Raw genomic sequence first — 72,089 nt, 5'->3', positions numbered from 1 at the left:
ATTGTTCATTTTTTCTCCCTCTCTTCCTAAGAAAGGAAATATGAAAACCTCTCTGGTGAGAAATTACATCAACTACAGCCTTTATGGTTCTTTCAACTAGAGTCTGTATGGTTCTTTACAGTATTTTTGTCCCGCACATAATCAACAATTTCTAGACAGAGAACAGACCCGTGAATGATCTAGATATTGGGGTTAACAGACAAGGTTAATAAAAATCCATCAACAGCAGAAAGATAGTGTTTCACCAGTGCAACAGTAAGCAAACTGAGCATAGGGATTGAATCTATACTCCAGAAACAAACCTACAGATGTTTTGACACCTGCATTATGACCAAGCTGACCTGGAAAGTACACTAGATGAAACAGCTTTCTAAAAACGGTGCTGGGTTATTAATTACATGTTCATATGAGGGACAAGTGTACTTTGACTCCCCACTTCACAACACATATAAAAATCAATTCCAGATAGGCTGTAGGTCTATATGTGACTGATGAAATATCAAAGCTTTTAGTAAGAAATGTAAGAAGTCATCTTTGTGACTTGAAATAGGCAGAGACTGTTTAAAATATTTAACTCAGGATGCACTGAAATAAAGAAAATAGTTGACAAAGAAGAGTATGTTAAAATTAAGAACACCTGTATATCAAAAGATGCCACTATATATGCATAACCCATGGATAAGGACAATTAGGTGGTGAAAGCCTGGGGTGGAGGGTGGGGGTGGGATGGAGGGGTTAATGAGGGAAATAAGAGACATATGTAATACTTTCAACAATAAATTTTTTTAAAAAAGATGCCACTGAGAGAGAATAAAAACAACTCAGAATGAAAGGCATTCTCTTACATATACTGAAAAAAGACTCTTCTCTAGGAGATATAAAGAACTTTTACCAATCCATCGAAAAACATAGACATCTGAAATATTTTGATAAAATATTTTAACATATACATCACCAAAGAGGATAGTCAAATAGTCAGTAAACGTAATAAGTGCTCATTGTTATCAGGGAATTGTACATTTAAACCACAACATGATACCCCAATACTCCTACCAGAAATAAAACATAAAAAAAGATGGAAAATGCCAAGTGTTGGCCAAGATATGGATAAACTGGAACACTTATACAATGCAGGTGTGAATATAAATTGGTATAACCCATTTGGAAATTAGTTTAGTAGCATCTATTGTAACTGCACATATACTTACCCTATAATCCAATAATTCTAGGTATATACTCGACAACAGCAACAACAACAACGAAAAAACCCATGAGCATACATTTGCCAATGGACATGAAATAGAATTTTCACAGTGGCACTGTTTGTAAAGCAAAACACCTATGAATTCCAAATGTCAATCAATAGTGGAAGGGGCAGATGAATGGTGGTAGATTCACACATTGGAATATATGCATCAGTGAGAATGAATGATTTACAATTACATAAACCAATTCCAAAATATCTCATCCTAATAATGAATGAAAATCCTAGCCACAAAGGAGTGTTACATCTATATAAATTACATAAAGAGGCAAAGATCTGATGTGAGAAGCCAGGATGGTGATCATCCTCGGGAAAGTACGGGTATTACAAGAAGCACAAGTAGGACTTCTGAGGTTCTGGTAATATTTTGTTTTCATCTGGGTGCCTTTACACATGTATGTTCTATTTGTAAAACGTAGTTGAGATTTTCATTACAAAGTTGTTTAAAATATACACAAAATACTAAAATGAACCACCATATATCCATGTAACAATACTCAGCTACAATGATCATTTTTATGACTGACCATATTGTTTTGAAGCAAATTCCAGACATCATATCACTCATTTCGTGTGTAAATACTTTAGTCAGAACGTCTAAATTATAAAGCCTCTTTTAAGAACATAGCCACAATAACATTATCCAAAAAATTGGTAACAATCCCTTCATTTATATTTTAAAAATGCAGTTAGCCTTCAAGTTTCCAAACAGAGCATCTACACAGTTTTTAATGCAAGAGAAGTTTATTCAATATGGGATCTAATTCCTGTATTGTTTTTATTGTTTTCCTGACTTATTTTTTCATCTGCTAAACATCTATAAGCAAGTTTACTTATTTACTAATAGTTTGTTTAATGAATAAATGACAATATTCCCTGAATATTATTGGTACACAAACACACACACATACACATACAATCACACTCTTAAATCTATGTATAAAATGTCACCCTTTCTTATGAATGTCTATGATCAAGTTTTCTAGTTTTGTTAAAATTTTTTTTACTATATCCTATTTTTGGAATGATGCATATGAGTAAATATAGTTGATAAAATTGCTTTTAAAATTTTATACTTTAATTTACAATTATAAGAAGGCTCTTAAGATAATTCAAGTGGCAGAAAATGGAAATTTAGCTTTCTGCAATAAATTACAGCTTTGTGGACTCCAGTGACATATAATAATACACTGGCCATGTTTATCGATGCGGTTTGGATATTTATATGAAGGAATTATGGTGCTTCTTGAGCACAGGATGTTTAAACCCAGGATACACTCTTTTATGCTGGCAAATGGAATTTACATCACCCTGACCTATATTTACTCAACATGTGTTGATGTTAGGAACCTTGAGTCATCACTGAGGAAGTTGGCCTAAGCACTTGCAATAGGATGGTGTTTTTCTGGAAAAATTTCCATGAATAAACATTTATGGTGATGGCAAGGCTACCAATACTGATCCTTCCTGCACCTTAAGTGATCTCAGCAACAGATAAGCAGGACATGGCAGAAACTCCAGCTAATTGTGTAGGCTTGAAAATATGGTTAATGAGTGGTACTGCAACCAGTAAAGCTAAAATTGGGGAGCTCATCTCTGCTTGATTTTGATTGATTTCCCCTTCTTCCAACTCCCAAGAGACATCTTCCAAATTTGTGCCATTTGTAATAAAGGAAAAAGGGTAGAGGTAAAGGCTTTTTGTTGCAGTTGTTTCATTTTTAGAATGAGTTAATAGTACTTTCCCTGTGTCATCACTGGCATTCCAATGAGAAATTGGGAGAGGCTATGCATCATAAGATGTGATGATATGATTTACAGTAAGAAATTTAAGTTTGGTCCTCATCCCCCTTTCTGGCACAGAGCTCCTAAAACCACTGGAATTTCTTAAGTGGAGAGAGCTTTAAAGTTATCTTTGTTTATATTGATTTAACATAATGTTCACATTGTTATCATAACAATAATGATATGTTAATGAAATGTTAATGTCAGGTGATGTTGTGTTCACCTAAAGATCGAGGCTCTTTGCCTGTGGAGCCAACCTTGTGATTAGAGGATTGAAGCTTTCAGTCTCACTCCCTGACCTCCTCAGAGGGCAGAGGGGCTGAAGGTTCAGTAATTGAGTTCAATTTCCAATGGCCAATGATTTGATCATTCATGGCTCTGTACTAAAGCCTCCATAATAATAAAAAAAAAAAAAAAAAAAAAGAACTGGGTTCAGAGAGCTTCTAGGTTAGTGAACACATGGCAATTTAGAGGAGATTGATGGGCCTGTGCATGGAAGCTTGGTGCCCTTCCTCCATACCTTGCCCTATGTTCCTCAGTTCTATTCTTTTAGAATGAACTGGTAATCTAGTAAGGCAAATGTTTCCCTGAGATCTGAGCCACTCTAGCAAATTAATTAAACCCAAGGAGGAGGTGGTAGATGTTATGCCCAGATTTCAAGATTCCCAAGAGCCCACCAGGGAGCCAGCGAGTCCGATGCAAAAGCAAAGAGTCCTTTATTTCAAGCTAGCTCAAGCTCCCCGTCCACCACACTCACTGACACAACGGCAAGCCAAGTGGCAGAGAGAGCGAAGCCTGATGGGACGAGGAGTTTTATAGAGGGGTGGAGTAAGGGCAGGAGAGGGGACTGTGGGGCCCGCCGATTGGCCAGGCGTGAGTCAGTGTCTCATTACACAGGATGTGGTCATATTGATGGCATGCACTTCCCTTGATTATCATTGGTTAGTCCAGAGAAATCCTGGGTGTGGCTAGCAGAGGCTTCTTCTGGGAAGAAGCCTTGCTGAGCACATGGCTCTGCCCCAAAATGGAGGACCCAGGGTAAGATGGAGGGCGTAGTCCTCGCCCTTTCAGTAGACACCTCTGATTTATAGCCAATTGGTCTGAAGTATGGGTAACAGCTTGGACTTTCTACTGATGTCTGAAGAGGGAGGGGGCAGTCTTGTGGGACTGAGCCCTTAATCCAGCGGTTCTCAACCTATGGGTCGTGACCCCTTTGGCGGTTGAACGGCCCTTTCACAGGGGTCGCCTAAGACTATCCTGCATATCAGATATTTGCATTATGATTCATAACAGTAGCAACATTACAGTTATGAAGTAGCAACGAAAATAATTTTATGGTTGGGTCACAACATGAGGAACTGTAGTTAAAGGGCCATAAGGTTGAGAACCACTGCCTTAATCAGTGGAATGTGATGCTATCTCTTGGTCAGAAATGAGACTTGTTTATTGGTAGTGGGAAACCTCCTCCAACACACACATTACTATTGCGTCCCAGGCACTAAAGAGAAAGAATGTTTTTAACTGCAAAGGAAACAAAAGCCTTAATTGTTTTATTAACAAAAAGTACAGAGTAAAGTAGTTCCAGAGCTGGTTCAAAATCTCAACAGCAGTGTCACAGACAGATTCTCTCCCCATTCTGTGCCACTCTTAGCATACCAGCTCCCATTTTTTTTTTTTAAATATATTTTATTGATTTTTTACAGACAGGAAGGGAGAGAGATAGAGAGTTAGAAACATCGATGAGCGAGAAACATCGATCAGCTGCCTCCTGCACATCCCCCACTGGGGATGTGCCCGCAACCCAGGTACATGCCCCTGACCGGAATCGAACCTGGGACCCTTCAGTCCTCAGGCCGACGCTCTATCCACTGAGCCAAACCGGTTTTGGCTCAGCTCCCATTTTCATGCTTCTTGTCTCTTGTCACAAAATAGTTGCTGCAGATCCAGGCATTACATCTTCACTTGACATGTCCAAAAATGAAAAAAAGTATGCAGAGCCCTGGCCGGGTAGCTCAGTTGGTTAGAGCATCATCCCAATACACCAAGGTTGCAGGTCCCATTTGCAGTCGGCACATACAAGAAGCAACCAAATAAATGAATAGTTACAACAAATCAATCTCTCTCTCTCTCTCCCTCTCTCTCTCTCTCAGTTTAAAAATTTAATTGAGCATTATGCTAAGCAAAATAAGCCAGTCAGAGAAAGGTAAGTATCACATGATCTCATACGTGGAATCTAATGAACAAAATTGACTGATGAACAAAATAGATCCAGAGACAAAAGCAGAGAACAGACTACCAAATCTTGGAGGGAAGGTGGAGGAGGGTAGTTGGGTGGGAAGAGATCAAAGAACTTGTATGCATATAGTATACATAACCCATGGACACTGACAATAGGGTGGGGAAGGCCTGAGGCTCACGGTGGGGGCAGGCTAGAAGGGATCAATGGGGAAAAAAGAGGACATATGTAATACTTTCAACAATAGAATTTAAGTTAAAAAAATAATAAAGGAGGTATACAGGTAGAAAAAGGTCTTTTATCAGATGGTTTTCTCCTTAAATCAAGGATAAAAATCATTCTCAGAAGCCCACTGCTCCCCAAAGTCCCCAAAGTCTCAAATTCTAGGTATTCACACCCAAACCAATCACTGGCAAAGTGGAATAGGATAACCATGATTAGTTTACCTACAATGGCTTAGTTCCTGGGGCTTATCAGGCAAAACTGATTTTATCCAAGAAAACAATGGAACAGGTGTCAGGTAGATAAGGAAAGACATCTGTCCTGGTTTTCACAGTGGTTGTCTGCTACCCACCATTTTCAACAAAAGTCCTCACATGAGTTTTCCAAAACTGCATTCTATAATGTGTTATATGGAAGCTGGCCAGATGTAGGTCAACAGATATCAACATGAAAAGCAAGAAAAATAATTTATTTCTTAGTACTTCTGGAGCATAGACATGTTCTATATACATACATACATATATTAAATATCTATTTTTAACAGAAGGCTCATAAATCAGGTCACTTTACTAAACTTGCTCCAGCTAATTAATAAATTGAAATGAGGATAATATTTGAGCAGGTATATTCAATCCTACAATAACGCTATAAGGAATCAGTAGAAAGGACTGTGAACAATTGAATGCAAGTTCATCGCCATGACACAAAAATCATTAAAAGCATATGCACTCTAATGCTATTTCGTCTTTATATACCAGATCACCAAGTGATTTTCCTCAAACCAAATTAACACTGTGAAATGTATCAAAGCATTCCAAAAGATAGCACAAAAGTCCACCAAAAGAATGTAAAATCAACAGATGAAGATGGAGATTATATGGTGATTACTATTCCGGAACCATCACATCTGAGTTTATCTTCTCCCCAAATATTTATTGCTTTTGCTAAGACAGATTTCCTGAAGTTTTAAATTTTTCGTATGGCTACCCACCCTTCTGACTAGGAAACAACACTCAAATAGTGATGAGGCAACCTGATAGAAAATCAGACATTTGGCAATTATAGACACCTAATATGTTGATCATAGTGGAAGATTCCTAAAATTGGGAAATTGCCTCTTGAAAAATCAGAAGACTTGACAATACAAGGCCCATGTTCCCACATCAAAACCATTACCTAGAGCCGAAAATCAATTACATCTTTTAGACCCAAACTTTAGTGTTAAAATACCTATTTGGCTACCGCAGCTCTGAGGCTGGGCCTGAAGTTCTGCATTTCCAACAAGCTTTCAGGGAATATCCATGTTGACAATCGTGGGCCACACTCTGAGCAGGCTTTGGACAGGACATGGGCTCCCGGGTGGGCCACTCGTGTTACCTGCACAGTACTTTTCCTTTCCCCACCAAGCCCTAGTTATTTATGACTGTGGTCTGCCTTGCAATCTTTGCTCTACTTACTCATTTTGGTTCATTTTATTACTCTAGTAGTCTCAACAGGACTTAAAGTTCAGACCTCCCTTTTGAACTACCCACCACCCAGAAATAGTCATCTCAGACAGAATTCCCCACTCATGTACCCACAGGAATCCCTCCCAGTTCCTGCTGCTTCTGTCTCCTTTCACCAGGCTTTTATCCCCGTAAGGGGCCACCCCCACTCAGACCCTGATCATCACCCGCCTAATCGTCTCCTTGTTTTTAGGGTTTTGTGCCTTCAGCCCATTCCTCACACCAGCACCAGACTAATTTTTCTAAGCAGCAAAGTGAATGCTGCTCCACTTTTCTGGTGTCTCACCCAACCTACAAGATAAGAGATAAGTAAAGCCTTAGATGATCTCACTTCCCTACTATGCAGCCACTCACTTGCCTCATCAATTTGATGCCATGAGGGCATCGAAAAGCTTTGTCAGATTTCTAGGCCCTTAAGCCCTTTCTGCTTTTTTTACTGCCTCAAATGCCTTCTCCACATCTCTCAACTCCTGAAATCACACGTAAGGGTTTTTCCCTGTAAAACAGGGGTAAGGGGCCTTTTTCCTGCCAAGGGCCATTTGGATATTCATAACACCATCCAAAGGCCACACAAAATTATCAACTTAATAATTAGCCTGCTATACTGGGTCAAATGTTCAATTTTATTTCAAAATGTACATTAAGATTTATTTTAAATGTTGTTAGATATAAACACACACACACACACACACACACACACACACACACACACACACACCCTGATATTTCCCTGATGTTTTCCGAAGCAGGGAAACACATTTTAAAGAAAGGGTGATTATGTTCCCAGGCTCTCACTTCGGCCTTCATTAAAGATGAACTGGCTGTCTCCCTTTGTTTGGGTCACCGCCCAATGGGCATGATAACAGATCTGTCCAATATCCACCGTGATTTGGATGAATTTTGTACCTTACTGAGCAATCGAGCAATTATAATTTGTTTTTGTTTTCTCTTACAACACAGGAGATTTATATCTGAAGGACTCCTCTCGGGCAGGCCATTTGTCAGGAAGTATCTGTTGAGCACAGTCAGGATGAATCACACTATTAAGTCTCCGTGTTGACAGAAGAGGAGAATAATCGCGTGGGCAGAGCAATGAAAGGAGGAGGTGAGCAACTTGATGCACGGAGATTAGGAAATGTTAGAACTGACACCAAGATGCTAGGGAATCTCTCAACAGTCCTTGAAAGCTGCACACAGTCGTCGACCCTCATCCTCGCGGATGCCCCATGGATGCCCCATGGATAGCCCATGGATATCCCGCGGATGCCCCATGGATGCCCCATGGATACCCCGCGGATACCCCATGGATGCCCCATGGATACCCCGCGGATACCCCATGGATGCCCCATGGATACCCCGCGGATACCCCATGGATGCCCCATGGATACCCCGCGGATACCCCATGGATAGCCCATGGATACCCCGCGGATACCCCATGGATGCCCTGCGGATGCCCCGCGGATGCCCCGCGGATGCCCCATGGATACCCCATTGACACCCCATGGATGCCTGAAACCAGACAGTACCAAACCCCATATACACCATGTTCTCTTCCACACCTACCCACCTATGATAAAGTGTACAGTGGGGCCTTGACTTAGGCGTGTCCCGACTAACGAGTTTTTTGAGATACCAGCTGTCTCTCCGCCGATTTTTTGCATTGAGTTGATAGAGTTAACGAGCTCCTTAACAAGCTTGGTCTCCAACGAATTAAACTCGTAACTCAAGGCCCCACTGTAATTGCTAAATTAGGCACAGTAAGAGATTAAGAAGGACAGCTAATAAAACATAACAATACACTGCAAGAAAAGTGACGAGCATGGCCTCAGCCCCTCAAAGCACCTCCTTAGGCTGCACTCACCCTTTCCGTGGCGAAGCCTGAGGGTAACATGCCGGCGTGACGAGGAAAAGGAGGCGGGTGACCAGGCATCGCGACGGAGCCTTCGGGTCAGTGGGGGACTTGCACACGAACACCTGGATGCGACCCCACAGGCCGTCCAGTAACCAAGATGGCGGAGCGCCCGCCGCGTGGACCCGCCGGCTGAAGGGACGGGTCACGTGGGGGGGGGGGGGACGGGGAAGCAAGATATCGCGAGACTTTACCCCCCTCTCGGAAGGGCCTGCCCGGGGACACTTGCAGCTGTTTATTTCTGGAGTTTTCCGTCCGTGTGTTCTGCCTGCGGTTGCCTGCGAGTAACTGCAGCCACCGAAAGCGAAGCCGCCGCCGGCGGACTGTTGCACACTGACCTCGGGGCGTTTCCTACCCATGTGGCCTGAACGCCCTCGTCCTACACATGAGGGAAATGAAGGGCCCGCTTCGTAAGTTGCCATGCAAATGCAATGGGATAATCACTGTGAAGCGCTGAAATGAGAGAACAAGCTCGAAACCTGGCTCCTGTGATGATGAGTGAGTGTTGGCCATCGATGTAACAAACAATGTCCAGTAATTACTGTAAGCATCGTGGTGACTCTGGAATGAGGCGGAAGCAGAAGGCATTCTTTGCCTTTTATTACAGTGACTCGATTAAAAAATGACTCCATGGTTCTTTCCCGAGGGTCTATCTGATTCCCAAGAACCACAATGAAGACCTTTGGCTTCAGAAGAGCCCGAGATGCAATGTTCCGCCACCTGAAAGGTCCCTGAACGTTCGTTCTGTGTTGTTTGCGCTCCTAATGCTTTCTCCTATTACTGAAATGGTCGCCTGCATAATAAATAACGCTGCTGGTAAAACCCTGATGACATGCTTTACAGTTTTTTCTTACATTGTCTAATTTGTTCCTAATGTCACCCTAATGAGGCCAGTTGATTATTTCTAATTAGTGTCCAAGTGATCAGAAATTTGCAGTAATTAAATGACCAACCTAAGGTTACAAAATTGCCAGATGGCAGGTAGGGACTCAAACGTTGGTCCTCATTTCAAGTTCCCCGTCATTGTCTGACTTTTTGGTCTCTTAGTTTGGAAAAATCTGGTTCAGCAGAGCATTTGTGAAATCTTCTGTGGCTAGATGGTAACTTGGAAGTGGTTTTGCGGATTCCTTACTGGGCCAGTGGACCAGCTTTTGGAGCGTTCTCTATATCTGTTTTGTAATAAGGGGCTATTGTATTTACTTCATCCCTGGCGAATCCCCTCCCCCCCCCCCCCAAAAAAAAAAAAAACCACCACACACAAAAAACAAACAAAGGTAAAAGACAGGTTACTTCTTTTCTTTTTCTTTGTAATAGCCCACCATAGTACACATTTAAAATAAATGCAGGTCATTCTCCACATAAGCTTCTCATAGACTGTTTTGTGCACAAAGAACACCATTTCAGTTTTTAAGTATACAAATGATTGTATAACCAAATATCTTTCTTAGTTGAATTTCAGAATCACTTTTATTTCTTTGGAATTTTGTTATTGCAGATAATATAGTATCACACTTTTTTAAGAGTTTATTTTCTTAGTAAAACCACAATTTTCTATTCTACCATTTCCAGTTTTGCTAATTTTCTGTAAGCTGTTCCTTTTCCTTCAGGGATATTGTCCTGCACATGAAATGTTATTAAAATGTTCATTTTTGACAACTAAATAATAACTTAGCATATTATTACTCAGGATGAGGGTTTGAAAAATCCTTTCATATTCAGCAGACCTTGAAACTTTGTTGTTATAAACTCCACGTCATCTCATTTATAGCATCATTTTCTATCATTTTGACATTGAATTATTGAAAACATGGCAAACTACAACAAATCATGTGCATTATCATCAACAAATTTCTGAACAAATTTAGGCAGAGATGAAAGTCTTCACATGGAGAAATATCAGGGTTGGAGCTTCAGTAGTTATGAACTAGAGATCTTTTTGTTGTATTCAGAATGTAGTCAGATTTTAAACTTTGCCCAATATCATTATGACAACCATTAAAATCCCTTCTATCTATAATTAAATCACTTAAACACTAAACTGTACTATTATTTATCATAATAAACATGATATTCATATTGAAACGCTTATTATTATAGATTTAAATTCTCACACTGCTCCTAGCAAGGTCACTAGTGATATTCTAGTTTCCATATTGAAAGGGTATTTTTGGTCCCCATTTTCTTTATCATTTTTGCAGATTTTGCAGAAAAGTTAAAATTTCTAAAATTTTGAAACACTCTCATTTCATGGCTTTCTGGGTGATGGAATCTTTTCTCCTTCCTTCCTGTCTGAACACACCCCACCTTTATCATCCTCTTCTCTCCTCCCCAGGAAATCAGGAACCTGGAAGTCACTCTATAGACTCTGCTTTTACTCACCTCACCCTCGAATTGTCCTCCAACTTCCTGGGGTGCCTATGTCCTGGAGGTCCACTAAATCCTCCGTCCCTCTTTATTTCCACTGCCACGGTTCAGGACTTTATCCTTTCTGACTTCATGATCATTATGCCATCTTTATTGATATTATTGACCCCACTCTTGGCCTACTTGGTTCATCCCCTACAGTGCTGTTGGAGGGAGCTAAAAAAAAAAAAAAAAAGGAGTTTTAAACCCTATAATATGGACTACCCAATTATAAAAGCATCCACAGTTCTTTCCTTCTGCTCCCTCGGGAGAACCCATGTTGTTGCAATTCCTTAACATCACCATCCTCTCTCACTTCATGATTTGCCCATGCTCTTCCTTCTGTCTGTGATGATCTTGTTCGCATGCATCTTCCTTCACCGCCCCAATTTCCTCCCGGTTAGCTGCTACTCATCAAATAAGACGAGCTTTGCTTCCTTCAGGGAGCCTCCCCGGACCCATAGTTGTGGGCCCACAGCACCTGCAGAAGGGACTATCAATAAACACGCCGCCTCTTCCTCCTAAGCACTACATTTCCCGGCCCCCCTTGCAGGCCCCAAACAATACCCCTCCAGCTGCTCTGGGCTTTTTCCTCTTCCATCTTATCTGTGGTAGACACAGATACATGCTTATGGTATGAGACATTTGTCATGATAATTTTCTATTGGGTAACTCAATTTTGTCTCCAATGTACTGGTATATAACAGATTTAAACAAGTAAATGACAGTATTGCAATCCTTCATTTACTTTTCTTGGCATTCTGCCTTTTATTCAGTAGAAGAATGGTACAGTACTTAGTTTTCTGCAAAAGCTAGATAATTCTCTTAAGGTTACCTATTAACTATTTTGATTTGTGGCACTGGATTATCAAGAAGCCATGCAACTGAGATAAACTTATAAGCAATAATTAAATTAGGTGATTCCTTTTCAGTAGCCAGTAATCAACTTTTAAAGCTCGAATTATGAAAACTTAATGCTCATCCATCAATTATATTAGGTAATCTAATAAAAAGGCATAATATTGACTCTTAGAATGACACGCCCCTTGTATAATTATATGGGACTATAAAAGTGGGTGCCACCTTGCCAGTGAGAAAAGGAAAAGGAACAGTTCTGTGCTTGGGTATTTTTGCCTGTGTAACTTCTGAAACAGGATGTCAAATTCCATGAATGAAGGTAAGCATAATTTTTATTCAATATCCTATAACTTTCATATTTTAAGGAATAATACACATATTTCAGATGTTAGATGAGTCAAGGTTTCTGACATAAGGAATTAGTTTAATTATAATAAAAATTATATATCTGAATTGCCAGTTTGGGTAACCACTGTAAGGAATGTAGATTGTCATTTTATATTTGATGTGATTGAGTTTTAGTGTAACTTAATCTCATCATGAATTGGATGAAACAAAACTTTATTTCACATCTGATTCTGTTTGAACTGTTTGAGCTATGGTTGTTCAGAATTCACCAAGAGGCTTGGCAGATAGCATAGAAACAAATTTAAAATTTTGGCTATTGCTTCTAGTTAAATAATTAGAAATAAAAAAATTCACAATGTAAAGATTAATTCTATCATAAAATTTTGGCTGTTGCTTCAGGTAAAATAGTTAGAAATAGAAATTTACAACATAAAGGTTAATTCCATCATCTGATTAAGTTAAGGCATAAAATATATACTGTTTTATAAGAACATAATACAAATAAAATAAGTATATATACCTTACTTTATCCTAAAATTTGGAATTATGTTCGCCATGACACAATGAACTCTTACCAAGGTTTTCCTTACCCAGGAGGCCAGCTTAATTAGCTTTTTAACCATCTGACATTTTAAATAATCTTATCAGATTTGCATTTTATTAATGGCTCTGATAATCTCTCTATAGACCATGGTTGCCAAGGGCCCTGGGAATGGTGCTGTATATCAGCTGGTCTTGTGGGAGGCGGACAGGACAGAGTCTGCTTCAGGTTTCTCTGTAACAAAGTACGCTGCATTTCTGTGGTTCCCTGGTAGGAAAAAAGCATTTCACAGTAAAATGTGTGTGTGTATGTGTGTAATTATCTCACAATTTGTCCGTATTAACCAGAATGTTCCATGTGGAACTAGGTGTCACCAAACTAGCAACGTGGCCTGGTGAGCAGTAGAGCCTCGTGAACATCAGTTTCCTCCCTTCCTCCTGACTCAGTCCTGTTGTAATGTAACTTAAATATGTTAAGACGTGCTGTATATAAAACAATTCCCTTTCCATACAATTTAGCAGAAACGTTAGAATTTTAAAAAATCACCTAGGAAATAAGATAAAGTGATCTGATTAAGATCTTTGTCTGAGTACACACACCTATTTTCCTTCCCATCAGCAATCCTACGAAATGGCAAAGAATATATATATATTATATATATATATTATATATTATATTATATATATAATATATATATATATATATATATATATATATATAAAGTTTTTGTAGTTAAGAGTAAAGTCAAACTAAGGTGGGTAAACAAAATAATTCCACCAGCAGTCTAGAAATGTTAAAGACTTCTGGAAAAAATGGAAGGCAGACAGGACCAGATCTACAGAGATATAAAAATAAAGGAAAACTCCAGTTAAATACAGGCAAAGCAATGCTGAGATGGGGGAACCAGTGACCACAGGACACAGAGGTGGTCTGCAAGTGTTAACTGAGGAGCAGCAACAGAGAGGCTAGGAGGAAGGGCGGAGTAGGTGTCCTGGGACCCTCCTGCCTGCACCCCTCTAAGGCTGAAGTTCCCTGGCCCTCAAGGTCCTCTCTCAAAGCTAAATGATGCTTGCCATTAGGGCACACCCTCTGCCAGGCTTCCAGAATGACCCCTTTCAGAACCCTCTTCATTCTCTTTTTGCCCTGGTGACCTTTTTCAGCTAAGTGTTAGGAGAAAAGCAATCGATCAAAGTAAATTGACGATAACAAATAGAAAACCTTAATATTCCTCTGAGGCATTTCCTTTTTAAAATGAGGAATAGATGTAAAATGCCAGCAGACAATAGTGACTCAATGTTATTTTTTCTCCATCCCTCTCTGAATCCTTTTTTTAAGATTTTTTTTTCTAAATACATTACCCACTCCAACCTGATAACAGCTGATGCCTGGTCTGTACTCCCTGGGTACAGATGCTGATGGGAAACTGCAGGTGGTAAAGCTGAATGCTGTATCCTCCACCAGTCTTCCAGCAGGACACATGGATTGATGACTGGAGGGAACCTCAGTATTCACCTTCTAAAGAATTCCAGTCCAGGGGGTGGAATTGACGGCAACCTGTCATCTCTATTGGAAGAGTTGAGGGAACCTTCCCATAGTGCCTCAATAGCATCATGACCACCCTACCACCCTTGAGTTCAGCCCAGGGTAGCCCCTAAGTCAGGCAGTCCACATACTTGTATTTAGTGCTGGCTCTATGCCAGAGCCTGCATCCATGCAGACTTGTGTCAGGTGCTGGAGACCACCACCTGGATATGACCACCCAGGGTCTCAAAGGGGTGCAGTGTGTCCAAATAAAAGACGGGCCAAGTTTTCTCCTGTGCAAGGTGCAACAGCTTTGGAAGGAAGTCTGTTGCTTCCTAACCTTGTGACCTAAACACAGTGGCAACAGTTTTAGAGGTCCCAATGTCTGCACCTCAATGAAGAACTAGCCTCTCAAAGGAGAGGACACACCTTCCACTCTACACCGGCACCTATGCTGTTGATTATACAGGCAGTGCAGGCCCATGGAGACAGGCCTTTCCAACAGAGCTGATGGTAAACAGCCGTCAACTTGACTTCTTTAACCCAACAGGCATTTTATTAGCCATTCTGAAAAACCAAACCTGAAGTGTATTAGTATTGTTATCCACAGGAAATGTACCCAGAGGAAGTGGGACCTTCTATTAGAAAATAGGAATTGTTCTAAAAACTGCACCTCCAAAGAGGCTTTTAAAATGAAACAGACAAGGGAAAAACAGGCCCAATGGCTTTTAGAAACAATAAATTCTAAAAAATAGAAATCTTCCCAATGTCCCCAGTTATTATCTCATTCTCCCCCACCCCCAAGGTTGTTGGGTAGGGCGTGTGTGGGGTGGGGGGTTAGTGTTTTTATTAGCTAAATCCACCCTGACCTGACACCTAGACTAGGGTGGGGGTGGAGGTGGGGAGGGGAGGGACAGGAAATAGGCGCTTTCCGCCTAAAGTGGTGAGTGAGCCCTGGGGACACTCGGTGCGCCGCCCCCGCACCCCCATCTCTGCGCGCGGGGCCAGGAGGTCACCCCACACCCCTTCTCCTTCCTGCACTACAAGTAGCTGAGGCCCGAGCGCTCCTCGCAGAAGCTCCCGGCCTCGCGCGGAGCAAGTTTTCCACGTCCCGGGACTGCCCGGCGGACCCGCCTCCCGGCGCCGGCGGCTCACCGCGCTCTGTCGCCCCAGGTGGCCGCGCGCAGCAGCTGCAGCAGGTGGCGTCCGGGGTGGGGACCATGAGGCGCAACCTGAGGAGGATGCTGCGCACGGGGGCTAAGAAGGAGCCCCAGGGCGTGGTCTACCAGGGCGTGGAGGACGACATGGACGACTCCAAGGACTCCTTTAAGGTACCCTGGGCGATCGGCGGGCGGGAGCGTGTGCGGTGTCGCTAGACCGTGTTTTGTAGGTTTTATTTCAGACTGAAGAGCTAAATGGCTGTACCTGGAAGTCGGATTTCCCGAAGTGCCTTGGCGGTGGGAAGCATTCTTGTCCCGTGGAGTAAAACGGAGAAACCAGCACCTGAGGGAAGCATTACAGGACTCATAGAGAATCCGGGGGGGGGGGGGGGGCAGGATAGGCTCTGCGGAGAGGAAGGCCCTTTGAAGATGGGTAGGTGGTCCATGGGGTCCCAAGGACTGGGCGGGGCTTCTGTTGCTTAAGCTGTTCCGTGGCTTCTGCTCTGAAGGCAGCATGAGCTACCGCCACCCTCCGATGGTGCAGTCTGAGGGCGGAGGCTCCAGCGCTCAGAGACCCCCTGGGTTTCCTCAGCTTGTCAGCAGGGGGAAGGGTCTCTTTTCAGACGTTAATACATCTTTACAAACGCCTTTCAACCCCCCCCCCCCCACACACACACACACACATACACACAAACCCCTTTCCGCAATGGAATCATATTAACAGTTCCTGTGCATTTGGGGGGAGGGGGCTTATTCAGATACACACTTTACAAAAGTGGGATGTCACAGAGGCTTGCACTTTTATTTCCTCACAAAATACATTTCAGAATGCTTTTCACATCAGCACCTGGAGAGGCGCCTCACGATTTTTAGCAGCGTTATAGTATTCCCTTCTCTGGATGCATCACGATGTATTTAGCCAGTTCTGCATCCGTAGACACTTGGGCTGTGTCTGGTTTTGTTTTGTTTTGTTTTGTTTTGTTATTTCATATGATGATTGAATGTATCTGCGAAGGAAGATGTGGCTTTGTCTGTCTGTCTACTGGTACCATAGTGGGCATGTTTGTATGTTAAAGTCCTAGCAGGATCAAGAGGTATGTATAACTTTCATTTTGGTATAAATTAAATTGACAAAAATCCCTCTAAACAGGCGGCAGGAATTGATACGTGTGTGAGAGCCAGGAATTGATACTTACCAATTGATACTCACGTATGTGAGAGCCAGGAATTGATACTTACAAATTGATACTCATGTGTGTGAGAGCCAGACATGTAGAGTAAATCACATAACCCCACAAACCAGGCCTCCCAAGCTGAGTCTATTGGCACGGAATAGTATCCACACGGAATACTATCTTCCTCCTCAATAGTAACAGGTCTTAATGTATTTAATATAGTTAATGAAGAGTTGAGCATTTAGGATTCATGTAATAAACGTTAGGTTGAAATAAGTAAAACAAAATCTTTTAAAATTTTGATCTTGTGATTTTTGCTTCATGGCCTTTTGGCTTCATCCCTACTATGGAGGTCATGAGCGAATTTCCAGCATTAGAATAGTGTATCTGGAACTAATTTTATGGAACAGGGAAAAATTATAAAAAATTGGAAAAATCACACCAGAAATACTTCCTTGGCGTACCTAAGTGAAGTAGTGCCATTTGTGTTGTGTTAGAAGCCACATTAAAACTTACAGAGGGAGGGCTTTATATATTTTATTTTATGACCTGTAGCAATTCCAGATCATTCCATAGAAATCTTAATGGTGAGAAGAATTAGAGATCAATACATATAACACTCGTCATAGTTCTGAACTCTAAGGATTTCCTGATTAAAAAGATACTGTGTACCATATTTTCTCTAGCACACACACTATCTCAGGAATACTAACAAAACTGAAGGAGGGCAGAAACCTCACAAGATGAGAAATGTGGATAAGACCATCTGACTTATACTTTGTCCTTTCCCGATGACTTTTCTTCAAGAATTAATATTTGCCCTAGCTGGTTTGGCTCAGTAGATAGAGCCCTAGCTGCAGGGTCTGCGGTTCTATTCTGTCTGGTCAAGGGCACATGATGCCCAGTAGGGGGCATGCAGGAGGCAGCCAATCAATGATTCTCTCTCATCATTGATATTTATATCTCTCTCTCTCCTTCTCCCTTCCTCTCTGAAATCAATAAAATATATGTTTTTAAAAAGAGTTAATATTTTATCATTTTGACTGTCCATTTGTTATAATCTCTCACCTTAGCTTCCCTGTTTTTGTCCCACTTATATGCACTCCATTAAAGAAACCTAAAACAGATGTCTTTGATCTGTTTTAAAGAATTTGCTTCTTTAAAGGTGATCTAGTCTATTATGTTCTGTGTGTAGTTATATATTGTGACATACAAAACTACACTGAATGGATATATAATCATTGGTCTAAATCACAATTTTGGCTTATTCCAGAACTTTCTTTAAGAAATCCTTCCAAGGCTGACTTGTCATGTACTGTTCAGACTGATCATTCAGCGCCTCTGATGAGCATGTATAAAGTATTTTGATGTGCTTGTGCCATTGTGAACTCAGCAGTTCCTTGGCAGCATCTGAACCACATACTTGTTCCCAAGAGTGTTTAACTGGGTTGATTGCTGAACAGACCTATAAATGGCTCTTCCTGGCTCTGTGGGGTGAGCAATGTGGTCCCTTTATTATCAGTGAAAGGACATATCAAACTCAGGTGCTAAAATACTTCCAGAAGGACTTAGGTAAACGCTTGTTTGATAGGGTAAGACCTTGAGAATACTTATTTCTGTGAGAAGCCCATTTTTAAACTTAGTTCTGAATATGTGGACATGGTTGGATACCCCTTGTCATATGCATCCACTAAAGGTATATGAAGCTTATGTAGAATTGTGTAATTGAAAATTCAGTGACACATCTCCATTTAAGGGCCTACCATAGAAGAGTGACTCCTTAGGTACTATTCTGTGTTAATGGAGCAAAAATCAAAGATCAAAATTTTAAGAGATTTTTATTTTATTTTTTAAAATATATTTTTACTAGTGCCCCAGTGCACGGATTCGTGCACATTGAAAGGAAATTACTTAGAAGGTGGCCGGCAGGGTGGGACTGGGCTAGATGGGCCGGACACACCCTGGAGCCAACCTCCTGCAGTCCCTTTCTGGCTGGCCGCACCTGGGGCGGCACACAGCTCGAAGGGCATCTGAAGAGTGAGTGGGATCCCTCCGGCAGATGGGGTCCCTCGGCCTGGCCTGGCCCAAACTGGCTCTCTGACATCCCCCGAGGGGTCCCGGATTGGGAGAGGGTGGTTCTCCGGTGATGTACCCCAGAATCGGGCTCCCTCCTCTCTGGTTCTGGGGTGCATCACCCGAGAACCACTGCTGTCAACTGACTGCAGCTCAGCAGCTCCTGCGTTGAGCATTTGCCCCTGGTGGTCAGTGCACGTCATAGCTACTGTCCAGTCAGACAGTTGCTTAGCCTTTTATATATATAGATTGATTTTAGAGGGGAAGGGAGAGGGAGGGAGAGAAACATCAATGATGAGAGATAATCATTGATTGTCTGCCTCCTGCACACCCTACACTGGGGATCAAGCCCACAACATGGGCATGTGCCCTGACCGGGAATCGAACCCTAATCTCCTGGTTCAGAGGTCAATGCTCAACCACTGAGCCACACCAGCCGGGCAAGATTTCATTTTATTTATTTCAACCTGATATTTATTATATGAATTCTAAGTGCTCAAGTCTTTATTAACTGTATTAAAAATACATTAAGCACATTAAGACTTTATTTTAGTTCATGATAGTTTTTAATTTTAATAGTGGGAAATGTTCTGGTCATCTGTAAGAAAACGAATCACGGGTTTTGACCCTATATTGCCATGTGTCAAATGTGACCTGTCATAGTCAAAAGTAGAATTAAAGCAAGTGCCTGCCTGGATCATTTGTTTGGGGAGGTTTCTGCATTTTTAGAAAATAGTCATTTTATAGTGGGTTCCATGAAAAGCTACTGTCTTGTAGAACATTTTATTTCTGGTTCATGTGATGAAATATTTGCTAAGAAATAGCTTTGGAAAAAATTCAGTCAAATGTATTGCTTGGGCACATATTTCCAAAGCTTGAAGGAACACTGAGAAAAAAAATCTTAGTTTCTATATTGTCACAGGACAGGAAGGAGGTTCAATTAATTTTTCCCATTGTTTTTTTTTAAGTCTCTAGGGAATTGAAATTCACCAAGTAGTCTAAGGGAAGTTCTAATGTGTCTAATAGTCCACATGGCATCACCTAATGTGTTTTCTTTCCTTCCTCCCTTTTTCTGGAAAAATTATTTACATATGAAAATAAGTATACAAATTATTTACAACATGGAAAATAAGTATACAAATGTGTAGTATACCTTTAGCATAGACAGTATTAGAAAAGAACTAGAGTTTTTTCAAACATTTTTTTGGCCTCAGAACCAAAACAGATATTAAGAATTTTCAAAGAGTTAAATAGAGAAATAGATTGTCTGTTAATGTAGATATTAATAAGGGATGCATTACTTTTAGGAAGAACATTACATACTCTTTGATCATATATATAAATTTAAATTATAATGCAAGGCAGCCTCATAGAAGCAAGTTTATGATATGAAAGCTGTTTTAAAATTGTAATTGCTGTAGGAACATTACTAACATTGAATACAATGATTTTAAGGATTTATTTACTTTTTAGTAAGCTAATTCTATGCATGTCATGAGCTTTTCAAGAAAAAGGTCTATCTGGGAATTTTTCTTCACATCTTGTGAGAATGAATCAAACTCAGAATGTCCACACTGTTGCCTTAAAATTTCACAAGGAGGAAACATAAAGTCACCTGTGATAAATCATTTTTAGTCCAGTCATAATAAAGAATATAAAAAGCATGACAAAAAATAAGTGTTAGAAAAAAATGACATATTCAAAAAAGCTCTTGCTCTTCCCCAGACATCATTGGACGTGAACATGTGTTTGGAATTCCACATTTACAGGCCAGGGTCAGCAGCCAATGAAGCCAGAACGTACTGAGCCTACTCTACAAAGTCCCCTCTTAGGCTCCATAATATCTTATTATATAATGGATATTATTATATCCATTGTACGAGGGTGGTTTTGACCTCAGCTTCTAGTGTATGTTGATTTTTAGCATCCATCATTCAGCCAAAATATATATTCCAGGCATCTCCTGTTCAAGTTCTGAATTTGCCACTTTCTGTGCCTCTGGGCAAGTGACATATCCTCGCAATGCCCTGATATAGAGTCCTACGTAAATGCAAATAACACTAACTTTTCCTGGGTGCAGAGAGCACCAAGAGGTGAGCCTGACATGATTTGGCCGCAATAGGACCCCAGTGATAGGAATGCTTGTTCCCAGGTGCGAGTGGAAGCCATTCTAGACTACTGACCACGTGAGTGACATGGCAATGCTCCAGGACTCTAGCTCTGGTATGTAAGAAGGGAAACATTGGATGGGAATTGGCTGTAGGCGTGAAGGCCAATGACAGGATAGCAATTTAGATTCCTGGACTTCATTCTTTCATTCATGAAAAAAAATTTCTTTATCTCACCAAAATCCCTTTTGAGGTAGTTTACATTTTCATCTGGCAGGGAGAATTCCTCTATAGCGTCGCTATCCTTCTTATTTCTTAGATCACACCCCTTACATTTGCTTCAAAACTTTTTCTCGAAACCTTTATTTCTATGATATATACACATTTATAATCTGAAAATAAAATCAGTTTCTTAAGGTACTTATCAATGGTTAGGCATTTGCTTGCACTTTCTTTATCTCTGTGAACATTTTGTGTTCTTCAAAAAAAATTATCTATTGTAAGCATAATAAATAGTTTTGGGTGATAATAACTTTTAACGATAAACTTATATTAATAAAGCTTACATATGCTTGTTTGAAGTGAAAATTTTTTAATATCCTTCTAGGTGGTTTTTGAAGGAAACGCAAATGAATTACAAAGCTGTCTGAAGAAACCAAAGAAGCCACACAAATATGATGATGTGAACGCCTCCCCTTTGCATTATGCCGCAGAAGAAGGTGACATTGGGCTGATGGAGATGATCATCAATGACTCCTCTTGTGAAGGTAACAAAATGTTACAGTGCCTGCTCCCTATCCATTATCCCATTAGGTTCATTGAAAAAAGTGCTGAGAAGTTACTCTGAAGGTGGACTAGTTTAAAGGGCCTGAGTACCTCACTCAGAGTGTGACTTTCCCTATAGGCCAGTGGTCCTCAATTTTCTCCACTGAAACACTGCCAAGTACAGTGCAGAGACCGGGGACACTGCATGGCAAGCACTTCAAGTGTTTCTGATAGGTCATAAAAATTCATACACATTGTATCCCTCTATACTATTTCTATTGAGGTTATTCTACACTTATATTGCTCATCAGTGAATAAAACTAACACTCTAAGAAGAGGTAACATATTCCCATAACCCCGCTTCATACACCAGCCTTGTTTCAACTGTAGTCAAGGAAGGCGGATGCCACAGAGACGTCAGCAGTGAGGTGGAAGGATAAGGCTTTTATAAGTTGAGATAATTCTGTCAATATTGTGGAAGAGGCATGGAAGTGGAATTCCAATTAGAGAGCTATTTTAATGTAAAGAGTCGACCAGGGCTTTGAAGTTGAAATAGGAGAAAGGAAGAGATTCGAAAGCTATTTTGCACATGGAGTCAGCAGTGTGTGATAAAAGATTGGATGTAAGGAGGAAGAGGCAAGAAGTGACTCTGAAAAGAGATGAGGCTGATAATATGACCACAAAGAAAAGGAGGCATAGAAGAAAATACAGGAAAAGTGTGTCTGACGTGTGATGGGATAATGACTTTGGTTTGGTCCTACTGAGTTTAAAAGGCCCAGGGGATATGCACTTGGAAATATCCAGTAGACAACTAGAAATATAGAAGGAAAGGCACCAGCCCTACAAAGCCACTGTTGGAAAGAAAGTAGTTGGGACTGTGGGGATGCCCAGAGGTCCTTTAGGAGACCAGAAAATTGCCCATCAAGGTAGCTAGGGGAGAGCACCAATATTAAGGGTCAGATGGCAGAGGAAAAGCCAGGAGCAGGATGGTGAAGAGAGTGATGGGAAAGGGATTGAAGATACACCCAACAAGGGAGGAAGATCACAGCACACCCTCACATTAGAAAGACTCAGGACCTTTGTGGAAATGATTTCTGAAAAGTGGCAGAGACAAAAGCCAAATTCAAGTTATTTAATTAGTGATTGGAAGTGTGTAAGTTTAGGCTCCTGTTTAACCAAGTTTGGTGCTGATTGAAGTGCTCAATAAAGTGCTCAATCTTGATCAGACAGAATGGTTAAGAGGTGTGTGTGTGTGTGTGTGTGTGTGTGTCTATGTGTGAGATGGGTTGTGTGAGTCTGAGTGCATGTGTATATATGTGTGTGTATAATTAAGAATGAGGCTTTTGGATGAGTGAAAGGAAATAGTGCAGAGATAATTAAAAAAAACCCAGACATGGCTGCAGCATGGGTCTAAGCATTATAGATGGTTCCCACAAGTCATTTTCAAAAGTGAGTATTTTTCCCTCCTCAGAAATAAAGATATACTGCCACTAATTAAAATGGTTGATAAAGCAGACAGTCATGTCTATTTTAGAACAGATATAAGATGCTACCCATTCCTGTGCTGAGCTCACAGAATAAACAGTGTGAAATGTCATATTGTAGCCAGGTGTGGTATTGGAGGCTCAAGCTCTAATTCCAGTCCTGTGGTCTCTCAGCACTGCTATAGGCCAAACACTGTGCATGAAGACATCACAAATATATATATTTCTTTTTTGTAATCAAATTTGAATATGAGAAAACAGGTTAAAAGAAGTAAGGCAACTTACCGAACTCTCTTTACCAGCGGTGTAATGTTGCCAAGATATTGAGCCACTCTATGCCTCAGCATCTTCATCTTTATGAAAAACAGTCACGGTTCCTTGCGGGCTGTTGGAGGGTTCAGTGAAATAATGGTTATATGGAACCCAATAGAGTGCCTGGCATATAATTATTGCTTTTATTGAGCACACTATGTCATAACAGTTCCCAAATTCATACCACAGATAAACACATGTAGCAATCGGAAGATCTGTTTTTCTTATCGATGTCATAGATGGATATCACTCATTTGACAAAGTCAGTGTCCTAATTCTATGCATCCCCTCGAGGTGTCCATCAGCTGTTTCTTGAGACCAGAAGCTATATTTTTATTTTGTATAACGAAGGTGAAGCCTGTCACAGTGGCACCTGGCACTGAGCTTTGAAGTGAATAGGGATGCAGTAGGCATTCAATCCCGTCCAAGCAAAACCTAACCCGTATATTGGTTTCTTTTCCTAGTGCTGAGTGTGATGGACAATGATGGAAACACCCCTCTGCACTGGGCTGCAGAAAAAAACCAGGTGGAAAGTGTTAGATTTCTTCTCAGCAAAGGAGCTAACCCAAACCTCCAAAACAACAGCATGATGGCACCCCTCCACCTGGCTGTGCAGGGCATGCACAACGAGGTGGTGCAGGTAAGCCTGGGCCGGGACCCTTGGCCAGCTGTCTCTGCCTGGGCCAGAATGGCCCACCTCAGCTGCCAGGGCAGATGTACCTATTATACGGTTGGCTTTACTTCTGACCTACTAATGACCTTGCTAGTGGTGATGATGACGATGAAGAAGATGATGATGATGACACGGTCTTTATCAAATAAAGCATTTACCAAGCATTTTTCTAAGGACTTTATGTGTTTTAGTTCTTTAAATCCTCATTTTAACAAACTATGAAGTAAGACTTACTCCCATTTCATAGCTGGGGAGACTGAGGCAAGGAGAGTTAAATCACTTGCCTAATGTCAGATAACTGGTGAAAGCAAGAATTAGGAATTCTGTTCTGATCTTCATGTTGGCAAGTTGATTCTTTATCACTTTTTCCTGACTGATTTAATGATACGAAGGCAGAAGGTGACAAGTGCCTCAGTGAAGACAGAAAACATAATGATCATTTACTAATTTGGTTCAAGTGGATGGCATGTGATCATCTTAGCAGAAGACATTCGATACTATAGGGAAATTAATATTTTTCAAGGCTTTCTCTCTTTTTTGAAAGTAAGTTAGGTCAAATGGAGGAAACCCTGGTAAGTGCCTAAAGGATAAGGTTTGGGCCCTGGCTTTCAAACACATCTGAGTCTCACAGATATGCTGGGAAACTCACATGCTTACTTAAAGAGGAATGCAATTTACAAGTGGAATGTATTCCAGAACTTTGTTTCTAAGGTAGGCAATTTGGAACTTATAATACGTTTTCCTGTAGAAACAATATTTCAAGTGACTTGGCTATTGTGCTAAGCCAACTTGGTCAGTGCTGAGTTGCTGTGACACAGTACCATGGGCTGGGTGGCTTACACAGCAAACAGTCATCTCTTACAGTTCCTGAGGCTGCAAGTCCCAAGAGCCAGGGTCAGACTGATTCTATATCCCGTGACGATCCCTTCCTGGTTCATAGATGGCTGTTGTCTTGCTGTGTCCTCACATATTGGAGGGGGCAAGGGAGCTCTCTGGGTCTCTTTACAGGGACACGAATCCCCTTCATGAGAGCTCTGCTCCCAGGACTTAATCAGCTACCAAAGGCCCCACCTCCTAAGACTATCACGTTGGGAAATAGGATTTCAGTTTTGAGGAACAAAAACATTTGGCCCATCACACCAACCCACAACTTACTTTGTCTATAAATCACCAAACACAACTCAGTTAAGACAGAAAACATGGGTGTCTATGAGCTCTATGCTCCCTTTAGCCCTAACACTGTCCTCTCGGCCCCCTGAGTCCCGGATCCCTGTACTCCAGGCAGAGAGGGCATGAGGGGAGCCCCCTTTCCACTTTCCCGTTGTCTGTCCTGATTCCTAGTGCAGGGTATTGTAATCACAGTTTATGGCTTTCTCCCCGCCTCTGGCGGGTTATTCTCGAAGGAGGGGCTGTGTGTGACTCATCTTAATAGTCCTTAGCACTGGCACTGCTGATAAGGATGACTCTTAAATGAATGCATGGATGGATGAATGAGTAAATCGGGGTTCTGGCTGAAGGAAAAAAGGGGAGAATTTAGGTATCTGCACCTAAGAAGGGTAGTCAGGACGGCCCCTTGAGGAAGTTATTGGAAAGGCCTCTGCCAGTGGCCTGTTTGTTCTTTAAATGTCTGCATCATTCATGAACCATCTGAATTGAGCTGCTAGTGACTGTAGGAACCCCACCTGCCACCCCCAGAGTTGTCTCTTAGTGTTTCCCCAAGGAACTCCTGGGCTTCCTCTGAAGGCTCTTGTCAGAAACAAATGCCCATTGACTTAATTAGTCTGGGCTCAAAGTGTGAATTGGGAATTCAAAGGCAGTAACAGTTGAAAGGCTATTGACAAATAGAAATCAGAACTCTTCTGGCCAACAAATACAGAAAGTGGATATCACACAGAAATGGAAAAGAAAGTTTAGAAATAAGCCCATAAGTGATTTATAAATTAGAATGGCGGCTATAACAAATTGTCCTGGGATACACCAGGACAAGAAGAGAAGTGGGGTTATAAGAGAAAGACATCAACTCTCCTTTACTTGCCCTTGCCAGCCATAATTTCCTCTAAATACTACCTTCAAACCCCTGTGTTTCACCTAAGATGAAGAGAATAAAAGAAGGAGGAGGAATTTTAAAGTGTCTCGTGTTGGCAAATGGTCTTCACCCTTTTTCTCCCTGTTACCCCCAGGGGCAGGCCTGGGCCACACCGGTTCTGGCCAGTTTAGAATGCTCTTCCACTGTCTGGTCTGCCAGCCTTTCCCCAAACCTGCCACCATGGCCCATATGGTTGTTAACTGAAAAATTGTTACCCACGGTCACCTCTAGTTCATGCAGACTCTGTTGGCATGCATAGTGCTTCCCTAGGCACACTGGCCCAGTGCATAGTGTGCCTGGGGGCCTTGTTTCTCAGTTGCTTGCAGGTCTTTGTCCTTGGGGCTTAACTTCAAAGTATCCAGTGGCTTGACCCTCCCATGAGGCTTCTTGTTTTCTCATCAAAGGGACGGACACCTGGAGGCCTCACCTGAGAACCTCCAGACGTGCCTGGACATGAGTGAATCTGAAGTGGGTGCACAGTTTAGTTGCTCTCCCTGGGCCCCTGCATATATAATTAGACCCAGCTTTATGAAAGATTGTGCTTATGGCAATACAAGAACACCCTAATATATGCCGCAGGTCAATGACCAATGGGTCTAAGACGGTAGAGGGGGAAATCTCCTCTTAGAGACTTGGGTAGGTTTGCATGTGACTTTACCATTTACTAGGAAAATACCTAAATCCAGCTTGTGTTCTCATTTTCCTTCATCCATCAGTAATTTCTCTATATGTTTTTATGAACTAAGATCTGTTTCATTTGCTTTGGGGAACAATTTAGTAAGCTTAATTCATTTGGCAGCACACATTCTACTAACGGGGCTGTGTGTGCTTTTAAAAAAGAGTCAAGGTATTTAGGAAACAGCTTGTTTTAATAAATCCTTTTTGAACAATTTAATTTGAAGTACATTATAGTTTTACAGTCTCGCCACAAGAGAAAGGTCCTCTAGTAGGCCAATCCCAGACTTCTCTCTTGGGAGACCCATTTATGTGAGATAAGTATTGTTAGGTTTAATATAATATAAAGACTGGTTATGATCAGCTGGAAGCCAACCAGGTGAGGGGGTAACAGGTCTTCAGACAAATTCCATTAGAAAAACTGCTTAACCATTTTGTCAGGAATGCTAATTTACATCATAGAGAAAGTTTCTATTCCAGGCTAACTCTGAATTAATTGAGTTAAGCTATAGAGCGTTATATGAAACTTTCTTTTCCCTATTGAAGACAATGGAGTTTTAACTGACATTTCCCAAAAGACTTGCAATCTCTGTAAAAGAAATATGACTAGAGGGAAAAAACACACATTTCTTCTCCTTCCCTCTCCTGCCATCCCTTCTGCATCTTTCTTTCCCTCCTCCCCAATCATACATTCCAATCCATTCGTTTACTTTCTTGAAGACTTTAGTTAACATAGTTCACTTAATACAAGTGAGAAATATGAAGTGAACTGTGTTAATGAATAACTACAATTCTTACTGTATGTCCAGTTTCACAATTGCTTCAATGGGTATGATGTAGAGATTGCCACCATTCATCTGATTGAGAAATCTATGTAGCTAATGAACAAACTGAATAGGAAGCAAAATAGAGACAGACTCACAGATAGAGAATAGGCAGACAGCTCTGGGTGGGGGTGGGGGTGGGAGGGTGAAGGAATTGAGCAAAAAGGGAAAAAAAGAGAGAACTCAGACATGGACCACGGTATGGTGACTGCGGGGCCAGGGAGGGATGGGTGGAGGTGGAAGAGGGCATAGAGGAGATATATGTTGATGGAAAAATTAAATTTAAGCCCTACATGGTTTGGTTCCATGGATAGAGCAACAGCCTGCAGACTGAAGGGTCCTGGGTTTGATTCCGGTCAAGGGCACATACCTGGGTTGCGGGTTCAATCCCGAGTAGAGGGCGTGAAGGAGACAGCCAATCAATGATTCTCTCTCATCATTGATGTTTCTATCTCTCTCTCCCTTCCTCTCTGAAATCAATAAAAATATATTTAAATTTTTTTTAAAAAAAATCTATATAGCACCCACTATGCGCAAGGTTTTGTGCCTGATTGTGTGGGAGAGGGATGAAAAACTGAATAAGGACATGGTCCCAAGCATCAGAGTTTATACTCTAATACCCTGTTTGGAAACTGCAGGCTAAATCTTGACACTGTTCCCTCTCTTACACAGGTCTTGATCGAGCACAGTGGTACGAATATTAATTTGGAAGGAGAAAATGGAAACACGGCTGTGATCATCGCATGCTCCAGAGATAACAGTGAGGCTCTGCAGATTTTGGTTTGTATTTTAACCTTATTTTTTCTGTTATCTTTCCCTTTTCATTAGTACAATATGAATTATTGTTATTTACAACAGCTCCCAGTTTCTCTTTTTAGGCAAAATATGAAGTACAGAAAATATGTCATAAAAATAGTTCTGTGGGTTTTTATGTATGAACACCCACCTTAAATCTCAAATGGATTCCAAAGACTAACAGGAAAGCATTAAAGGAAACGTGAGACGATCAAAGTGAAGGAAAGTAGAGACAGGAAAAATTAAGAGGAAGCTGGTGGTCAGGCTAGAATATGAAACACAAAGTATAATAGCCTGTGCGTTAATTAAAGTGGCTCCTACTGTTGATTCTGAACTTCCGAACAGTCAAAGGAAAGGTAAATATAGTCATTGCAGACTTATTGTTGGGCCCATGAAATAAAAGCCAAGAGAGACATAGCCCTTCATGTTACCAAGACGAGAAAAATTGCTGCCATGCGTTCTCACAAAGGCAGCCCTGTGTGACAGCAACGGCTAACCCTCGGCCACAGTCCTGAAGGGAGCCGCCTTCCCTCTGGGGCCCATGGAAACTGGGCCCCATCTGACAGACTCTTGCTTCTGCCAGTGCCCCTTCCAGTGTGGCGCTACAATTCCAGCAAAGAGCTTTCTTCCCAAGATTCCTTAATCGTTATTTAAAAAATAATTTAAAAATATCTTTCTAATATTTAATTCCGTAAATATGCTGTAACATATTTACTGTATGTCTTGGAGAAAAATTCATATTCTTTTAAGCTGTCATGATTAGGACAAAAAGACAATAAAAAATAAATTACATAACACTCAAACCAAGGCTTTAGAAAAGAGCCTCAAAAAAACCAAAAGAAAATTGGACTAAATAGTAAATTTGAACACAATAATGATTTTGAAATTATTTGATAAATCAAGACTCATTTCTTTGAAAAAGATAATCAAATAGAGAGAGATTGACGAGTCTAACTTAAACAGGAGAAGATAAAGCACAAATAAATACATAAAATTAGAAATAAGAAAGGATTTTACCTGGATCTGATAATAATTTTTAAATGACAAAAGATCAGTATGCATAATTCTAAAAAAAATTTATAAATCCCCTTTTAATGGATTAATAGCTGAAAATAATTAATATTTCAACATTAACTAAAAAAGTAAAGACCTGTAGGGACCTATAAACCATTTTTAAAAAGTGCATTACAATATAAGCTCTGGAGCGAGCTATTACCATTTGCTCTACCATTTGCTAGGGAAGTGCCTAAGTCCATCAAGTGAAGCTCGTGGTCTCTTTTTCCTTCATCCATCAGTAATTTCTCTATATGTTCTTATGAATTAAAATCTGTTTCATTTGCTTTGGGCAATAATTTAGTAAGCTTAATTCATTTGCTGACACGTCAGCACACATTCTATTAACAGGAGACTCTGGTAGGAGGTTGTGTGCTTTTTAAAAAGAATCAAGGTATTTAGGAAACAGCTTGTTTTAATAAATTCTTTTTAAACAACTTAATTTGAAGTACATTTTAGTTTTATCATAGTCTTGCTGCAAGAGAAAAGTCCTCTAGTAGGCCAATCCCAGATAAGGCTTTTATGAATTGCACCATAAAAGTAAATGTAGATGTAAAATCTTAAAAGTACTAGCAATGAATTCATCAGAATATTTAAGAGTAACAGGAAATACATGTTGGCCTTAGGCAGAGCATGTATGGATAGTTCAGTGCTGGATTATAATACATCAATTGCCCTGAGCAGACAAAGCATATGATTATATCTATATGTTTAATTTTAAATGGACATATATTAACCTATAAAGTATTCTTACAAATCCATAAGGAAAAAAGCAACACTCCATGGGAAACTGGCAAGGGTCACAAAGTTTAATTAATTTCTCTAATAATCAAAGATGAAAAGAACTTTGTTGATATACAGAACTAGAGAAATTTTCATGAGTTGGGGAATTACATTCACTGTGGGTGTGAATACTTTTTGACTCGCCCTTTTCAATTCTGGGAATACATCCCAGAGATAATTAAAGCTATCACTGATGTTAACATCAGTGTTATATACATTGAGTGGCCAGATTATTATGACCGACCTCATCAATACTTCATTGGGCCACCTTTTGCCTTCAATACTGTGGTGATTCTTCTTGGCACTGACTCTACCAGATGTTGAAAGGTGATGCAAGGCATCTGACACCATGCCTGATGAATAGCACTGTCCAGTTCTGTGAGATTTGATGGTTGTGGAACCAGCTGCCTGATGGCTCTTTTAACTTCGTCCCACAAATGCTCAATTGGATTGAGATCTGGTGATTGTGGGGGCCACCTAAGCAAGGTAAAGTCTCCCTCATGTTTTTGAAACCACTCCTGCACAATACGAGCACCATGGCATGACGCATTGTCTTGTTGGAAGAAGCCATCTCCATTGGGATACGCCATCAACATGATAGGATGAACCTGATCAGCAATGATACTTAGGAATGTTGTGCTATTCAGATGTTTGTAATGATCTGGCCCTCTAGCAACTTCAGTGCGAAATTATAGCTATTTTGCCTACAAATGTCAGGTGGTCATAATAATCTGGCCACTCAGTGCATATCAGATGGAGAAAACTGAAAAAAATCGAAGTTCAATTAATAGGACTCATTGTATAAAGTTTTGTGTGCCCCAAAATAGAATTTAATTTTTAAATAATATTAGTAAGCAAATCTTTTCTGAACAGTATGACTACAAAGTATATACATAAAAATTACCTTTGCAAATAAGACAAAAAAGTATATTGTCTCTAAAATATAACCCAATGCTGTCCCTAGAAGATGAGATTACAGATAAATATTTGCTTTGTCACACTTTACTGCTTTTTCAAAATCTTTTCTTTTATGAAAATAAAAGGTACTTACAATGCAACCAAAGTCCAATGATCCATAGAAAATTACCACTGAAAATTATTGACTCTAATGTCAAGGTAATATATGATTCACTACTTCTAATATATTTTTTAGGGAAGAATTTCCATTAGTGAAAATACCTGATTTTTATAGTTAACAAGAATGCTGGTCTAATTATTTAATTTTACATAAATAACAAAGGGGAAGAATCTGGAAAATATATCACTCTATTTGTATAAGGAATTGAGAAGGGTGTAGGAAGAGTCATGTTAATGTTTAAAAATATCTCAATAATCCAATTGAAAAATGTGTTCACTTTAGTTTTCTGGGCTATTGAGATTGATGGTTTGTGTCTACATTGTCACCTCATCTTTGGAAAATGTAGTGTCTCTATTTCAGAATCTTAGCCTAGTTCCAAAGTTACCTTCCTATCTAGATTTCATATCATTTGAAGCTCTTCTGTATAGTTTTACATAGTTACAGAATAATGAAATAGTTTTGGAAAGTGATATAACTCCTTGTTCATCCTTGCTACGTGGGGTCTAAGTTGTGTCATTTGACTTTTTTGCTGTTATTCTTTCTTTTCCTCCAGTTAAGACATGGAGCTAAACCATGTAAATCAAACAAATGGGGATGTTTTCCTATTCACCAGGCTGCCTTTTCAGGAGCCAAAAAATGCATGGAAATAATTTTAAAGTTTGGTGAGTAGAGGCTTTCCTACATTATATACTATTACAAAGAAGCCTATATTGGTGGATGCTAATAACTTGAAAAATATTTAATAGAATCTACACATGGGCTTTTAAGTACTTAATGTCTTTTTAAAAATTGCTTTTATCCTATATAATAAAAGCCTAATATGCAAATTGACCAAATGGCGGAATGACCGGTCACTATGGCACGCACTGACCACCAGGGGGCAGATGCTCAATGCAGGAGCTGCTCCCTGGTGGTCAGTGCACTCCTACAGGGGGAGCGCTGCTCAGCCAGAAGCCAGGCTCATGGCTGGTGAGCGCAGTGGCAGTGGCAGGAGCCTCTCCCGCCTCCTCTGCAGGTGGGCAGTAAGGAGCGAGGGGTTTCAGAATGCAAGAGGGATGTCTGACTGCCGGCTTAGCGGGGGAATTGGGCCTAAGCCAGCAGGCTGACATCCCCTCAAGGGGTCCTGGACTTTGAGATGGCGCAGGCCGGGCTGAGGGATCCCCCCAAGTGCATGAATCTTGTGCACTGGGCCTCTAATCTATATATATAAAAGGCTAAGTGACTGACCATCTGTCCGGCCGACTGGCTGACTGGCCAATACATATGACATGCACTGTCCTGCTGGTGCCAATCACACATGTGTGTTTTGATCTGTCATTGTCAATCATGAATTTGGTTGACACTTCTATTATAGAGAAAGGGCGAATAGCGATATTAAAATATTTCTTCTAATTTCCTTTCAATGTGCACGAATCCGTGCACCAGGCCACTAGTTTATTTATAATACTAGAGGCCCAGTGCATGAGATTAGTGCACTTGGGGGGGCCTCAACCCAGCCCCTGCCTTCTTGCAGTCCAGGAACCCTCAGGGTTGGACATCCTTAGCGCTGCTGTGGAGGCAGGAGAGGCTCCTGCCATCACCGCTGAACTCACCAGCCATGAGCCCAGCTTCTGGCTGAGCAGCGCTCCCACTGTGGGAGTGCACTGACCACCAGGGGGCAGCTCCTGCATTGAGTGTCTGCCCCCTGGTGGTCAATGTGCGTCATAGCAGCTGGTCATTCGACTGTTCGGTTGATTTGCATATTACCCTTTTATTATATAGGATTTGTTATCTTGAATTTTATTTTCTTCTAAAGGCGAAGAAAATGGATATGACAGACAGTTCCATATTAACTTTGTGAATAACGGGAAAGCCAGCCCTCTCCACATGGCCGTTCAGAGTGGTGACTTGGGCATGATTAAAATGTGCCTAGACAACGGTGCCCAAGTAGAGCTGATGGAGGTAACTGTTCATATTCTACATGAGACTCTTCTTTTAGAACTGTCATATGTTATTTTCCAAAATGCTTCCTAGCTCTTGGACAGTTGACTAGATTGTTACAGGTATTTCCTGTTGTTTGTGTAGAAGCAGCACAAGAGAATCTCCCAAATTTCAACCTATGTAATGAATTTTGAGAGCTACCCAAAACAACTGCAAACACAAATATAGATCCAGTAACGATAATGATACTGTTGATAGAAGTATTGTCCAAGTTGTCAGGTTGCAAGGAAGCAAAATTGATAGCTATGATTTTTATACTATACTTTTCAATAGATGAAACTGATTACTACTCATCCTCTTAAATTCCAAATTCCATGATTTTGTTGACCTGGGAAGAAAAAATGAACAACCTCCTGGCTGAATTTAGGTTATATCCTCAACTGGGACTTAGACATTGATTCTGATGTCACAACTCCTTACAGAGCGGGAAGTGCACAGCCCTTCATTTTGCTGCCACCCAGGGGGCCACTGAGATTGTAAAACTGATGATAAACTCCTACTCTGGTAGCAGCGATATTGTCAACGCAGTGGATGGAAACCAGGAGACGCTGCTGCACAGGCAAGTTTCCTACTCACATTCTGTGTACAGACTCTCAGTCTTCAGGTGCGAAGTTATACCCTGCAGGGAGAAGTAAGCACTCACACATCAGAGAGTCCATAGTTCAAAAATCCTCGGCTTCGTGCTCGCTTCTGCAGGACATATACTAAAATTGGAACGATACAGAGAAGATTAGCATGGCCCCTGCACAAAGATGACACGCAAATTCGTGTCATATTAAAAAAGCGTTCCATATTAAAAAAAAAAAATCCTGGGCTTCAACTGGAAACTACACACTCCTTTGGAATCAAAGTAGAACCTTAAATAGATTTTTGGAAGAATAAAAATCACCAGTGGCATATTCTGAATCAATTCTTAATCTAGTGGATATAAATTCAAGACTAATTTTCTATATGCTCAGAAGGTCAACATCGGTGGCTTTGCACATACTTTATAATCCATTCTGGCTCCACCAATGTCTTATCCTCATTTTTAGTGAAAATAATGGAGCAGGTACATAGAGGTGTTCCATTTTTCCTCCCTGTTCCCCTTTTCTCCCACACCCAAAATGATAGTTTTCAAAACATCATCTTAGGAAATGATAGCCAAGCTGCAAACAAGATAAATATTTCTGTAGAGTTTAAATAGAAATACACATCAGAGAAACGCATCTAAAGCTATAGGTGTACTAGATGCTAGGACAGGGAACAGGCTGTGTAGGCTGGAGTTCAATTCCTTCAGGAAGACAAGGACTTAATGCTTCCTAGTGAGTGCAAGCGGTGGTTGAGATGAGCCTTGTCTGTCTCTGTGTCTCTCTCTGCCTCTCTCTCTCTCTCTCTCTCTCTCTCTCTCTCTCTCTCTCTCTCTCTCTCACTACACACACACACACACACACACACACAAAGTGTGAATATGCTGGAAGCCCGGAATGGCAGAAGAGAGCTGAGCTATACATATTGTAAATCTACAATACCTCTCAGGGAAATAGAAACCTTACCTACCAATGTAAGATTTGGTTCTACACTGGGCAGGGGGATGAATGTACATTAGCAAAACCACCAGGCACAGTGGGGTTGGTCTGGATAGAAAGGAACTCCAAGGAACTCTCACTTAGGAGAGTTTGTTAACTAAAATTCCACAGCATAAAAGGAAACTTATAAAAGGCAACAAAAGACTACTTCCAAGGAAATAGAAATTATATGGTAATCTGAAGATAATGTTATTTAATACTTTCAGAAATTTAAAGGAAGGAATAATCAGTTATGTCAAAATAAATAGATTAAAACAGAAAATGCCCTAATCAGAACCAATTATAGATTTTGAAAGATTCCTAAAATTTTTTTTAGCATTTTATTACTTCTATGGTGCGCAGACAGCGCATTGCTCTGGCTGAAACAGAGAGCGTTGGAGTCAGGGGAATGGGGTTCTAGCCCACCTGGCTATGTAACTTTTGGCAAGTCGTTTGACCTCTTCAAGCCTCAGCATCCAGATCTAGTGAGAATTTTCATTTCTAATGGACTCCAGGTGCACCCAATATTGCTGGTCTGCAGCCCACACTTTGAATAGCAATGCTGCAAAATGGGGCTTTGATGTCATTAATTATTTATAAAAATTACTAAATGCATTTAATATAATTTAGATATAATACAACCTCTTGTAAATTTTGGGTTAAAATTAGCAAGCAGATTCTGATATTTATATACAATGGGCTAAGTATTGCTAAGGCAATCTTGAACAGGGACAAGGAAATAAGCTTTGCCATAGGAAACAAAGTTTTAAGTCATTAACATTTGTTCTGATGCTTTGGTATAGATTGAAAATTTTTATTTGCCTTATTAATATTATCCTTACAATACCAAAATGATTTCAGTTCTCGCCGTAATTATTTTGGCTTCATAAAACCTCAGGACAGCTAACCCTGCCTTGTTAACTTTTGCCGAAGAGGGGGCATTTTGAATCCTGCAGATGAATTTTAGGTGCATGAACTCTTGTTATTCTCCAGGGTCAACAGTGGTAACAACCAGTTAGTTCTTTTACTTTAAGCTCTTAGGACAGATATTACCACTCACTCCAGAACACCTTCATGATTTTACATGGAGAACACAGGTTTATGAAAAGATGAGGAAGAAAATCTTGTGATGTATTTGATGTGCCTCTATTACTATTACGTTGAAAATATTATCCTAATCAGAATTATAGATTTTGAAAGTTTCTTCAACTTTCTAGCATTTTACCATGTATAAAATTATCATTTACAATAACTTTCTGGATATAGTAGCTTTATTTTGTATCACTAGTAGTGTGATAAGCTTATAATTCTCCTTTTGCAGGGCTTCATTATTTGATCACCATGAACTAGCAGAGTACTTAATTTCAGTGGTAAGTACTCAGTTGATGTTTGTCTTACTATTTACAGTTGAAAATCACATAAGTACATAGTATGAATTTTAAAAAATAAACCAAATGTTAATTTCTTGCTTATTAGCAAAAAAGTTTACAAAAAGATGATTGACACATGTGCAGTTAGAGTGTATTATGCATGAATACATAACAGCCAGATGTCACTACCATGAAGTCAGAAGAACCCAAGGGTGTTCTGATGCCAGTGTCAGTGTGTTTGGTGTGGGGAGTGGGTGGGTACATGGCAAGAAAAGCTCCTGAGTGCCAGGCTTGCCCACTTCGCTGACCCTTCTTCAGGTTGGGAGGCTTTGGGGGGTTGCGGGGAGCGGGGCAGCACTGACCACTTCACCACTCGCTGTAAGCTTCCACCCCAGCTGCCTCAGTGCTGCCTTTCAGGTAATGAAAAACTGGGGAATTAACTGTGGGTTAAATTTTAACCGATGAATATATGATGTATTTATTTAAGTCCTACCATATCAGCAACGAATATAGTTTCCTTTGTAGTATTTAACATGTATTTGTTGTCAATAGCAACTCTAGATATGGTGATAGTTACATCTATTTCAGATGAAGGAGACTTTTTAAAAAGTGAACACTTTCTTGTGAGTGTTTTTAAATCAAGTATGCACTAAATGTGGAAGATGTTTTTGTTGAGGACATTTAAAAATCTTAAAGTGAGAACTCAACTATTGCTAAAGGTCAAAGGATTTTATTTTTGCGGTGTAGGTAGTAACATAGATCTAACACAGACATCAGTTAATAGATTAACATGTGAGGGTAAATTTTGTTGCTGAAACGATAAAAGAATGCCTTGATTTCTGATGTTACACCATATGAATTATAGGGAAATTTCAAACAGTTTTGTAGTCAGGTACATGCTTGGGTGCTGGCCATATTGTGGGCACTCTAACCTGATGAATGAGTATTACTTACAGGTTGTCATGTAAGCTGACTTGTCTGTGCATAAGCTTTTTGTTGAATGACTTGTCTTATTTTAGGGAGCAGATATTAATAGCACTGATTCTGAAGGACGCTCTCCCCTGTTACTAGCCACGGCTTCTGCATCTTGGAATATTGTAAATCTGCTCCTCTCGAAAGGTACCACGAGGGACCCAGCCAAACCTTTAGAACTGCCACACACTTTGGTTAAATGTTTACTGTGGGCCAGGCATTGGGCCAGATGCTTGAATACAAAGATAAATAGAATATTTCCCATGTCTAGAATAATATTCAGTGCAGTCAGGGATCAGTACTTAAAAAGATTATTTCAGAACACTCATAGATAATAGTTATACAGCAATTATCATGTCCCAGGCATTTTGCTGAACATTTTATCTACATTCTCTCAATGGTTAAGTTTTATGCAATTGAAGTACTGTAACTGTCCCCATTTTAAATACTAACCTGATGTGATGATAACGAAGAACAGGTATCGTCCCCTGGACTTTCTTGATCTTTAATCTCTCCATCTTTGTAGTTTATGCTTTCAAAGGTAAGACCTCATATATTAATTAATGTAATAAATCATATATTCTCTCCCCCCTTTACACACAGTACGCACAGTCAGGTAAACCCATTTTTAACTATATTTAGTTTAAGTTCAAGGTTGGAAGAGATTTAAATAAAAATTTTTTTTTGTTCAATTTAAACACCATAGACCATGATTTAAATAAATGAACAGAAGTTATATTTATATTGTGCTTTTTCAGGTGCCCAAGTAGACATAAAAGATCATCTTGGACGTAATTTTTTGCATTTGACTGTACAGCAACCTTATGGATTAAGCAATTTGCAACCTAAGTTTATGCAGGTAATATATCTTTTATGTATGGATTCCCAGAAATAGTTGTGTTTGGCAGAGAGTAAACTGATTTTGCTTATTATGATTTTTATTATTATGAAGGCTGATTCTGGAATTTTAAAATTACTTTAAAATAAAAATTCTGTATTTAATATTTATTTACAACATAGTGGTGATTATTATGATGATGATAATAAATTACACTGGGACTGAATTTTCCAAGTTACAGAGGGTTCCCACCTATCTATATTGAGTCAGCTTTCCTTCATTTTTTGACCATTATGAATTGGGTATCATAAAAAGGCCAAGTTCATGTGTGGGTTAGCAGTACTCTATCATCAATTCAGAAAAATTGCTCATCATACTTGACTTGATGGCATGGTGAAAACATTATCTCCACATTTATATTTACTGACTAATATTTATTGAGTGACTATTAGGTGTATCTGAAGTACATTATATTTTTCAGTATTGCCAATATCTTTAATGAAGAATAAAAATGTATTTGAATATTCTAAATAAAAATGTTTGTTATTGATTGGTTTTAAATTTAACATTCATACAAAAGATAAAGTAAACCTCATTTTAATATTTCATCCCTTTCTCCTAAAAGAGCACTTTAATATTAAGTTCTCAAATTGTTATTTGGGGGTGAGAGAGAGGCAAGGGAAGGGTGTGGAGGATGGTCTGTGGTCTGATATGTTTAGAAAATGTTAGGTTGAAACTGTTAAGTACATTTCTCACTCTGAGGATTTCCAGGGCCTTTGTACATCACAGTAATGAGCACTGGAGGGAGACAGCATGCACCGTCATCCACATTTATCTTACTCTGTCACCCTTCAGGTTATTAATATTTTTGGTCCTCAAGGGATACATATTGACCCTTGTTGGAAAATACTATGCTATAGAATAATTTGAAAAACACTGTAATTAGCATGATAGCAGAGTTATGTTTAGGATATTAATTTTTTCCCATAGATGCAACACATTAAAGAGCTGGTAATGGATGAAGACAACGATGGGTGTACTCCTCTACATTACGCTTGTAGACAGGGGGTCCCTGTCTCTGTAAATAACCTACTTGGCTTTAATGTGTCCATTCATTCCAAAAGCAAAGATAAACAATCACCCCTACATTTTGCAGCCAGGTAAGGGTCAGTTGATGTGACATATGAGCCTGTCATCTTTCTGTTTGATATTTACTTTGAACATATGAAACCTAATTTTTTCAAGTTATGGGCGTATCAATACCTGTCAGAGGCTCCTGCGAGACATGAGTGATACAAGGCTTTTGAATGAAGGTGACCTTCATGGAATGACTCCTCTCCACCTGGCTGCAAAAAATGGTCATGATAAAGTTGTCCAACTTCTTTTGAAAAAAGGTGCCTTATTTCTCAGGTGAGGATATATGATTAGAATATTTACATAGTATTCTTTTTAACTAGTTAGCCATTTCCAGGCTATTTTTCTATTTTATTTTTAATTATGGTACCTAACTTTCTATCTCCCTACGTACTTTTATCTAATTTACTCCTTGAAACATTTGTGACCTCTGAAATATTGAAAGAGAAGTCAATGTTATTGCCAACTGATGAATGAAGATACTGAGATTTACAGAGTTGAAGTTCAGGGTCACAGAATAAATGGCTTTGTGCATAGTAGCTCCCAGGAGCTTTGAAATACAGTTCCTCATATTTTATTTCATCATCACGCTACCGTCTTTTAATGCAGGTATAAAACTGTGTGTGTACATGTATGCACACCCCATACAAATGCAAAGACTACTTTTCATTCCATCTGATGAATGGTACACATAAAAAGTGGCCTTTAAACCACAACATGAGATATAAAATACCCCTGAATTTCATTATACTTAACTCTCACACAAGGTGCAAAACCAAATTAAAATAATTATGCATAATAAAAAGTAGCATAATTAAATGACATCTTTGTAAAAAGAAAATAAAACCCCAGAAAAGTTTTATAGACGTATGATGAGCTAGCTGCTAATGTCACCCAGGTGAGTGAGCAAAGAGCCCATTAAGCTAATGTTCAAAACCCCATTTCTTTATCAGACTGTCAGTCCCAGCAGCGTCATGATGCAGCTGGGACCTGCATGCTCTGCTCGTTCCTACCCGCTTCCATGGGAACACCAGGCAGCAACCTGCAGAAGGGACCCCAGTGGGCCAGGCCAGAGAGTGGTTACTTAATTACATCATCACTGAGATAGCGAAGTGGCTCTTGCACCCTCACACAGTTGTTCACTGGCATTGAAATTAAATTGTGTCAGGATCTCACACTTTTTTCTATATATAATTTGGAAAAATGTCAAGCCTTCATTGTAGTTAATACTAAATTTCTGTGAGAAAAGACAAACATTTTCCAAAAGGATTAAGTAAGGCCCGGGCAGCGTGGCTCAATGGTTGAGCGTTGACCTATGAACCAGGAGGTCTGTCTTTCCCTCTTCATTCCTCTCTCTGTAATCAATAAAAATAAATTTAAAAACACGCACACATAAAAAACAACAAAGGGATTAAGTAAGCATCTTTAAGAGCACAGAGGAAACATACCTTTGAACCTGAACGCTTAGTAAACTAAGTGGCACTAAGTTATCTTATAGTCATGTATTACAAGATGATATTATTATTATTATCATTAGTAGTAGTAATATCTAGTGGTCATGAAGACTAATACCACCATCATGGAGATTTATTTTTTTAAATATATTTTATTGATTTTTTACAGAGAGGAAAGGAGAGGGATAGAGAGTTAGAAACATCGATGAGAGAGAAACATCGATCAGCTGCCTCCTGCACACTCCCCACTGGGGATGTGCCCGCAACCAAGGTACATGCCCTTGACTGGAATCGAACCTGGGACCCTTGAGTCCGCAGGCCGATGCTCAATCCACTGAGCCAAACCGGTTAGGGCCATCATGGAGATTTTTGATATAATGCTCAATGAAAGAAGAAACAAGATTTAAAATTATGTGTATAAGTACATTACAGCCTTGGGAAAAATATGTCTGATAAAGACATGCTAACTCTAGTTTCAAACCGCCCCCCCCCCCAAGTTTCTGATATTATATTTATATACTTTTATATTTTAATTGGCTAAATTAAAAAATATGTGAATCACATTATAGGTAGATCATTTAAGACCATTCATTAGGCTTGAAGTGAACTCATTTGTTATAAATATGTAATAAATATTTAGTTCCTAGAACTTAGATTGCTTTTTTTTTTTTTTTTTTTTTTTTTTTGGTCTGATAAGACCTACCTTTCAAATGGGCGGCGTGCCGTCCCACGTTTCAGCTGTAAGGGGAATGCACACGTCTTTTCTTATCTCTTTAACAGTGACCACAGTGGCTGGACTGCTTTGCATCACGCTTCCTTGGGCGGGTACACTCAGACCATGAAGGTCATTCTTGACACTAATTTGAGGTGCACAACCGATCAGGTTGATGAAGATGGGGTACGTATTGTGTTCTTCATTCCCACCCCAAATCTTGGCATATAAGAAACTTCAAAAATTCTAAGGAAGTCTGCTTAGCCACCCTGTTCTTTTCCTTGCCCTGTTCATAGCCTTTTATTGGGCTCTTCCTATGCTGACCCTTAGAGAGGAACGTGTGAAAGGGAAACAGAGTATGGAGAACGCTAAGGGGTGGGTACGCGTTGAGGACACCTCTTCAGTCTCGCAGAAACTGGCTCAAGGGTCTGTGTGGACTGATGATAAAATTTCCACCACTCTGGTGAACTCATAAAAATGAAGAGGCGAGGGGTAAGTCTTCCTAAAACCAAGTGTATTTGACTTGAAGGACTACACTTTATTCTACTATGATGTTCTTCCTCCTTTTTGTGGGGGCAAGTATTGGATCTAAATTCTTTCATGAAATGATAGAAAATTGTCATTGCTTTCTAAAAATGCCTTTATGTAGCAAAACAAAAGATTGGTAGCCTTATAGAAGCTCTGACTTAAAAAAAAAAATTACAAGCCTGTGAAAGCCCAAAATCTGGGAACCGCTGCTCTACGAAATGATAAATCTCCCAGAAGTATTTTCTTCTGTGTTCATTGCAGCATCCTTACCCAGATAGCTTGTCCTTTGTCCTCCTGGAGTCATTCCACTGCAAAAAAAACAAGGCAAAACAACCAGTTGGAATTCACATACACACATTCGGCTCCCCCCCCACCCCCGGCCCCCTCCCCCCGCCCCCGTCTCACCACCCCCTACCCCACCCCGTCTCCCCACACACACACCATGCTTGAACTATAAACTCGTTATTTTGAAGCTGGATTCTGACCACCAGTTTTAAATTGTATGTATTTTTGGTATTGAATGGTTAGTTTTATTACTCATTTCTTTTAAACAGTTCAACAATGAAACATGGCAGTAAAATAGCCAAGGGACGATGAGCCATTGTCATTGCATTTCCTTTCTTTTTCCTCTAAAAGAACACAGCGCTGCACTTGGCTGCAAGGGAAGGCCACGCCAAGGCTGCCGCCCTCCTCCTGAGCTACGACGCCGACATCCTCCTGAACCGGCAGCAGGCCTCCTTTCTGCACCTGGCCATTCACAACAAGAGGAAGGAGGTGGTTCTTATGACCATCAGGAACAGAAGGTGCGCTGTCTTCCTGTCCATGGCCTTGAGTGTCCCGGGCATGAGGATAGTTCACAGCCTGAGAGGAAACAGAAAGAGAATAAGTTTCAGCTGTTAGTCAACATTTTTTTGTTGTTGTTGTTAATCCTTACCTGAGGATATTTTCCCATTGATTTTTAGAGAGAGTGGAAGGGAGGGAGGGAAGGGGAGAATAGAGAAAGAAACATAGATGTGAGAGAGATACGTTGATTGGTTGCCTCCCGAGTGAGAGCCCTGACCAGCCTGGGGGTATCAAACCTGCAATCCAGGTACGTGCCCTTGATCAGAAATTGAACCCATAACTCTTTGGTGCTCGGGCTGACGCTCTAACTCAGGGGTGGGGAACCTTTCCTCTGCTAATGGTCATTTGGATATTTATCATATCATTCTCAGGCCATACAAAATTATCCAACAATTAATTAACTCACTGCTAATATCTTGGCAGGGCCAGACAAAATGATTTTGTGGGCCTTATATGCCCTGCAGACCCTCTGCTCTAACCACTGAGAACACCACCCACTTACAGAAAATGTTTAATGAACTCTTTGGGTGACAGCAGACATTTTGTTTGAACTCTGATCTTCAGTTTCAATTTCTACATCATGGGAGCTTGGACCGCCTTCGTGGCTGACTTGGGAGACTCGGGGGTTCGGGCATTGTTGTGTCTGGCACCATGGTCATTGTCAAGCAGGCTGTGCCCTGCCCTATCTGAGCTTCCCCGACATTCTCCTGCCAACAGAACCCCCAAAACTGGATGTTGCTGAAAATATTCTCCAAGTTATTGTGATTAGTGCCATCTAATGGAATCTTCCTTAACTCATGGTCTTTTGTGGCGGTGGGTTTTTGAACCAGATTCCCAGGAGTTTTTATGATGAAGTTGGAGGGTGGTTTTTCCACTTCTGGTGCCGAAGTTTTTCTATATAATCACAAGGGCCCAGTGTCACCCAGTAGTGCACACAGAGGTGAACCATCTCATGTTCCAGGCAGATAAGGCCTGTGTTCATGAACATGGGACATCTCAGGATCCCTGGCTGATCATTCTTTTGAAGCACCCATCAATGCAAGTGTGCAACCGGAAGTTTTCTACTGACTGTGCAGATACTCTAGATACATGGTCGGCAAACCGCAGCTCGCGAGCAACATGCAGCTCCTTGGCCCCTTGAGCGTGGCTCTTCCACAAAATACCACGTGCGGGCACACGTACAGTGCTATTGAAACTTTGTGGCCCATGCTCAGAAGTCAGTATTTTGTGGACTAGCCGGTATTTTGTGGAAGAGCCACGCTCAAGGGGCCAAAGAGCCGCATGTGGCTCGCGAGCTGCAGTTTGCCAAGCTGCAGTTTGCTGACCACTGCTCTAGATCAGTGGTTCTCAACCTTCCTAATGCCGCGACCCTTTAACAGTTCCTCATGTTGTGGTGACCCCCAACCATAAAATTATTTTCGTTGCTACTTCGTAACTGTAATTTTGCTACTGTTATGAATCATAATGTAAATATCTGATATGCAGGATGTATTTTCATTGTTACAAATTGAACATAATTAAAGCATAGTAATTAATCACAAAAACAATATGTAATTATATATTCAATATGTGTTTTCCGATGGTCTTAGGCAACCCCTGTGAAAGGGTCGTTCGACCCCCAAAGGGGTCGCGACCCACAGGGTGAGAACCGCTGCTCTAGCTGGAGTTGCTGATAGGGTTAACAGAAAATCTGTCTGAGTAGTTTTTAGAACTAGTCTCCTATGACATAGATTGGCTCTGGGGGGTAACATATGGGCTCTTCTTTACTTCCTGTTGTAGATCTATTTCCTTTTTGGTATCGTAAGTATCTTATCCCGTCTTCCTGGATGGAAATGAAGAAAGGGGCAGACTCTGCAATGTTCTGGCAGGACCCGTGCTTGTTAACATACTTGACCCATGTTACTTTGTAGTTTAATTCAATACATGATGAATAAATGGATTAGATGCAAAATATCCTGTATTCTTGTTGCTATCCCATGTATGTGAATGTGTGAATATCTACCCAACATGACCAATTTACGATCTCAGGAAAAAAAAGAAGGCAAAAGCCTACCTTTTCTAGAAGGCATTTAGAGAAAGAGAAAAGCAATGATAACAACCATCCTGGAATTTGCCTACATTTCTAATTCCCATTAATGGACAAGGACACTTATTCATGGATTCATCTTGGTTCAAATATTGGTTCCATTGTAATCAATTCAGGTTTCTCATAAAGATACAATCTTGAGTATCAGTTGGTAGCTTTGTGGTTGTGCCGAACAAAAGAATTAAGACTCGTGGTTTTTTTAAAAATTATTTTGTTTTACAGATGGGAAGAATGTTTTAAGGCTTTTAGTCATAATTCTCCAAGCAACAAATGTCCAGTCATGGAAATGGTAGAATACCTCCCCGAATGCATGAAAGTAAGCTCTCCAAACAAAACTCCTTCTGGGTATATGCTTGGTATATAACATAATGTGAGGATTTACTGTTGTAATCACAACCTAAATAGTAGCAATTTCCAAACTTTAAAAAGTTTCTAGTTTCCCACAAGCCAACAAATATTTAGGAAGGACCTATTTGAATTAAAGAATCCAATTGCTACATGGAATACAGAAAATATGGGCAACCAATTTTTTTTTTTATTCAAATAATCCAAGTCTAGAGCAGAGATTACTAATGGCAATTGCTGGCTGAACAAATCCTTTAGTTGTTTTTAATGGAATGCATGTTATTGTTTCAAATTTGCATTAGTAGCTAACATTTAAAACTAGGAGGCCCCCCCTTAAAGATCTAGATATCTATCTGGCTTCCTGTAAAAATCAGAAGATCTGGTGACTGGGCCTCCCTGCACACAAGGCAGGAATCGCTGCGCCAGTGTAGCAGCTGCTCCTTTGGGTGGGGCACCCTCCCACCTCTCCTGCCTCCTCCTTTTGTACATTCAGCTCTAATGCCGTGTTAGTTGCCACGTATTGTCCTCCTTGTGCAATTGCTCCCCTGGTAGTAGAGTGATATTTCTCTATATATGCCTGTATCCAAACTGTGAGGAGTAAAGAAGAAGCATTTGGAGGGCCTGCAGAATTTCTCCTTGTAACATTATCCCCCGCTGCCTTGGCCATGCTGCTCTAGATGAAGACCGTGTCAGTCCCAGTGCTCAGCAAGCGAGGTACAGAAGCAAACACAGTATCAGGTTCGAGCAATGCAGATAGGAACTAGGCCAAAGACCCCAGGGCTCCCCTGGAAGTGGATTAGGGACAAGAAATGATCACTACAAGGCGCTGGGCAAAGGAATCCTTAAGTATCTACATATTCTCTAGAAGCCCAGAAAGTTGCCAAATCTTGGGCAAAACCAGTGGAAGATTTCTTACATTTTAGCAAATGTACTTTGTTTCTCAAAGTGGATGGTATTTTACTGAATCACGTTTATTTCTGTGTGCAGTGGTTAATATTTTATTTTTTAAACTTCGTTCCTGAATGACATGGGTTATAGTTTACCTTGGAGGTGCAAGAAGCAAAAGAAGGGAAGGGATGTCTCAGGTATTGTTTTAGAGATGGGATCAAATCCTGTCTCCTCTCCACTCTCCTGTCCAATATCTTAGCCACTTTTCCTCCCAAAGGTGCTTTTAGATTGCTGCATGACACCCTCTACGGAAGACAAGTCCTGCCGAGACTACCATGTAAGCTTATTTTACCATAACAATTTGAAGTTTATTTTATTATAATTCTTTAAAGTATATTAAAGGTATTAGTAGAGTTCCCCAATCTCAAAAGGTGGTAAATATTATCTTCATTCGTAAGATTACTCTATTTCCTACTTATGAGATAATTTACTTCTTAGATCCTCAGTTTCCTCCTAATATTTTAGTTGTTTTGTATAGTATTGCCTGAAGAATTATATTGGGTGTAAGTGACTATGACTATGAGTTAAAAATCAATGATTATGAGTTAAAAATCAATCGAATAACAGCTTCCTAGGATATTTATTTTTTTAAAGTAATATGCAATAAGTTAATTTACTTTAGTTCAGATGAGATGACTCAACTTTTATTTGAATCATTTAATTTTCAACAGAATTGTAGGCTTGTGTTTGTGATTTGTCAAGGACAGTTGTGGGTCTATACAAACTAAGACTTTAAAAATTATATCTCCTATAGATCGAGTATAATTTCAGATATCTTCAATGTCCATTAGAATTCACGAAAAAAAATGCACAGGATGTTACATATGAGCCTCTCACAGCCATCAATGTAAGTCTAGTGTTTTCATTATCCAGGTAATTTCTACATGGGCTCTGCAGTGTTTTGGTATTACAGTTCAGGAAGGGACCTGGAGAATTTATAGTTTTATGTCTGTCTGTCATGTGGCCCCAACCTTTATTTTTAGTAAAAAAAAAAAAAAAAAAAAAAAAAAAGCAATAATTTTCCACAATTGCTATAATTTGGTCTCCTTAAAGTTCCACACTCTTGATCACTTTCATCCTCATGGTCATGTTAAACCTGTCCCAACCCAGAATCCAATACACCAGGGACAACATGGACTGTCCACCTAAATACAGACACACATAATTAAGAGTTTGCTCCAGTGTAAATCAGAGGACTTGTAAATGCGGGGCTTGATATTTAACAGTCATAGCTTCCAAGTTCAGCTGACCACTGGCCCCAAGGTAAACTCTGACTTTCAGAAGCTCTTAGATCCTTCTGGAAGAGTAAATGCAATCAGAGAGCAAACCCTACATGCTCAGTATGGACCCAAATTTCCTGAGACACTTGTTCTAAACCAGTTCTTAGTCCAAAGAGTTCTTGCACATTCCTAGCAGATGAGGCAATAAAAGCCATGAGGCTGATCTACTTCTGTCTAAACCAGGGTTTCAGACTAAGGTAACTACTGCACAGGAAGCAGGTGACAGGTATGTGATGAGCTCCTGGTGTGAAAGGACATGGCTACTCACTGTTGTCTCAGTGGATGAAGGAGGCTCTGGGGCTTCCTCGTCCATCATCTTGCTAACATCACTTCCTCTATGAATTTATTGAACAATTAAAAATTAATTTTGAGATAGATATTAGTAGCTCCAATAACTCATGACAACTTATAAAATACAGGCTAATTTAACCACTGTTATGTGTACTTTACTATTTAAAATGCTTCCAGAAAGATAAGCCTGGGTTTCTTCAAGGAAAGACCAAAGGTGTAGCTTTTGCTTATTTATCTTAAATGTCCTTTCCAGTTGTAATTTGTATAAGATTGAAAAGCTGATTTCTTTAACTAGTGAGAAAATGAAATAGACAATGAAATAGAAAATGAAACTGAATCAAATACTTGCACCTGTATAAAATGGTTCTCTGTAGCTCGTGTGTGTGTGTGTGTGTGTGTGTGTGTGTGTGTGTGTGTGTGTGTTTTAAATATATTCTTGATAGAACTTTGGTTTCTCAAATTTTCTAAAACAAACAGTTGTTACTTTTGTAATATCAGATAAATTTATAAAACCAGCAAACAAGAAGCTTAATTTATACTTGATTGCTTCATATGGTTGTATTTTTATGGATCTATTTTTATTTCTCAGACAATGGTACACCATAACCGCATAGAGCTTCTCAACCATCCTGTGTGCAAAGAATATTTACTTATGAAATGGTGGGTATTAGGTAGTATTTCTTTTTTAATAATATCTCCATTAATTTTATTAAAAGTCTTCTAAATAATTATGTTTAAATGGTATTTTCATGTTTGAAAAAGAAATGTGTTGAAGACATATTTTGGTATTAAAATGATGATGATGTTTATTTTTTACATTAAATGACATATTTTGGGGTGAGGGGAAGTCACTACATAAGACAATGAGAGGCACTCCTGGGCCCTGCAGTTTAGTGGACATGAATGAAGTGAGAGGTGTGTTCCTGGGAAGAGCCAACATGGAATTAGTAGATATGAGCTAATGTCTCGGCTCTTCCATTAATTGGTGAGAGATTTTTAAGTAACTCGTGACTTACTGGGAAGTTGTGATTCCTTTTTTGAAAATGAAAAAAAATGAATTCGAAGGTCTTCTTGGTTCTAAAGTTCAGTTGATTTACCAAATAGATTTCTGAGAGAGATCATAACTACTTTTTCCACGGTATCTTAAGGAAATATTTTTGTTGAAATTCCTCAATTATGGTTTACTTATTTTCTTTTGTAGGTTGGCTTATGGGTTTAGAGCCCATATTATGAACCTAGGATCTTATTGCCTTGGTCTCCTGCCTATGACCTTTCTTGTTGTCAATATAAAGCCAGGTATGGCTTTCAACTCAACTGGAATCATCAATGAAACTAGTGATCATTTAGAAATATTAGACACCAAGGTATTTTTCCACTTATTTTCATATTTCAACCTTTTAAAAGAAAAGGTTATTAAAAAGTGTGTTTTTTCCCTAATAATATTAGCCCTATTATAAGTTTGAAATACCAGGACTTTTATTATTATAAATAGCCTATAGGATTCATATATGCTAACAATTTCTCCTAAAGTCCTTTGTGAAGTGAGAGGGAATTTAAATAAATGGGTCAGTAAATGAGTTCGTAATTAATATAAAGAAATTGACATGTATGAGATGCTAACTTGAATGCTGAAATAGAAAACTTTAAAATTGGTGTCCAAGAAAGCAAGTTTGTGGCTGCCAGGGATTGTAGGGAGAGGGGAGTGATGCTTAGTGGGTACAGGATTTCCCTTTGGGGTGATGAGAAAGTTATGGAACTAGATGGTGATGATGGTGTGTAACACTGTGAATGTACTGAATGCCACAGAAGTGTACATTTTAAAATGTAAATGTACAGATAAAATGTAAAACTCTCAAAATGATAAATTTTATATTATGCACATTTTACCAGAGTAAAATAATTTTTTAATATTACCAGAGTAAATAATAGGTTCATATTCCTTTGGAATTCCATTGGCAATTTCTGAACCTGTCTTAGGACATTATAAAATGAATATGTGTCTTCTTTATATTGGCATCACAGTAATTCTCTGTTTAAAGCAAATATGGACAGTACATAGAAATGAAGCGAAAGAATAACAAAATAAATATGTAATAGTGGAAATTATTAAGAAATTTGTGTTGTTTTAATGTATATCCTTGTAAGTGCTTACATTATTTTTTTGTTTCAGGATTCATATTCTATAAAAGTTTGTATGATTTTAGTTTTTTTATCAAGCTTACTAGGATATTGCAAAGAACTGGTCCAGATTTTCCAACAGGTAAACAATACATTTTGTTTCTCTAAAATTGGAAATATTTTAATATGCAGAATGCAAATTAATTTAGCAAATATTTTAATATGCAGAATAAATATTTTAATTTCAGAATAAAATCACATACCTGGAAAAATGTATAGATTGGAAATACCAAGCATAAACTTCTCCAAGTGTAGAAATCATGGGATGTTAGATACACTCTCTGCCCTGGACGGTGCCTGTTGACACACCTGAAGCCAAGTTGGCCCAGAATGACAAGTCCATGTGGGTCTGTCTGGCTACACATGACTTTTTCTGCGTTTTCTCTGATAGCGACTTAATATTTTGCTGACATAAAAGTTAGATTTTGAATTTTCTAATTTTGAATGTAACTGTTTATAAAGAACTTACTTGGGCCAAGACTCCATTGCAAATGTGTTTGTTTTTTTATTCCTCTTCTAAAAGGAATACTTTATTTATTGCATAAAATGTCAAGTTATAATAAAATTGGGGAACTTTTTATCATACTTTTTACTTTCTACTTTACTTCTTAAAATGGATGAACCGAGTTCAGATCAGACACAAGGATTATGTAAATTGCCGGTAGGTCCTTGCTTGGGTTGATAAATGGCATCAGTCTTTTATTATTCGCTTTTGGAGTATACTTTTTGTGCATGTTACTGTCTATGTTTTATATCTTTTACACAATACCTCATTTTCTATGGAAATGTACCTCTCTACATCATATGAGCACATGGGTATTTGCATGATGATAATAGTGCTTTGCATTTGTTTTACATATACATTGCCAAGTACTTTTATATGTATATAGTTTCAGTAAATTGTCACATTTCTGAGAGTTAGATTGTATTGTTCTATTGTATGTTAAATGATTTAGGGCATATTATATAATATCTCTTGTCATTTTCAAACATGAGAACTACGGATTTGGTCTCCACATTTTCTTATTGATAATGGCCTATTCTACGTGACACCTTTAAGAATAGAAAATACACCAAATCGATATGGTAATTTAGTCTTAGCACAGGTCTCAAACCTCCTTAGAAGCAGAATGAGTTGCTTTGTATCCTGGGAATTCCACATGCATGTCTATATACAGGCAGAAAGGAATTACGAAGCCAACCTGCAGTCCTCCATCCCCAGATTTTTCCTTAAGATGAAGTGGACTCTATGGGGAAAGCCCAGAAACTTGTAGAGGCATCAGACTGCCTAGGTGCCAGGTCAATAGAAGAGGCTGGGCTACCTCCAACAGTGATACGAACCAAGAGCGCAGTTCAGTTCAGGATGGCAGGAGCTGGCTCCTTGGTCCTAAATCCCCAGCTGCAACAACGAAAAACTCTTGTGACTCATTACAAATATATATCCATCCATAAGATGTCAGGTCTTGATCTCTACATGGGGTCATTCTTCATTTTTTTTAACCCCAGAAAAGGAATTACTTATTGGATCAGAGCAATGGAACTGAATGGGTTATCTACACAACGAGCATCATTTTCGTGTCACCCTTGTTCATCAGTATACCAGCTCACGTGCAGTGGCAATGTGGAGCAATTGCCATTTACTTCTATTGGATGAACTTCTTAATGTATCTTCAGAGGTAAAACTGGCTTCAATGATCTCTATATCCTTTAAACATCCTTTAGGCATGTTTAATATAAAAAAGAGCTATTTTAAGTCCCATAAATATGTAACTGGCTTCTTCCTTTTCCAGTGTTGTAAACTGTGAGGATATCTTTTATATTATTAAGGAAAAGGGGAGGGAGGTTTGGAGTTCAGAGTGTAGACCAGGTTTCTCTCAACCTTGGCACTACTGAAATTTGGGACCAGATAATTTTTCTTGTGGGGCTCTGTCCTGTGCACTGTAGGATGTTTAGTAGCATCCCTGGCCTCTCCACTAGATACCAGTAGTAACCTTCCCCACCCGTGTGACAATAAAAAATTTCTCTAGATAATTGCCAGTTATTCTCTGGGTGGAAAAATCACCTCAAATCCAGACCCACCAGTCTAGTCAAATCTAGATTAAATGTGGGAGTAAATGGGCATAAAAGTATTGGCTATTCTTGTTTTGCCTGGTATTATTTGATAATTACTTACTTTAGATTAAAACAATTAAAAGGAAGTGTTAGGTATGGTAATAGTGATAGGAGGGAAAAATGTCAACCCCCAAACTCTAATTCTAGAGAGGAAAGGAGGACCAGGTTCCCCTGCCTCCCACACTTGCTGCTGGTGAGTTACATGTGTTATTTCAGCCCTGGCCGGTGGCTCAGTTCTTTGTAGCATCGTCTTGTACCCCAAAAGGTTGCTGGTTTGATTCCCAGACAGGGCACATGCCTACGTTTCTGGTTTGATCCCATATATGTTTCTCTCTCACATCAATGTTTATCTCTCTCTTTCTTTCTGTCTCTGTCTCTCTCTCTCTAAACATATCCTCAGGTGAGGATTTTTAAAAATGTTATTTCACACAATCTTTACAATAACAAGAGGTAAATGTTATTACTCACAGTCTATAAAAGAAGAAGCTGAGGCACTGAGTTAGTAACTAGCCCAAGATCTCAGCTGGTAAGTCAGATGTCGGCATTTTACCAAAGTCGGTCCAACCCTGGGAGAGCGCTTTCCCCACCTTAGGTCTGCATTGCTGTCCTGAGCACAGTGCAGTGGGGCTGATTCCCGACCCCCAAAAGGACAGGATCTGGTGGGAAGAGCTCTGACCTGGAAGGCAAGAGGCATCAAGATAGGTCCAGGCAGTGCCACTCTGTTGACTTTGTTACTATTAGTGACCTGAGCGAGGTCCTGGATGTCTCTGGGAACTGAGCTTCTAAGTCCTCTGATGTCTCTTTCAGCTTTAAAATCTTATGACTCCCCTTTTAACAGGGTGTCTTGTCAAAGGGAAAATACAAGTTAGTGGTCAGAAGACACCCATCATCTCCCCAGACATTTACAGTGTAGGTTGCTGGGGAGACACAGGAAAGTGTAGGGAGCTGTAAGGATGGGAGAGTGAAGCATGGGTATGTGCCTGCGACAGATGCCCCAGGAGCATGAGCTCATTTCATCACTCCCCACCAAGGCACCACACAACTCGTCTCTCTCATCCCCTCATCGCCTGGTAGCAGCATCTTGGATACTGGGAAGCTATGATTTCTCTCTCCTACTTTGGTCAAGTGGTAACACAATGAAAGATAAACATTAACAAGAAGAGAAAAGGAAAAGGAAAAAGGCAGATAGTGTGAGTGGATTGAAAATAAGACTTGATGCTTCATGAATTCTCATGTCTCATTTTGGAAAGTAACTGGCCTCAGTTATCTCATCTGTGGAAACTAGTGCCTAGTGCATGATAAATATTGACCCTGAATGAAATACACTGGGCCAGAAAAGTGAATAAATGTATTTTTTTTTCCTGCAAGGTTTTTTAGTTTTATTTTTTCTTTATTGATAAAGGTATTAATATGTCTGTGCAATACCCCATTACCGCCCCTCCCCCCCCCCCGCCCCAGCACATGCCCTCACCCTCTTGTATCTCTGTCCATTGGTTATGCTTATATGCATGCATATAAGTCCTTTGGTTGACCTCTACCCCTCCACCAACCCTCCCCCGCCTTCCCTCTGAGGTTTGATGGTCTGTTCGATGCTTCTCTGTCTCTGGATCTATTTTTGTTCATCAGTTTATGTTCATTATATTCCACAAATGAGTGAGATAATGCAATATTTATCTTTCTCTGACTGGCTTATTTTGCTTAGCATAATGCTCTCCAGGTCCATCCAGACTGTTGGGAATGGTAGGAGTTCCTTCTTTTTTACAGCAGCATAGTATTCCATTGTGTAGATGTACCACAGTTTTTTAATCCACTCATCTGCTGATGGGCATTTAGTCTGTTTCCAAATCTTAGCTATTATAAATTGTGCTGCTATGAACATAGGGGTGCATATATCCTTTCTGATTGATGTTTCTGATTTCTTGGGATATATTCCTAGAAGTGGGATTATTGGGTCAAATGCGAGTTCCATTTGAAAAAAAAAAAGTGAATAAATATTTTAATTTTTCAAATCTTCCTAGATTTGAGAACTGTGGGATTTTCATCGTTATGTTGGAGGTAATTATGAAGACTTTGTTGAGGTCCACAGTCGTGTTTGTCTTCCTTCTTTTGGCCTTTGGACTCAGCTTTTACGTCCTCCTGAGTATACAGGTGAGGAGTTGTGCCTGTGGTTCATTTCCTTGCTGTAAATATTGGGAATATATATTTATACTGAAGTCTCAATGGTGTATAATATCAATAATAACACAACAATATTTGGATACTTTCATTTTATCTGATATGTTGGCATTCAAATGATATTCACTGCAGGAGAAATATAGCCTTATTACATGACTTTTTTCCATTGTCAAAATGTTTATGTATAATGCACGATGATTTGTGTGCAGAAAAGATTATTTTGATGACTTTACCACCAGTTTATTGGTAGTTTTTATCCCTGTATTTCAGTAGCTGTAGTCCTATGACTTTAAAAATATTTTAAATACGATTTTTATCATTTTACTCTCCAGGAACCATTTTTCACTATATGCATTTTGCATTTCATGGTTCCCTTTCCGTCTCTCCTCAGGATGCTTTCAGCACTCCATTGCTTTCCATAGTCCAGACCTTCAGCATGATGCTAGGAGACATTAATTATCGTGATGCCTTCCTAGAGCCGTTTCTGAGAAATGAACTGGCATATCCACTTCTGTCCTTTATACAACTCATTACCTTCACAATGTTTGTCCCAATCGTCCTCATGAATTTACTTGTAAGTAATTTATCCTTGTATTTCCCATTTGCTGATCATTTGAGGCATTTCACAATCATTATTCGGAGCCTCCCCTATCTCCCTCCAAGAAGGGAAAAGGGACACCTGTGAAATCCATTCTTTCACTGAGGCCTGAGTGTGCCAGGTACAACGTGGGGCCCAGGGGATGCAAAGATGCATTCACTTGGCAAATGCTTATCAAGAATCTCCTAAGTGACCCAGAAACTGACCCAGATGCCGGGACACAGACAGATCAATACCCAACCCCTACATGATTATAAACTAGTCATGAAGTTAAGCAGTAAACAGATAAGTATGCAGCATGATGTCGTGGGGGTGGTAAATGCTATAAGGATATAAAGATGAATGGTGTGTGCTAAGTTAGGGTTTCCGGGAGCAGGGGAAGGCAAAGATTAGGCAGAGACCTTCATGGAGTGAAGGAGGAAGAACTCATCTCTTGAATCTCTCATGGACCAGAGATTTAAGTGGGGAGCGAGGGTGAGAGGTATTTGTGTCATTCAGATGCCCCCTCTAAAAAGTTAGAGGCTGGCTACCCCCACGGATATGGACATGTCCTTGCCCTTCCACGGAGAACCTGTCCAGCCCTGAGCATCCTGGCTGATGCAGGCAGGAATGCATCCCAAGTCCATGGAGAGTCCTAGCTGGCATTACAGGGCACATTTTTTCCTTATTCATTTACTCGAATGTGCACATAGTCCACACACTTTTTTGGAGCCTGACTATGCACCAGGGACCATGCTGGGCAGTGTTTCCAGAAAGAAAAAGTAATAGTACAGACTATGCAATGTTTTGATTCACTGACTTGATACAACTCCAGTTTTATTTTGGTGACATAGAAAAGTAAAAGATGGCAACTAAGAATAATAAAGAATGACATGAAGCCCACATTCGTCTCTGAGACTCACTTCCGTTTGGAAGCCCATTCTCTAGAGGAGAACCTGGGTTAGCAGTAGTACAGGTCGGTGCCACCCGCAGATCTGTACGGCCAGCACCCAGTGAGCTTCACCACCTGCTTGTCCCAGAGCAAAATCAGACCCACCAGGGCCAAGACTGACACTGTTCTCCTTCCTCAGACTGACTCGATATTTTCCACCCACCCGGCCCCCTTTTCCTCATTTCTGCCAATAAACATTTGCCTCTCCACCTACTTCCTCTTAGCTCGCACCTCGTGGTGCCTCATCCCCACTGCTGCAGAAGGCTGAAGAGTTCCTCCATCTCATCTCATTTCTCTGTCTAATCCTTCCCACAAATTATCACCACAGTGATGCCCTGATCATGAAAAATTGGGCCCGTCAGTGTCTCTTTCAAAGGTTTTTCTATGACTCTTCTAAAGCTTCAGTGCATGGGCACTGCACATAAGGTCCTCATGATCCGGATCCGACCCAGATTTCATCCAACTCCCCACTGTCCGCAGCTTTTACCCAGACACACAGCAGCACACGCGGTCACTGGGTGTGCCAGGCTTTCCTCCTGCCTCCTGGGTCTGCTCTCCATTTCCCGGAACCCCCCACCTTGGTTAACTCTTTCTCAGCTTTCAACATTCAGACCAGGCATCATCTCTGCTGGGCAGACTTTCTACCCCACCCCAATCTCCGGAGTCTGTTATCATAGTTTTGAGGACACAAATCAGAGAAAGACAATAATAAAACCTACTTCCTAAGTTATTGTGAGGATGAAATGAGCTAATATGAAGAATTTAAAACATATATGCATTCAAATGTTAGCTACTATTAAATATTAATAGTATTTGATTAACATTTAATATTAATGTATTGCTTATTTTAATTAGTAAATGACGAGGCTTACAAGCTTATAACTTGTATTAATAAATTATGGGACGCACAGCTCAGCAGACTCAGATGTCTTCAGAGCCAGGCAAGCACCTCTGATATAAGATCTAAACCAGAGAGACTGCCCATCGCGGGACTTGCAAATTAATAACAGAAAACATTATCCTGCCAGATAAAAGCCACTTGCTGACTATATTTGTACACCCTGGAATAGACTTTCCTGCTCATTCATTCAGCAGCTTTTTTGTGTGCCTACTATGTGTCCCGCACTAATCTAAGCACTGGGCATGTGGTGGTAACCTGGAGGGACTGACAGAGCCCTTGTTTACAGAGCTGGAGTTCACTTGACTGTGAGCCTCTCGGGCCTCAGAAAGCAGGGGTTGGGGTCAGCAGACATAGGCCCTGACTGTCTCCCAGTGGAAGAGTGAGTTAATTTGGACTCAGTAGAACTGAGCTGACAGCTTCCCCTCACCTAATTCTGCCCAGCCATGGATTTCTGGAGGATTTGTATTACCAGAGCCTCACCCACTCCTAAAGTGTACCATTTACAGCCAAACATACATAATATATAAATCTCTTCATTCCCTCATTTTAATGTTTTAACTTTTCCATGTTGTCCACCTTAGATGCTAAACTCCTGCAGTTTCCAGGCATGGTGCATGGCTATTGCCAACGGCATTTGATATCACATCACTCCCATCCTCCTCCAAAAGAATATATTTTTACTTGAAATTGAAATGAATTTCAGATTTATTTTTATGTCTTAACTTTTCATGATAACACTTGCCATTACTGGACCCACCGCCATGGCCACTGCTGTTAGGAGTTATACAGGCTTCGCAGCTCCCCGTGGGCTGTGGGAGCAAAGTGTTCAAGGGCCCTGCTGGTGAATTCCATGCCAGTCTGACAGCATCCAGGGAGACCGTAAGTGCATTTTGACGTGAGCCGTTACACTGGTCGTGATGCAATGCCGTGTTGTGCTTCAGATCGGTTTGGCCGTTGGGGACATTGCCGAGGTCCAGAAGCACGCCCTGCTGAAGAGGATCGCCATGCAGGTGAGGGTCGTGTTTGTTTCGAATCAGCACCACCTGAACCGTTCACACGCAGTCGTGGCTGAGTCCTGAGAACAAGCTGCTGAGCCCGGGCGTGTTCTTGCCACCGTGCCTGCAATGCATGTTCTCTGGTGCACCTGTGGTTGTCAGAGAATCAAAAATGAAAAAAAAAATCCTACAACAATGTTGGCAGAGGAATTGAGACACTGCCTAAGCCTCTTTCGAGGTCAACATGGGGTCAACCAGGCAGCTAGCCGCTGTGGCGCTGGTGGATGTGGTGAAAGGCAGGGGCAGGTGATTGGCTGCCAGGGGCCCAGGAAACGGGCTGCCCAGCCGTCAGTGACACAGCAGTCAGTGTTCAGTTGCTGTGCTAACGCTTTGGTCTGTGCAGTGTGAGAATTCCAGCTACTAATGAATGATCCCTATCAATAAATCCAATATGCGCTTTAGGTGGAACTCCATACCAACTTAGAGAAGAAGCTGCCGCTCTGGTTCCTACGCAAAGTGGATCAGAAATCCATCATCGTCTATCCCAACAGAGCCAGATACAGCCGAGGGTTACTAGTAAGTACATGGAACAGACATGGCATAGACAGTGCGACACTGCTGCATTGTGTACCCCAAAGGGTGCCTTTTCATTTTTATTTATTTATTTACTTATTTTAATATATTTTTTACTTATTTCAGAGAGGAAGGGAGAGGGAGGGAGAGAGAGAAATGTCAATGTTGAGAGAGAATCATCCATCGGCTGCCTCCTGCACACCCTCTACTGGAGATCGAGCCCACAACCTGGGCATGTGCCCTGGCTGGGAATCAAACCGTGACCTCCTGGTTCATAGGTCTACACTCAACTACTGAACCATATTAGCCAGGCCCAACGGGTGCCTTTCTACACACCCTGAGTCACTCTGCTTGTGGGAAACAAATAAGCTTGTTTGAAAAAAAAACAGTGCAGGATGAGAAAGTGATGGGCAGTGCAGTGGCCTCTCTCCATGTGGCTCAGCTACAGCTTCAGTGTTAAACATGTGCCACGTCCCTGTGAGAACACTTGGTGGGTGTACCATTTAAGTATCCTTTTTACATTGCAGGTGTGCTGTTTTTCCTAATCACATATCACTTACTTATATGTGCAGATGTATGTATGTCTGTGTCTGTGTGCCTATATAGAACACATGTGTACATATTCACAGATACACACCCATGGAGAATACATATAGAAAATACACAGAGATTAAGCCAGGCCATCTATACTAATAAAAGGGTAATATGCTAATTAGACCAAAAGACCTTTCAATCATCATTTCAGACATCCTTCTGGACAAAGCCATAGTGGCAGAGGCTGAGGCAGAGGCAATTAGGGGCGATCAGGCAGGCAGTGGAGCAGTTAGGGGGCAATCAGGCCAGCAGGCAGAGGTGGTTAGGGGCGATCAGGCTGGCAGGCAGATGAGCAGTTAGGAGCCAGCAGTCCCAGATTGCAAGAGGGATGTCTGACTGTTGGTTTAAACTGGCAGTCGGACCTCCCCCGAGAGGTCCCAGATTGGAGAGGGTGCAGGCAGGGGTGAGGGATCCTCCCCCACCCCTGTGCATGAATTCCGTGCACCGGGCCTATAGCTGTATTATAATGGGAAAGTATACTAAGAGTCAGAAGTACTGGATGCTAATCTTTTTTTTTTTTTTTAAATATATTTTTTATTGATTTTTCACAGAGAGGAAGGGAGAGAGATAGAAAGTTAGAAACATCGATGAGAGAGAAACATCGATCAGCTGCCTCCTGCACATCTCCCACTGGAGATGTGCCCGCAACCCAGGTACATGCCCTTGACCGGAATGGAACCTGGGACCTTTCAGTCCGCAGGCCGACGCTCTATCCACTGAGCCAAACCGGTTTCGGCTGGATGCTAATCTTAACCATGCCTGGGCCCCCTCTCTATGAATATTTTTTCTGAGTTCTTTGTAGGATAAGATTCCATTGTGTAATCATAACATGATAAAGGGAACCTAAGTGTCAGCCTATGCTTTACTCTGACTCTACACTATCGCCCTATCTGATTTCACTCACATCCATGGTTGCAATTACCACCTAACACAGGAACTCAGCGATTAATGTCTCTGGCCTACAGCTCTTCTGTGCATTCTGGGCCCCTGTATCCAGCTGTTGACTTGACATCTTCCCTGGTGTGTCTGAGGTCCCTGAAATTCAGCATGTTTAAAACAAACTCTTGCAAAACAAGCTCATGCCTTTCACTCTTCCCACGAATCACTCCCTCCCAACATCCCCTACAGAGAAAGGGTGGAAAAGCTCATCCTTCTCCAAAGTTGCTTATGTCAATCGACATCCACACCATTTGCCTGTGCAGATGGCAGCCTTGACATTGCCCCTCCCTCTTCCTATCCCCTCACGTCAGTCAATCACAGGTTTAGGCCATCAGACTTGCTGGGTGGTCTCCTCTTGCCTAGACTCCTAGAATTACCTCACTCCTGGTCATTTCACATCTGCCCTCGATCCTCTCTAGTTCACCAATCATTTAAAGATCCTAAATTTTAAAAATATTAAAATAGCATTTCAGAAATGCCCCCATGTGAAATTCAGGTGTTGCATACGATGCTGAGCAGTTTGAGAGAAATAGCTTATATTGTGTGAAATACCACCACTTATTTTGTTGTTAATCTCACCTGAGGATACTTTCTCCATTGCTTTTCAGAGGGAGTGGGAGGGAGGGAGAGAGAAAAAGAGAGAGAGAAACACCAATTTGAGAGAGACACATAGATAGCCCTGTAGCCTCCTGCACATACCCTGGTAGCTCTGATGTAACCTGCAACCCAGGCTGTGCCCTCGACCTGGAATTGAACCCAATACCCTTCAGTGCACACAGCGCTCCAATCACTGAGCAACACAGGTCAGGATGAAATACCGCCACTTATGATGGACATTTTTCATGAGAATTTCCTCATGAAAATGATTCACTTAAACCTTTTCCTAAACAGTCCTCCACTCCAGTTTACCCCTCCGTTTGTATTATTTATATATCCTGTACTTTGCTCTGTTATGTGTATAATTTTGTTATACAGCTCTTTGCATGTCTATTTCTCTCAACAGACTGTGAGCTCCTTGAGGGCATGGCTCTCGTTAGATACCTGTGCTAGCACGCCCTGGTTCAGAAGTTGAGTTATGGCACGTGTTCAGGAAATAGTTTCCGAATTGAGTTTAATGTGAGTAACTATTAATCTTTTATCCCACAGTGCATATTTCACCAATTATTTTGCACCCAAGAAGTAAGACAAGAAATACCAAATGCGGATACAGCTTTAGAAGTAGAAATATTGAAGCAGAAATACCGGTATGTATTTCTTCTTTTATCCATATTTGAGAAACTCAAAAGTCTTAAATAATGATGCATAGTAAAGGGTTACACTGTATATTTGTGTTTATCTTCTGTATTAAGGCATGCTTTAACTCAATGATGCTGCCAGGGGCTTGAGAATCATGAGAGAGTTTCTAGAACCTCCAACAACTTATTTGCTGCTACTCACCCAACAGTATCCTGAGCTGCTTGCATCCCTCATGAGCCATCTCCAGTCATACATCAAAGCTCTGAAAGATTGTGAGGATCCCAGGAGCAGATGCATAGTGTACAGTGGTTAAATGCAAGGGCTTTAGGGTTCATTTACCTGAGTTCAAGGCACTTAACCTTTCTGTGCAACAGTATTTTAATCTTTAAAATGGAAACCTAAATAAACCAGCTGTGAACCAATAGTATAACCGTAGGAAAATCGCTTATACTTTGAAAATATGTGTTCCTGACCAGGATTCTGACTATCCGGAGGCTGTAACCTGAGCACAGGTAACCCGATACCTGTTAGCACTCCTGGTCCCCAGGCCTTGTGCACGTGGAGGGCTGAAATAAACTCATGAAACCTGTATGTCCCTTTAGGCTGAAGGACGTGACTTCTCTTCTGGAAAAACAGCATGAGCTTATTAAACTCATCATTCAGAAGATGGAAATCATCTCGGAGACAGAGGACGAAGATAACCATAGTTCTTTCCAAGACCGCTATAAGAGAGAGCAGCAGGAGCAAAGGAATAGCAAGTGGAATTCCGTGCTGAAAGCAGTAAGGGCCCAAACGCAGAACCCTTAGCAGGAGTCACCCTTTAGCAGTGGGCTTCCTGCGTGTGCATCTCCTGCATATTAACACACATGCACAATATATACTTGGGGTCTGATCGCCAGTGTGGAGAGAGTGAGGAAAAGGCAGTAAGCTGATTCTGTTTCCCTCCCTCTGAAGCCAAATACTGTGTAGAAGTAAACTATCTCTTTCTAATCACATTTTCTGCCAGTCACTCTGCATTGGGAATATCCTTGCTGATATGTTCAAGTTGGACTTTACCTCACTATTTGAATGGGTGGAAAGTGATTTGCTAGCACATACATTTTTGATGATAAGGAGTAATAAATGTAACGGGTGAGCTAGAATGCAAATGTCAATACCAGAGTCTTGCTGGATAATGATGATAATTATATAATGTGTAATGCATTGGACAGTGCAGAGTCGCCTCGGCTGCTTCCATTTGGCATACTCTTTTGTGTTGGAAGATCCTGTGGGTGGAACCCTGTGTGCTCTGTTCTGATCGTAATAAATGGCCCCACCCTTCTGCTCCCAGCACACCTGATGCCACTCTGAGGCTCAAATCCACAGGCCTTGTGATATGCATGACTTTACTACAGATAGCATGTGTTATTTCTGTATTTTTTGTTTCTTAGTGATCATAATAAATGTAAAACCTATATAGCCACCTCAGTGATTATTGTGAGATGTTCTTTGCATTTAGTTTTTTTGAGATTTGTAAAAATGCCTCCACCGCATACGCCCTTTTCTCTTTTGATGTCCAGTGTCAGTCACATGCCTCTTCATTCATCTTTTCAAGGTGCTTCTCTCTTTTTTAAAAAAAAATTAAAATAAACAACAGTTCTGGAGGCTAGGAGTCTTAGATGAGGGTGTCAACATGGTTGGGTGAGGGCCCTCATCAGGGTAACAGACTTGTTTTATTCTCAAATGGTGAAAAGAAGGAAGGATCTCTCTGGAACCTCTTGGATAAGAGCGTTAATCTCACCCAGGAGGGCTCTGCCTTCCTGACCTAATTACCTCCCAAACACCCCACCTATTAATACAATGACCTTCGGGGGTTAGGACTTTAACATATGAATTTGGGGGAACACAAACATCCAGGCTTCAGTAAATGACAAATAAGATATAAATTATTTGAAAAAGGTATTTACCATTCTCTGTGATCATGACCCTTGTCTGCCATTTATAAGCCATGTGTAGAAATGATACAACTAAAACATTGCAATAGAAAGAGAAGAAGAAAATAGAAATGCAAACGTACTAAAGTAATTTTAAAAGGTTAAAAGGCATTTCTTTCTCTGGCTATGATAAATAATGGACTTTGGACTAACTTCCCTCCCCATCAGACAACTACTGGACAAAATATATGAAACTGATTTTAGACAAAAGGCAGATAGAACTCTGATCCATGAATAAGGGGCTGGAAGTGGTGTATCTGCATTCATCCCACTCAAGGTACTGCTCCTAATTTATTTTCCTCTTTGCACCAATTCTCTTGTTTATTCCCCAGGAGACACCCACTTTGGTGAATCTCTTTGGCCATGTATGTATCCTTGTGTTATGTTGAACAGTGTTGTTTGAGGTGTGCTTTTATTTATAGAGGTGCTATCATGCTGGTTCTTGTTCTCTATCTTACCTCTTTACAATGGGCATTCTGTCTCCAAGATATGACCGTGTCACCTTCTGTCCATCTAGTACAGGGCTTCCAACAACTGCTGACTATCATTGTGTGCACCCCACATACGCTCCTGAACAAAGGAGTCCCTTCCCTTCTCTTGGCTCTCTCTCTCTCTCTCTTGCTCTCTCGCTGCTTTTGCTGACTCTTGGCTTGTGCAGTGCTCACACTTGCCCACATGGCCCACAGTCATGTGGACCCCACACACACTGGACTGATGGACTACTAGCCTGATGCTGTGCCGGATTCAACTCCACCCTGGAACGGAAACACTGGACACTGGCTTTGCTTTTAAGCTCTGCTGGATCCCCGCCTGCACGTTTTCCAGGACTGGTTTAAGGGAAATGGGGCTTCTGCAACCCAGGGATGTAATTCTATGTAAACAAAGCTTTCTACTACATCTCATCCTCCCTTGGGGGCCTCCAGAAATTCTTACTCTAGCGGCAACCCCAAGCCCCACTCCACTAGCAAAGGAGAAGGGAAATCCACGCAATTCTCCACTAACAGTTATATTAATATACATAGTTTTATATGTGTAATTACAATTTTTGATTAAAGGCAAGAAGTATCAGATGCTTTCGAATGAAAGAAAAAATGTGTCACTGATAAAGAAAAACAACCACTTAGTCTCGAAGCAGCTATCATAACCTTAAAAGGAGAAGACTTAAGGCAACACGAACAAAAATACACCTCCAACTTAACCTTACCATGTAAATATTCCAAAAAGTCAGCTCGGGGTGGCCTCGGCCCTGCACTGCTAATGACACCGGGGACCCAGGGAATTCCCAGCTGGACTCAGCCTGCCTGCGCTGTGCTTTTCAAACAAGTTCGAGAAAGGAAACTGTCCTGCTGCTGCCCTGTGTGTATATTTTGGCTGCTTCAGGACAGAAGGTAATGGGGGGAAAGCACCTTTCATTTCATTTTTCACCATAATGAGGAGCACCATTTGACATGTGACAATTCCACCAGATAAGACAAGAGCAATAAAACGCAGGGCAGAAATGTGAAAGAATGTTTCCCTCCAATGCTGGGCATTGGATGGCTGTTTTGTGATATTTTAAAACTTATTTTTAACTGATCATACCTGAGCCTAACCTTTGGAAGAAGAGACCCCTATGGATTCTCACTAATTAACAAAAGTTCCCAGAGGTGGAACACTGGCGTGATATGCATGACACAGCACACACATTTATGGGGAGATGACTAACTCGCACATTTCAAAGACCAAGCGCTGTGTAACTGCAGAGTATGCCTTCAGCATTGAGCAACAAAGGCTCTTACAACTACAAAAACCAAGTGTTTGCATTTCAAAGGTGGGAGGTGTGTGTGTGGGGGGGAGGGAGGGAGCAGGGGATGGTAAACATTCTAAATCACCCATTCTTCTCAGCAAGGAGTCCATTCTATTCAAATCAAAGTTAAAGACACTGTTTCATACCTGACATTTGAAGCCTAGGTTGTATAATTCCTTTTAAAAATTGTAACCATAAACACAATTTAAATAGAATAACTATCAGTACACTAAAAGAAGAAAATAAACAAACGATATAAAAAAAGCTTTAAAAAAGGAAAAGCATCAAGACCCACAAAAATCCAAAAGCATAAACAAGACTATACAAATAAAACCTATAAATCCTGATCACAAACATAAAAATCACTGAAGGCAAAATACTCTCCATTTGGGTTTAAAATTTTAATTCCTAGAGAATAATCTAAATTAGCATTACAGAAAGATGAGCAAAGAAAAATATAAAATGTAAAAACTGGAGTGACAAAATGAACTTAATAGAAATAACTCAAGGAAAATGAAACATAGGCAAAAATAGTGCTTTACCCCGATTGAGGTTTTGATCTATTAGGAAGTTGTGAGTTACTAAAGTTTTTGTTTCAAATAAGTTATCAAAATATGTCAAGCTATAACTGGTAGAAATGAATCATTGGTAGACGCTGTGGGAGAACCTTAACACACCTCCATTAGGCTAATCCTAGCTCTGCATTTATGAATCCTGTGACCCACAGTTTATTAAAACACAGTTGCCAAGGGACCGGAGAGGAGAGCCTCCCAGGCAAGGCAGCCAGCAGAGAGCAGCAGCCGCTGCAGCTGCAGCAACACGGGTGCCAAGCCGAGGTTCCCAGGCGAGAACAGAGCCTGGTCAGAATGAGGGTATGTCTGCAGGAGAGGGAAGAGTTTATGAACCTTTAACTCCCTGATTGTTGCGTGGTGTGAGCTCCTTACCTGACCCAGCTTAACCTATTTTTATGTCTGCCAGCTTTTCCCCTTCCAATGTCTGACATTAATATCCCTTTCTGAACAATAAATTAAAGAGTAACCCATGCAACTTGAGTTTGTGGGTGAAGAGAGACAAGAGTAACTAGATCTGAACCAGTACTGGGTCTGGCTTTCTTTCCCCCTTACCTAGGTTTTAATGACAAAAAATGAAGCCACCTTAGTCCATATGCCAATAGAGGGGCTATTTGACCACCCCATGTCCCTTCCCCAACAAACTCACCACCTGAACGTCAGCTGAATGAGACCTGCCCTGCATAAGCTCGTCCTTCACATTTCCTCTTGCCCTTTGCTCCCTCCAGAGCTTGCTCTTCGTGTGGGTTTGCCCCACATTCTCCTGTCCCCTCTGGACAGCCTCCTTGTTTAAACAGTGGTCCTCACCGGGAGTAAGATGTGCTTCAGTGGAGTCATTGCCCTCTTGCTGGGTGGTGAATATTTCTTCTCGACCCTAGTATGTCCTAGTGCCTTACTATGCATAGTGGGCCAGTAGCACAAGCATCCCCAGGGCTTGTTAGAAATGCAGAATCTCAGAAAAGCAGCACCTGATGCGACCCAGATGGCCTGGTGGTTTCCATGCACATCACAGGCTGAGCACACTGCTCTTGTGAAGACTTCACACTGTTACCACTGGATCCATAACTTAAAAACCTCTAGTCTGCCTGGACGGCATAGCTCAGTGGTTGAGCACTGACCTATGAACCAGGAGGTCATTGTTTGATTCCGGTCAGGGCACATGCCCAGGTTGCGGACTCGACCCCCACAGTGGGGTGTGCAGGAGGCAGCCAATCAATGATTCTCTCTTATCATTGATGTTTCTATCTCTCTCTCATTCTCCCTTAATCTCTGAAATCAATAAAAAATATATTTAAAAAAATAAATAATTAAAAACCTCTGGTCAAATATGGAAATGCTACCTACTCTAACACCCCCACTCCTGGTTCACAATGCACACTGGCTTAATAAAGGCTCGGATAAGACCTGTAATAAATAAACTTGTGAGACTTGACGGTGCTTTAAGTCAGGTGCCAACCCCTAAGGTAGCTAAACCAAATTTTCATAAAAGATTCAATGTCTTGTTCATCTCCAGTTGTAGCTACTGAGGGTAAGTCTTAGCCTCACGGCAGAGACAGCTTTGTTCGATCTGGTCTCTGAAATGGACAAATATCCACAAAGGTTTTGTAAGAAGAGATACGGGAGGAGAGGTCAGGCTCAAGGCCCGGTGTGGAGACAACTGCATTAGTGATCTACGGCTACGTGACAACATTACCCCAATGTCAGTGGTTTAACCAACAAGCACACACTTTCTCCCACTTTCTGGCTGTGAGGAATCCAGCCCGCCTCAGCTGGGTGCTTCTGCCAGGACATTGTCTCTCAGGACATGGGCTGTGGTCTCAGCTGAGGCAACATCTGTGTCAGCATCTGAGCTCACGCAGGGCGATGTCGGGACTGAATTGAAGGCCTGACTTCCTCTCTGTCTATTGGTCTCCCTCAGTGCTAGACCATGAAATTGCAACTCATGTCATAGAGGCTTGTTCAACCCCAAGTGAGGGACTGGAGAGAGAGACAAATTTAGAGAGACAGGGAGTACACAGGTGGGAGTGAGCAAGTGATAATCATGGATTGGCTGCCTCCTGCACACCCCACACTGGGGATGTGAGGAGGAAACTGGTCTTGCAAGGTGTGTCAGGCCATAAAAACTGTGAACAATGCACTGCCCTGGGGGCAGGGCAGGGAGGTCATTATCACTTGCCTTAGGACAGATAATCGGATATGGCCTAGGGACCCCCAACACCTGGGGGCCTTCCTGTAAGCCCACGAAAGGGGGCAGAACCACATCTGCAAGACAAAGACCCCCGAAGGTTATAAAAAGTGAAGCCCTCTGCATGTTTCTTCACTCTGATTTGGAAATTATTCCCGGAGTCCACTAGTATTAATAAACGGGGTCCCTCCCTTACTCTAGGAAGCATGCTTGGTATTTCTTTGGTCTTCTGCAACAGATGGAGCCTGCAACTGGAGATATATATATATATATAAATTTTTTTTCCAAGTCTTTAAAATCTGAAGAACTGGGGCCCTTGAGGGGATTCCTTTTAACCTCAGATCCTCACCAATACATAGTAGCCAATAACTCTGTGGGGCATCAGCTAGGTGTTACCCTCCTATATAATAAAAAGCTACTATGCAAACAGACCAAATGGTGGAACAACCAAACAACCGGTCGCTATGATGTGCACTGACCACCATGGGGCACGGGTGGAACATGGCAGGCATCCGCAGCAGGTGGCAGAGTGTGGAACATGGTGGGCGTCAGCTGCAGCGGGATGGCAGAGCAGGTGAGCGAGGGCACCAGACTAAGGCGGAGTGCTGGTTGCTGTTATTGGGGTGAGCCTCTGGTGGTTACTGAAAATTCTTTGCTCCCACCGGTGCCCAGCTCTGGCCCCAATTGCTTGGTGCCATCAGCAGGTGCGAGCAGCGGCTGCTGGCCCCGATTGCCCCTCAGGGCTTCTCCACCTCCCCCTGCTCCTGAGGGGCAATTGGGGCAGCAGCTGCTGCTTGCACCCACTGACGACGCCGGCCCTGCTTGCACCTGCTGCTGGCACCAGCCCCAATCTCTCCACACCTTCAGTGGGTGAGAGTGGAGCCGACACCATCAGCACCTGGGAGTGGCGGCAGTGAGAGTGGGGCTGCTGGCAGACAGGGGACCTGGGGTCATGGCGGGAGGGACTTGGTGGGGGCTTGGAGGATGGGCCAAGACCTGCCCCTGTGCCCACTGCAGTCTCAGGACCCACAGTTCCTTTCAAGGTGCACAAATTCATACACTGGGCCCCTAGTGGTGAATAAAACAGATGTGGTTTCTTCTCTCTGGAGCTTAAAGTTTAGAAGAAAACAGACTAGGGAAGGGCTAGTGACATTCTTGCAGTGGGGATGACTTGCAGAGGGTCCTGGAGCCTGCTGCTACTGGCTCCAGGAGTAAGTGCCGCATCCTCAGGAATGTGCCGGCCCCGTTTCAGACACTGCCATTTCAAAATCAGCCGGTGGGAGTGTTAGGCCATTGACAAGAGCCCCTGCTGTTAGCCACTGCACCACTGGAGACCAGCATGTCCCATGGAGGTGCCCCTCCTGGTTGCTGAGCAGGATGCAATGGGTATAGCCAATGACTAGCTAGGCTGTGAGGCCAGGGAGGGAGCCAGGGCATTTGATACCAGGGTAGTGGAGGCACCAGTGGGTGTCACTTCCTCCTCTTCATCCGATGTGGGAAGGATTACTTGCCTGGCCACCTGTGCCAATCAGGTTGCCATCCAGTGGTGGTGGGGTCCCACAGGTGGCAGAGCATTCTTCTGGAGCTTACTGAGGTTTGAAACATTTGGCTTATTGAGGTTTGCCTCCTGCACACTCCCTACTGGGTATGTGCCCGCAACCAAGGTACATGCCCTTGACTGGAATCGAACCTGGGACCCTTGAGTCCGCAGGCCGACACTCTATCCACTGAGCCAAACCGGTTAGGGCTTATGAATCATAATGTAAATATCTGATATGCAGGATGTATTTTCATTGTTACAAATTGAACATAATTAAAGCATAGTGATTAATCACAAAAACAATATGTAATTATATATGTGTTTTCCAATGGTTTTAGGTGACCCCTGTGAAAGGGTCGTTTGACCCCCAAAGGGGTTGCGACCCACAGGTTGAGAACCGCTGCTCTAAAGGATACTTTAAACACTACCATTAATAAAGGCAATATTGTTTGTAATAAATAGAAAGCGATCATAAAAATAATGCAATGAAAACAGAACAATGCTATTGAATGCCAGCTCTGAGCTTGAGATCTGTTCAAAGATGAAATGTCAACAGGTATGACAGGTGCCACCCGGCAACATCCAGGCGGCCATCAAATGAAAAGGAAATAACTTCATCAATGGGTGGTTTGACATTACTTAATGTCTTATCTGAAAACCACTTAAAATTACCTCGTTACACCAGGGGGATGATGATGATGATAATGATGATGATGATGGTGGTGGTGGTGATACAGTAGCTTTGTGGCTGTTCCCTTCCCACCGAGTCTAAAAAGAACACTGGACAGTGATGTGTCTCATCACCATAGGCTACAGGGTGGAGACATTAAAGGAAATGTAAGAAGCAAGAACATACCTGGGAAAGTCAATGGTTTACAGGAGAAGAAACCAAAAAGGGTGGGGCCGGGACAACCTTCAGGCCACCTGTGAACAGAAGCCAATATTTTTCTTCTTTAGGGCATTTTATTTTCCTATTGAATGTCTGCTCCATCTCATAATGACAATTTAATGCAGGATGTGCGTTGTTTCCACTTACTTTGAGGATCTCAGAGTTGGGAATATGCCTGTGACAGTGCTGAAGACCAGGCAAATTACAAACTGCAGGTAATTCACTCTAAGTCTGACCCTACAAATGCACACTGAGGACTCATTTCTTTTGCCTCCATCCAGTCACTGTTAGCTAATAAAAAGTTCACTCTGAAAACCAAAGGCTCTCACCTAATTTAACCTGATTGCCCTGGCCTAGTCTGGCTGGCCTGAGAAGCCTGCAGTGTGGAGAGGATGTGTCATCCTCGGCCCCTCCTCTCTTTTATCATCAACCTCTCCTCCCACATTCAGTCTGCTGCCTCTGGCTCCTACAGGGAGGGGAGGGGGAAAGTTTTCACTGGTTAGTGCAGCCCAAACATCTGTTCCCTGTGGGTATGGTAGACATCCAAAGTGGACGCTTGCTGGGGTCCAACCCCAGCAGGTCCAGGGGTTCCCCAAAGGCGTAGACGGAGTCGGCGAAGAAGGAATGACATGGAGGCAGCGTTCAGTTGATCAGCAACCTAGCCAGGATCTCTAGCCAGGATCTCCAGCCAAGTTCTGGTCTGGATCTCCAGCGAAGTTCTGGCTAGGATCTCCAGCCAGGTTCTGTGTCCATGTTCTCTTGCTAGGTTCTCCAGGTTCTCCAGCCAGATTCTGTAGCCATGTTCCCTCGCTAGGTTCTCCAGCCAGGTTCTGTCCAGGTTCTCCAGCCAGGTTCAGTCACCAGGTTCTAGTCAGGTTCTCTTGCCAATTTCTGTAGTCAGGTTCAGTCCAGGATCTTTTGCCATGTTCTCTCCAGCGAAGTTCTTCTGTCTGTAGGTTCTGTGTAGGTTCTGTCTTCTTAGTTCTGTGTTCTAAGCTCTGTATTCTAAGTTCTGTGTTCTAAGTTCTGTCTCTTGCTGTCTTGTTACAACTGTATTTATACCAGTTGATTCAATCCTATCAATCTCTATTACAAAGGTTAGGGCGTTTCTTATCTCCATTCCAGGGAGTAAAGATTATGTAGCTTAAGCATGATTGTTTGTAGTTAAAGTGATTAACTACCCACGTGGCACTTAGTTAAGGAGTTTTATCCCCTCCCTGACTTCAGGGGAAAATCCCTACCTGGGGAAACAACCTTTCTCAGAGAGGTGACCTTGGTTAAAACACATAGTGCCAAGAAGGTGAGCAAACATATTAAGAACAGTATGCCATATATGCCAGGTCCTTTGAAACAGCAAGGATGGACCGGCTCCCGGCAGACGCTTCCATGGAATGCTACTGTGAGTTCCTGAACATCTACTGGGACCTCTCACTGCAGTTCCCTGGTGTGGATTATGTCTCCTCTCCGGCTGGCTGCTGTCTCTCACCCCTTACTTTCTATATGCAAAGTTCTATATCCAGCTATTTCTGGCCGAGGTGCCTCATTCTCCAGGAAGGGGTTCTCTACAAAATGGGTAGTGACTGAATTCCTTCTCTAAGGTCCACATGTGGCCAATAGGAAGTACCTACCTTTACCCATTTGATGGAGATGCAGCCTGCTCCCTACTCTGCCCCCCAGGACTTGCGAAGTGTAAGATTAAAGTGGTGGCATCCAATGGAGGGCAGAGAATGGGGGACAGGGACATTTTGGTGGTGAAATGCTATTTACATCTGATGAGTATAGTGCTCAACATCCTACGATGTACAGGACAGCTCCCACCACAAAGAATTGTTCCCCCGATGTCATAGCCCAAGGTTGATAAGCCTGGAGAAGAGGAGCAATATTCAGGGCTATATAAAAGTCTATAAGACCCTACAGGAATGAAAACTGCATCAGAATAGAAACAGAAACCGAA

General features: G+C 41.2%; 1 protein-coding gene and 1 non-coding gene across 2 annotated transcripts; both read left to right on the top strand.

Annotated features, from left to right (window-relative positions):
* Window positions 1-15,664: 15,664 nt before the first annotated feature.
* TRPA1 (transient receptor potential cation channel subfamily A member 1) lies at window positions 15,665-62,649 on the top strand. The gene is made up of 27 exons (XM_036338710.1): window positions 15,665-15,920; window positions 21,713-21,872; window positions 24,131-24,306; window positions 28,597-28,704; window positions 32,187-32,295; window positions 33,429-33,574; window positions 34,036-34,172; window positions 36,482-36,530; window positions 37,550-37,649; window positions 38,261-38,361; window positions 39,331-39,500; window positions 39,586-39,750; window positions 41,709-41,826; window positions 42,805-42,971; window positions 45,320-45,413; window positions 46,608-46,667; window positions 47,145-47,237; window positions 48,551-48,621; window positions 49,163-49,325; window positions 50,132-50,221; window positions 51,646-51,815; window positions 54,270-54,399; window positions 54,818-55,000; window positions 57,798-57,866; window positions 58,314-58,427; window positions 61,104-61,201; window positions 61,796-62,649. The coding sequence occupies exons 1-27, from the start codon at window positions 15,810-15,812 to the stop codon at window positions 61,998-62,000; spliced, it is 3,357 nt and encodes a 1,118-aa protein (XP_036194603.1). The 5' UTR covers window positions 15,665-15,809; the 3' UTR covers window positions 62,001-62,649.
* Window positions 34,294-34,400, top strand: LOC118671065. Its single transcript, XR_004972582.1, has one exon. It is a non-coding gene; the product is annotated as a U6 spliceosomal RNA (small nuclear RNA).
* Window positions 62,650-72,089: the final 9,440 nt, after the last annotated feature.

The sequence above is a fragment of the Myotis myotis genome, unplaced genomic scaffold, assembly GCF_014108235.1.
Source record: "Myotis myotis isolate mMyoMyo1 unplaced genomic scaffold, mMyoMyo1.p scaffold_m19_p_16, whole genome shotgun sequence".
Lineage (NCBI taxonomy): Eukaryota > Metazoa > Chordata > Mammalia > Chiroptera > Vespertilionidae > Myotis > Myotis myotis.
The sequence above is the reverse complement of the archived record's forward strand: the minus strand, read 5'-3'. Positions and strand labels throughout refer to the sequence as shown.

What these genes read in the sequence shown, in the direction of transcription:
- TRPA1 (XM_036338710.1), top strand. Translation starts at nt 15,810, where the DNA reads ATGAGGCGCAACCTGAGGAGGATGCTGCGCACGGGGGCTAAGAAGGAG. An exon ending in AAAGGTGCCTTATTTCTCAG is followed by an intron (nt 39,751 to 41,708) that starts GTGAGGATATAT and finishes TCTCTTTAACAG; the next exon opens with TGACCACAGTGGCTGGACTG. An exon ending in ACGTCCTCCTGAGTATACAG is followed by an intron (nt 54,400 to 54,817) that starts GTGAGGAGTTGT and finishes GTCTCTCCTCAG; the next exon opens with GATGCTTTCAGCACTCCATT.